Below are 70,486 nucleotides of genomic sequence, written 5' to 3' on the forward strand. Positions count from 1 at the left end.
GAAATTTCGGAATCCATAACAAAGAGCACACATCTCCATTTTCTATTTCTACTTCTGACAACAATCAGCCCACAACAAGATTAAAGAGAACACAAAAGAAAGCTTCATGGAGCAACCAATAAGAAAACCCATAAAACCTCACCCAAAATCCATTGCAAATCATTGGAGCAGAACAATATCAAATTAAATTCACCTTCTAAATCAGTCTAACATTTCAGAAGTAGTAAAAAGTAGCAACAACATCTTCGATCAAGCTCAAAAACACTAGCAATCTGTCCCAACTCTCGAAAGAAACCGAAAGGAACAAACCATCATCAAAACTAGCCGAAACTATCAAGACTTGGTCCTGTATTCACACTAACTAGAAGAAACCAATCACGAATAAATCCAATCGCAAAGACCCAATATCCCTTGTGAGAACTCGAGAGAAATCACAGAGTGAAACCAGAACAACATAGAAAACTCGAATCACATATCCTTCGACCAAGTAATCACATACGCAAGTATATCAATGCCTCCTAAACATCCATCCCTTACCCTATGGATCTCACACTAACATAAAGAAATGAACTTGCCGGATCCATTAGGGCATAGCGTGAAGGGAGAAGGCCGGCGGCTACTGTGGTGGTGCTCGAGCGAGGGAAGGAAGACGCCAGTTGCTGTGATCGCTGGCTGTCTGGATCGCGTGAGGGAGAGCTCGGCGGGGGAAGGAATCGGCACGAGAGGCGGCCGCGGCTGTTGATCGCGCGCGGCGGCGATGGGTGGCACAACAAGGTCACGGGAGGGAGAGGGATGGCGGCAGCGTCGGGCTTAGGGCACGGGAACGCGAACTCGCCGGAGGTTGTGATCGACGGGTTTTGGGGAGAAGAGTTCGTGAGAGGGAGAGGGCTCGGGGAAGAGGATTCGGCGCCAGAAGAATTGGCCGCGCGAGGGGTTTTTTTTTGAGGAGAAGGGTTCGGTCGGGGAAAATTTATAACTTAAGGATATTCCATCAAACCCTAGATCAATTCCTCAATCAATTCCCATCTTCGAATATTCCAAACAGACTTTTCTTAAATCCATTAATGTGCCCTCTCTGATTAAATTCATACGAGCTCCAAATAAATCTCAGAAAATTTCTAAAAATTCCTAGAAATTCTAATAAGATTATTTGTTTATTAAACCTTATTTTTAATTATTATCTGATTCGGTAGTTTACAATGAGTCTGCCAAAGACCTTTGGGAAAAATTCCTGGAGCTCCACGAAGGCGCCTCAGAAGCGAAGTTAGCAAGGCGGGACATCCTCCGGACTCAGTTGACGAATCTCCGGATGAACAACGGCAGAAGGTAGCGCAACTCCAAGCGAGAATCAAATAGCTGATAACTCAGCTAAATAACCTCGAAGAATCGGTAACAAACTGAGATTCGACCCGGTACGCACTCAACGCCTTCCCAAGATCTCCAAAATGGGCGTCCTTAGTAGATGCATACTATATCTCTAAAGACTTTGAGGTAAGTACTTTAGAAAATTTATTTTCTACATTTGAACTTCACGAGTCTCGAATTGCAGAGTCAAGTCAAGCGAAGTTAAATCTCAATGTTGCGCTAGAAGCCGGGATTGGCGATCCAGGCTCGGAAGCGTCAATCAACGAAGTTGAGCTATTGGTAAAAGTTAAATAAGTTTATTAAAACTAATAAATTTAGATCGCGGTCAAACATCAACACAACAAAGGGTGGCCGTGGTACATAACTGCGACGAAGAATGACATGCTCAATGATGTTGCGAAGATGAAGAAAGAACAACGAAGAAAAGAAAGATCGACATCTACTCTAAATGCCTTGAAGTCAAGAGGCTACGTGAGATGAATCATCATCCTCGGAATCAGAAGTCGAAGCCTTCTCGGGATTAGCACAGATGACCAACCATCTTTTCGAAGAAATTAGCTCGGAGATGAACATAGATGAAGGGGGAGGATCATCAGATGAAGAAAGTTACGATGAAGGGAGAGCATCAGAAATAGAGGTAAGTTAGGTACATAATTTAACTCCCAAGTAGTACTTTCGGTTTATCAAAGTGCTTACTAAAGACTTAGTAAATCAAAAAAAGAAATTGCTAATTTAAAAATACTATTAGAGAATTCTAACTTAAAAAATGAGAAATTAAAATTAGAAATTGAAAATTTGAAAACTGAATATGCATGTTTAAAATCAAACCGTTTTTAGGAGTCAAAACTCAAAATTTATGGAAAATTAAATTGGTATATTAGAAAACATTATGGTCAACTTAGAAAATACCTAAAGGATATGTACCCTCTAAGTTTTTAATTAATCCAGTAGGAGGGAACCTATACTGGGTTCCAAAATATTTTCTAGATTAAATATTTTAAGTTAGTGCTTTCAGCAAAAAAAATTGAACAGTGAATTTCTTAATGAGGCTTTGTCTAAGAAAGTGGTTGTTACTCTAATAACCAAGAAGACCTAGTGCCTCTCCACTGCTTGGAAGCCGAATATATAAATAGAATGTTTAATTAACTTACTGATAAAACATTCAAATTAAATAATATTTTAAAAAGTTTTTTTTAACATTCTTTTTGTGGTCTAAAAATTACCTAAGTTAGAATAATTATGAAAAATAACTTAGAATTTGTTAAACATCTTTACTTAGAAGTTATTTTGAAAATGTTTTATCAAAACTATAATTGTTTTGAAAATGTCTTTTTAAAAGAAAAACTTGCCATTTGTACCTATTTTTTTTGATGTGATCAAAAGGGGAGAGATAGATACAAGTTCGAGAAGTTTAGGGAGTCGTATTTTTTGTTTGGGAGAGTAAATTAAATTCTAATTTTTTTTACTTAGTATTCGTTTTTTTATTGATCTCATGTAAAATGCTAGTTTAATAATTTCTTTAATTATTACTTGTTTGTTTTACTAACTTAATTTGGGTTGATACATTAAAAAGGGGGAGATTGTTGGACCCCGTGGTTATTTTGATGTGATCAACCAAGTTATGTTATGTCATGTTTGTTATTTGATCCATGTGTCTAAGTGTGCAGGAGCTTAAGAGCATAAGAAGTCGAGCGGAAGACGCAACTAGCGAGAATGACAGCACGGGAAGGGAGCTGACGGCCTCGGTGCGTCCGAAGGACGAAAGAGCTGCGGAAGAGTACATCGGTGGACGAGAAGAACATGCACGATGTTCGAGGGACGAGAAGCCAGGACAGAAGCCTACTTGAGGAGAAGGCCGGAGTTTGGTTCGGGTGAGCACTATTCCGGATGACCGAGATCACTCAAGCAAGCGGAGCCGGAGCAGAAGACCTGGATCGAGGCGAACTGAACCAAAGAATACCATGAAATAAAAGTGGTTTCCGAGGAATTAATTTTTTTTTCTAAGAATAAGAATTGTCTGTTGCTGCATGTTGAGGGTAATCAAAGTACTTGTAATTTCTTAAGAAGATTTATCAGCAAGAGAAGCGAAAATCACTCAATCAGACTTGATCGCAACCTATCCAGGAGTACATCATCAAGCAAGATAATTGAGTTGGAGTAGATCACAAAACTTAGACAAACATTGAATATACTGAAGTTGGCAGTATCTGAAGAAAGCAATTAGATACATTTTCAAATCAAATGGTTCAAACAATAAACTATATATTGATCATCATGAAAAAATTTTTGTTAAACTACCTAGTGAACCTTGTTTCACTTTCTTGCAAAGTTTATGCCCAGTACTAATTTCAAAATGTTCTGCTGTTGAGTTTACCAGGTCAAATAGGAAGCTATGATTCATTTAATAGTTCCTAATAAATCCAAAAACATCCAGTTTTGTATAGAACCAAAACAAAGCTGAGAATCTTTTAGAACCTCATGGCTCCATACCCTATTTGTAACTCAACAGAAAATATAAAAGCTTCCTGGAAGAGGTTCTTCAATGTATATCTTGTTTAATCGACAATATGAAATGAATGAAACATATATATTAATCAACGATTTACATCAAGATACCATCAGTTTAAATCATTGACTGGACAAATATAGTCTAGGGTCAAACAATGGCAAACCATGGTACAGATCTACAATGCTGATCATTTCACTGCTGGAGAAAATATCTCAACCAACATCACCAAAGCTTAAGCGTCTGTTGCTCCATTGCTGGAGGAAGAAGAAAACCACCTCAACTCAAAAGAAGACTCATGTCATTGTCACAAGAGGAAGAAGCTGCCCGCCTTGATTCTTTGGCACTTCATCATTGGAGGAAGTTCACTTCATCAATGGGAGAAGGCCACTTCAGTGTGTTCTAGACAAGCAGAATCATGCAAAGACTATAAAGCAAAATTCCAATGACTCAATCACTTCTGTGTTCTGGTTGATCAATGGCACAAATGTTCCACCCATATTGACCAACACAGTGGTTTTTTAAACCGTGCTCTTTGCTAAGCAAACAAATCGCTAGCATGATGACCTATTAATAACAAAATGAATCTCATGCACTATAGGTGGCCTTTATGCCAAAGCAACTTAGTTAAATGTTATCCATTTGCAATAGACAAGCCCATTATGCTTAACCAAAGCACCACTTGCTTAAGCAAAAATTGGGTTGTCAAGAGCAAAAAAGACGCACCAAAAGATAAACTATTCATTCAAAGAATTGGTGGACCTTTCCTTTGGATAATTAGAATGGAGGAAACTGCGCTAACAACAAAGGAGTCCAATATTATAAAAACATTAAAGACCTCACCATAACTATTTGACAATCGTTCAACCATTGATTTGCAATTGACTAGCACCACATATACAAGAGTCACTGCTCCTTCTTCAAAAAGAGAAGCTGCTACAACCTTCAGAAAAGAAAATAATCAGATGAAATAAAAAATCATATCCGGAAAAGAGGATATGGTAATGCTGGGGAAAGAACATACTGGATCATCTGATATAAATGCCAGTATTCGAAAAGTTGTTGTCAGTTGAACTATAGAACTATTACACAGGGTAACTCCATCAAAGTACTTATCCGAGACAAGTTTCCCAAGAAGATTATCAACAATCTGAGCATCTGAGTTGTTTGTCAAGTCACCAATAACATTTTCGACATCAATTGTGTCAGATACTAGTATACTAGACGAACTAAGATGAGCATCTCCACCAGAAGCCAAAACAGCAGCATATCGTAGAAGGCCAATAGCCCCATTTTTATGATAAACAACACCAGCATCTATCCACTCTAGCAACCTTGTGGGTGCATCTTTTCTGTTGGTCCCATGAGAAGAAAAGTGTAAAGCCTTATGAAGTTCCACAGCATGTCCAATCCAAGAACTGAGGGATGATGCAGAAGAGTCTGTCACGATGATTTCAAATATTTCTGCAGCTGAATGGAAGATGGCTAGACTCAAAGGGGAAGTTTCTGAATTCAGTAAAATAATAGATTTAGTAAAACCAGCAAGTTTCTAGGCAGGCAATTAGAAGAAATCAACATAAAAGTACTATCAATACCATTTCTTTTAACAGTTGGCTCTAATTCTGTGTATGATCGCAGTGTGTCCAACAAAACTGATACCACCTGCAACATCAAACTGATTACCATCAGAAGGTAAAAGATCATTTTGAGAACAACATGATCATAAAATACCTCAGGAAAGTGACACAGAACTAACAACGCTTGCCGACCAGAGTCAGACCTGTATTTTAACTCTGATTCAAAAAAGATATAAAGTTTATACACAAAGCACTAGTCTATGATGTAGAACCTGGAAATGGCACAAAGCTCCCATAGAATCCACAGAAGTTCATCAGAATGTGGATCTGTTGCAAGCAACAGATCAATAGCAATTCCCTAAAAAAATAAAAATAACAGCCAATGAGAGCAGAGGAAAAACAGTAGGATCCCCAACAGTAATCATCGCTAATCCCCAGTAGAAGATCCATTTTGAGAAAAGTAGAAACAAGGGGGGAAAACAGACTTGGAGCAAAAAAAAATTGGTCAAGTTCCGATTACATAAAATAAAGTTCATTCATGGATAATGTCCAGTAGCTCATATGAAAAAGCATTGTAATCATAAATAACGTTTCAAAGTGTTATTTTAAAAATTATACCTTAGTACAATAAAAAGATGATTCCGTTACCACCTAAGAAATAAAATTTTGAGTTAAAAATAAAGACCAATTTACACAAGAATTAACCATTGTAAACCAACTTTGATGGGAACCCACTATGACATGATTGACCCTTGATATGACTATCAAAGAAGAAAAACATAGGATTACATTAAGGAACCAGGACTCTGTATCCTGATCACTCAGGAAAAATTCATAAAAGTCTGTTTCTCTCAAGCCTATTAGACTGTTGACTTTTCTTGAGATATTGCATCTGAAATATTTTTGATGGGGCATGCATGTACCAAACTAGAGATTGTGTCAATAAAATCAGTTTAGTTAACCATACTAACCACTTTGAGATGAAGCTCAGTGATCATGGCAACTTCCTGTGGATGACAAATGAATCCCTTTGATAGAAAAACTGCTGCCTGTCTAAGAGTCATGCACTCTTTTTTTGTTGTCTCTTCAACATCTTGAAGAGAAAGAACCAAAAGTTCAGTTGCTTCACGATGAGCAAGTAAGAAGCAAAGACCTGAAAACCAATTAAGTTAAATTAACGACATTAGGGTCAATGCCATATTAAAATAAGCCCCATAAACACCTATTGGGGGTCGGCTAATAATGACCATTGCTGTGACAAATGAAACCAAAATGAAAAAGGAATAAGAAGAGAGAACCTGAACGATGAAAGAGAAAATTAAGAAGAGCATATTCAACTGAAGTTGTAATCTCCATAAAAACATCTGCTTGCTTGTCATTTGATGAGCGCAAAACAGGAGATGATAAGAGGGCTGCTGAGAGTGGGAAGAAACCCCTTTCCTATTGCCGTAATGTAAAAGCAATCATAAGCCTCAGTAAATATTTGTTAATAATCTGCTTTTCTAAAACTCAAATGAGCATTCCAAAGATAGCAGATAATAATCAAAAAAGAAACACACAACAAGAAATATCATTAACTTCCATGGCCTTCTGAAGTTTACACAAAAAAAAAAATACCTCAAGAAGTGATAGCAAGCACAAGTCAACATCCCATCTTGCAAAAGTATATTTAGAAGTTGTTATGCCGTCAATAGTAGCTTTGTACGACAAGAAGCCTTCTGGTAGCCCCAAAATAGATAATTTTTGTGCAAAGGTGGCAGGTGATGGATCTTCAATAGGCTCATATAGGTTTATCAATTTCTGAGTGATAATAATTATCAGCAATTAGCTAATGCTTAATTGAAGTAGCTAAATCTACAACATAATAATACTTGTCAGCAAAATCAAATTTGAGACACTGGTCACTGGAACAGTACTTATAGTTTCATGCAAGTATAACAACAAGCAATGTAATGTTTCAAATACAATACAGGTCTAAGGCCATGCCATCACAGTGCTTGTAGGTTGTAGCTTCTGCTATGGCATGGCCCTGGCTTGTACTGCAGCATGCCACCGGTGTCCTAAATATGATCAGCTCGTGTATACTAAAGATCTAATCAGTAGAGAAAAACAAACCGCGATTTGCTTAAGATGAGAACTGGCAGCGACAAGTAATTCAATCCCCTCAGCCACCATCACATGATCACGAGATGGATTATCCAATAGAGACAATACTACAGACTGGAACATCAAGAAAAACAACAATTATAGTTTCTTGGACGGCAGTTAGTGGGAAACTAGCACCAAAAAAGCTATATACTAACCTCATATCTGGCTGCAACTTCATAGACCCGCAAACGGTGCAATATATATGATGCAAGAGAAGCAACATCATGCCGTTGCTTCCCCAACAATAGCCTTAGCAAAATTGAATAACCATTGCTGTTACCATCTGGGTAACTCTCATTTCCACGCGGCCACCAGCCTAAAAATCCTTCGCATCCTATGCCATGCCGAGTAGCACATTCAACAACACCTAGCAACATTAATACGACGGCCGGAGAATTTTGCATCTTGCAGTCTAATAAATGAACAATTGTTTCCATGCCACCGCTATTTACAAAATGAAAGCATCCCTTTCTCCAACAGCAAAAGAGAAGAGCCAATCCCAATAGTAGAATCATTTGTTTGTTCTGAAAATAAAAACACTAATAACAGTGAAAAAGAAACTTTCTTTCCAACAAGAACTTTTAAAATTCAGATATCAATGAAGCAAAAGATTTACCTGAGAGACTAATTGCAACTCAGCATTTAAAGTGCTCTTAAAGGTGTCAAATTTGTTAAACATGCCAATTAGCAAATCAGAGATAAGTGCTTCAGCTGTCTCCGAACCAGCTATATCATCTGGTGACCAATTGTCTGTAAATACACCCTTGAATCTACCAAGCTCAAGAAGTTCTTTACTAGCCTGAGGAACAGCATCATTTAATTTCTCTGAATCTCTCTTGTAGTCAGTGATTCCTAATTCCATATTTTGGTCCCAGTAAAAGGTGCTGGTGCTACTCATGTTCCTAACACAGGACAGGACAGCTGATACAACATTACCTACAATCTCAGAAAGCTGATTTTCCACATCGGGAACTTCACTAAGCTTGACAGCTAACAGCAAAAACTGCTTCAAATGAGGAGAAACTTTGAATTTAGTAAAAGGTAAACTCATGAATTTTAAGGACGCAGTGGGCTCTACAAACAACAACTTGTTTGAATGCAATGCTGGTGGAAGATCTTCAAGTTTTCCTTCTGATGGGGAACAAACAACATTTGCAAGTGAATTGTCCATATCAAATCCAATATTAAATTGTCCAAGATCTTCAGCAGTATTTCCATAAACAATAAGAGTAAGACTTCGGTAACTTCCCCTGACAACCAAATGATTTGTAACTATGGCCTGCATCATCAGGTGTAACAACAATAAGCACAGTGGATAATCACATTAAAAATTGAACTTTTAACAATGACTTCAAGATACACACACACACCATCACAAAGCTAACAAATATATGCAGTATATTTCAAAATTGCAAAATGGACAAACATGAAAATAAACTTCTACCAGCATTGATATGTACTGGCTTGATCCTAAGTAGATAGCTTTCAAAACAATACTAAGACTAGATTAAAAGCAGTGCTTAAATATTTCAATCCCATGACGGTCACGAGGATCCATCAGGCTATTAAAATATCGGTGTTTTATCATCGGAGAGTACGATAACAAATTCAAAACAATTAAAAGAAAAAAAACACAGTTGTAAATTGTAAGTAGTGTTGGCACCATAACATACCAAAGCACCAGTTTTATGTCCACTGTGGACCACAAAAATTGGTTGGTCTGTCTACTGGTCCATGCTCGGACCGGTAATTACTAACATATGCCAGCACAGGCTGAAGTTTTTGTGCCCATGTCAGAGGTTACCAGTATAGATAAAACACAGGTCAAAACAAACAAGAAGATATCTTTCAGAAAATTTGTTAGTCGTAAGCCAATTGGCTTAACTACAGAATAGTTAAAGTACTACCTGAGAGTGTTGTTACCTAGAGTCTAGTATGAGTATATGACATGACATCGACATGGATGTGGATTCAAGTGTCTGACTCAACTATTTATAAAACTTCAACACGTGATCAATAAGGATGTTGACTGCCCAATCAAAGTATCATGTGTCAAGAGTACAGAATGGGTAAATGAAGAGCCCAGGCATAAGTAGAGACGGCAACAAAGATACTTGCCAACCATCCTTGTGAAGGGGAATCAAGCCAGTCTTCTGTGGAAATAGAGAATTTAAACCAAGCCATACATACTCGGACAATTGATATCCTCCGTAAGTTAGCCTGTTCCATGCAAAATCCGCCCACTGTTCACCAACTTCCAGAAAATTAGAACAGAAGTGATAAGTTCACCAACCCTCAACAACCATAATCCAAAGTTCTCCAGCGACTAGCTTCCTTCGCAGCAGCCAAACCATCTGCTCCCAATCTCCTTTTCATGGTATCTCTAATGATCAAAATGATACTTGATCTTCTAGTCATCCCTAACCTCTATTTAAGAAAATCTTCCATCGAGACGATTAAATGCTCCATCAAGTAACACCAGGCATTATTCAGACTTGAACATCATCTCATAAGTCATACCATTGTACTAACAACAGATCACTAGATGATCTTTCTCTATTTCATCTTAGAACTGTCGTCTAAAATGTCATATATCAACAAACCATCTCTTTTCAAGGTATTAAAAAGGGCTATGAATAGGTTGAAAATTTTAAAACAAGAAAAAAGGGGAGGAAGGAGCAAGAAAGGCAATATAACTTCTTCTCTGTTTCTCATAGAACTGTCATCTACAATCTCTTACATCGCATAAACAAGTAACCCCAAATATTTGCAAGGTATTAAAGATGTGTTTAGATAACTAAGAAGCAATACTAACCAGGCTATGAAACAAGATTACTAAGAAGCAGTACAATAATCATGCTTGGCTCAAATTGTTTAAATAACTAATCAAACCTAATTACAGTTAAGCTAACCTCAGCTCATTTACAAACCTAGCCTTATCCATGGATAATTAATGGCATGCCATGTCATTGCAACCTACTTAATTAAGGTTCTGAAAAGAAAGAATAGTTGGAAAAGAGACATAGTCTACTTAACTTCTACCACGCAACAGTCACAGGAGATTTCATTTTCCATTGATGGTAAATTGGTAATGTCTATTTTTCTTGCCAAATAATTTAAATTTCTTTAACTGAAATAGTTTGGAGAAATACCAAGGAGAATGAGAGCACAACTGTAACATAACTGGAGATACTAAAATTATGCATGAGTTCTTTGATTCCAAGTACAATATACTTCAAAGAATAATTCTCATGAAAATGAAAATGAAAAAAAAAAACATTTTTATAATGATCAACTAAGTAGACGCAATCCTTTGCTAAAATTTTTGAAGGAATTATTAGCAATTTCCAAATGGAATATAGACAGCCATCCAAGACTTTAAAATCACATTGAAGCTAGTTGTTACAAAACATGATTATGAACAATCAATATAAATTTAGAAATACAAACTGGTAACCAAAGAAAAGCTCTTTCCATACTAATATGCTTGTCATTGCATTTAAAAGTAGCAATTCATCCTTGTTAAAAAAATATTGCAGACACAAGGATTCAGTGGAACAATAGCACAAACTTGAAATTAGATGAAGAGATAATAAAATACCTCAACTTCCAAAACATTGGATGAAGAGTGTGAATAAAGAAAAGGCTGGCAAAGGCGCCTAAATCTCGATTCACCTTCACAATGAACAAAAATCTCTAGTGCAAAGGAAGGGGGTGAAGTGGCCCTGCATGAGAAATTTCAAAAGATTTCACATGGTAGAGCTTCATACTTGCTTAACTAAATTAAAATACGTGACCCTATGCAAGATTAACAAATTGGTGGCATGAAATTTAAATGAGATTGGTCAGTTTGCAAAGAGATAGACTGATTCACAAGACCCAATATCCAGAGAAAATTTTTGATTTTGTTCAAAGAGTGTATTTTCGTCAGGAAGCTTTTGCCACTGATAGCTTTGGCTAAAAATCCAGTCCAACTTGATTGATCAAAATTGCAAACACACATTTTGGATCAATGGCTAGAATTATACTACAATAAATCTGAAGTGCAAACTGAAGAGGAAAAAACTGGGAGTTGTTAGCAATTTAGCAATTTCTAACTGCAGATAGAATCATGCTGAAATAAAAACAATTCATAAAACTTGAATTATTACAAGTATCTTTATTTTCCCACTTTCTTCTATCTAGAACAAATTCAATTTTAAAAATCTAAGTGAATCTACAAGAATAAGGCACACAGATGAAATCAATTGAACCATAATACTTGTCTTAATGTAATATTCACTGGTATGTATAGAAGAACTAGTTAATTTTACCCAATAAGAGATACATTTGGTGCAGAAGGGGATGCATTCTGCTCAACAAACTCACAAGCAGTAATGACAACAGGTTCTGCAAAAATGACCTGCATGGAAAGAACTTAAAATCAGCAACATGGAGCTTATCCTGCCAGCAAGTGTCATGTAAGAAAATGTTGTTAGTAAAATCAAGATCTTTTAAACTATTTTTAATTATGTTAAATAAGATTGTATTTGGTTATACTCTGCATTTCACGCAATCAACTATGGTTGATTCAACTTGCCTAGCCATAGAAATTTTTCATATTTGAACATGTCATGCCATCTTAACCTATGTTTTCTCTGGTATTACATCTAATGGAGCCACAGCAAGATTGAGAAAAAAAATGAAGGAACTTGAAGGTAGGAGTGAGTGGATCACTAGCCCATAGAGTTGCCTGCACCCTTACTTGTGGAAAAAGAAGTCAACGCGACAAATCTCCATCACTGAAGAAGAAGCTGTCGTAATGAAGCTGAATCCACAAATCCCTCAAGCAAGTAGTCATATCCAAGAGGAAGGAAGGTTGCTAAGGAATGTGGCCAATCTGGTGACTCGATCCATTTCACATGCCCGTTGGCAGACAACACAATCATAAAAACCAGCACAAAAGGAAACTTTAATCCATGCTCCTTTTAGAGTCATAGTATCAGTGAAAGTAACTTGTGTTAGATACAATGTTGTATTGTTTCGTAATTCATATTTTGTATAAAGTGAACATGATATTATTGGATTTATTCTTTGTAAGGTAAACAAGTCGTCCTACATATCAACACAAATCCGTACCATGCCAATATTCATTTTAAGTAGTTTTTGACTTTTTAAAACCATTTTTGGATGGATAGCTAGATCCTTGGAATGAATAATAATACAAAGCACAACCTAGAGAAATCAATTGCTATATCCCATCTCTGGTTCTTTCTCTTATTGTCCAGTGTTCTAAATGGTGACTAAGGCGGCCGCCTAGGCGGGAGGTGGGCACCAACCGCACCGCCTCAGGCAAAGGCAATGCTTTAGATTGTAACTCACCTGCTTCCGCCATTGCTGGCCCGGAACCACCACTGATATTGTCGTTTCGCTATCGCGACGCATTTGGAGTCCGTATGTTTTGCGCAAGCTTAACGAAGGGCACGGAAGCGTCGTGCAAGCCTAAACATGTCGCCTGAGCCCAACAATGGGCCTGGACACGTCGCTGGCAACACACGGTCCGGTGACACGTCAGACTCGTTGCCCGGCCGAAACAGAGTACACTGTTTAATTAAACTTAGGTTAATAATTTTAATCAACTTTTAGCTATGGGATAATTTAAATAAACTTAATTAAAGCCTAATAAAAATATCCCATTAAAGGAGGAGGGCTACGTTAGGTATGGCAAATATTCAATAAATAAATCCATTAAACTATTGTGCTAATGCTAAGTAGTTCCCCGAAAGGAACGCGTTGCAGGGTCCGATTGTAATGTCTCGACAAGGACCGTACATCTCCATGAAAACTTGAATGTAGTGTTAAATAGGTAAGAGTTCTCACACCATAGGTTGAATAAGAACAAATATGATAGGAAAACTAATAATCTAAGATTTGGAACATGGAACATAGGAACCCTCACTGGTAAATCAACGGAGGTACTAGATACGATGATTAAGAGAAGAGTTAGTATTTTGTGTGTACAAGAGGCAAAATGGGTAGGCGAGAAGACAAAAATGATAGAGAACGCGGGTTTTAAGTTATGGTATATTGGAAAGAGTAAAGCAAGAAATGGAGTGGTATTGTTATAGATAGTTCATAAAAGGATGAAGTTGTAGAAATAGTTAGAAAAGGGGATCGAATTATAGCCCTTAAGATAATAATGGCAAAACAAACTATGAACATAATTAGCATATATGCACTGCAAGTAGGATTCTGTGAAGCTATCAAATCAAAATTTTAGGACGACTTATATGAAGTATTACAAAACATTCCATCAAATGAAATGATTTTAATAGGAGGGGATCTAAATGGGCATGTCAAAATGAAAAATGAGGAATATGAGAGGGTGCATGAGAGTTATAGGTTTAAAACGAGAAATGATGAGAAAACTATATTAGATTTTGCGATAGAATATAACCTTATATATTAGCTAATGCATTTTTGAAGAAAAGGGAAGAACACTTAATTACATTCAAAAGTGAGAATAATAAATCACAAATTGACTTTCTTATAGTTAAGAAGAATGATAAAAAAATTTGTAAAGATCAAAGTCATTCCTAGGGAAAGCTTAACTACCAAACATAGGTTAGTAGTATTGGATATACGTCTCAAACATAGTATTAATAGAGAGAAAATATATACAACTCCTGAAATTAAGTGGTGGAAGTTAAAGGATGGGAAGCAAAATATATTTAAGGAGAAGATAGAAGTACAAGCATTAAGTTAAATATACAATGACTCTAATACAGCATGGGATAAGATGGTATCAAAGTTGAAAATAGTAGCTAAAAGTGTACTCGGTAAGTCAAAGGGACATGCGCCACTAAGGAATCTTGGTGGTGGAATGAGTAAGTTCAAGAGAAAATGAAGGAAAAATGAATAGCTTTTAAGAAATTATATATTTGTAAGGACGAGGAAAACTTTAAAAAATATACAATAGCCCAGAAATAAACTAAGAAAGTAGTGAGTGAAGCAAAGAATGAAACTTTTGAACGATTATATTAAAATTGGATACAAAATAAGGGTAAAGAAACATTTATAGAATAGCTAAAGTGAGAGAAAGGAAAATAAGAGATCTTATCCAAATAAAATGTATTAAAGATGAATGTAATAGGGTATTAGTAAACAATGGAGAAATAAAAGAGCGATGGAAGAGGTATTTTAAGTAGGTCAAATAAGCATAGAAATTCCAATTTTAATCGTAGAATTCAAAGTTCAGAAGTAGAACAAACTTTAAATGGGATGCACAATGGAAAAGTCGTTGGACTAGATGATATTCCGATAGAGGTATGGTAGTGCCTAAGAAAACAAGATATTGAATGACTTACAAAATTATTTAACATGATATTGAAAACAAAAAAAAATACCTGATTAATGGAGGATAAATACTCTAGTTCCCTTATAAAAGAACAAGAGAGACATGCAAAATTGTGCAAACTATAGGGGTATTAAACTAATGAGTCATACCATGAAGATTTGGGAAAAAGCAATAGAAAAAAGATTAAGGAGACCAAAAAATCAATTTGAGTTCATGTCTGGAAGGTCGACAATAGAAGCTATACACCACCTAGGCAATACCGTCTAGGCACTGCCTAGGTGATAGGCGAGACCTACCATCGTCTACCGCCATTTACAACACTGATTGTCCTTTTGTTTTTCAATCTTGCCACAGAAGTCAATGAGATAAAAACAGTCAACAAGAAGGAAATGGGCAGCAAAAGAAAAACAAATACGCCCAAGTAGACAATTTGGCAATGTGACTGATGGCCAAGTATCACATGTCAAACAAACGATTAAATGGATGCAATGCATGCAGGGTTTAATGGCTTATTAACAGTAGAAATTAGAGGAAAGAATATAAGAAGGAAATCCAGAAGGGTATGACTTGCAGAAATAGTATCAAATTACACCACAATTCAGAATTATTTTAGAAAAGTAGATCATCATATAAAATGAGCCAGTCTAAAAATTCATTCATTTTTAAATGTATGCATAAACTTAAGTATAACAATGATCAATAAACTTTCAAAAAATATGAAATAATTTTCAACAAAAAACTGTTATAGACTAAACTTAAGTCCAACTTCTCCTTAATAAATAATTCATTGATATAAAATCTGGAACAATCCAACCAAGATTATTATCATGTAAATCATGAAATTCCGGCAGTACAAAAAGAATGCAAATATTAAAGGTTAAAAAAAACATAGGCAGGTAAAAGGAACAGTAGATGATGGTTTAGAAATCAGAAAGGCATAACAAGATGAAAAAAACAAGTGAGATGGTATAACAGATCTAAAACAAGTCACTAACCTCATCAACATATTCATCGAGTTGAGAATGAACGAATGATTGAGCAAACAAGATGCATGGTTCAGAACGACCCATATCTTGTGCCTGGAAAAAGAAAATCATCAACTATTCTGTCAGCTATTGACCCCTGCAATCCATCATAGCAAATTGCAGATCCTAAAAAATGCCACTTAGTTTGAGCAGATCAAGACCTTTTTCATGTGATCGATGTTATTGCCAAAGGTTCCAAGAAAGGAAGCTGATGAAACCCATTCACCGCATCTATATGAACCAGAAACCCAAATTGTCAAGTATGGTTACAGTATTTTCAAAGCATAATTACGGACTTATCTAAGTTCCATTGTCAATCTAATGTCCTTCCACAAATTTAAAAATTCTTTCATTATATGTTAATCTTTCACGATTAAGTAGTATTTGTTTTTTCTGCACCTAATGCTAGAAAACCAAACTTTGTTCACAACGCATGTATGCATAATTGCAAATCAAACTTGTTTATGCCAGCAACATAAGATACAGACAAATCAGTTAATGATACCAGTACCAAACAAAATGTTATTCATTTAAAACCATGTTTTTATAATGCACAAGAATTTACAACTTGTGAATGTATGCCAACTGACAAACTCTTGGAACACCAAAGCGAACATACAAATTGAGAGAACGAGATTTTAAATGTTAGGTATTTCCTTTATTTGGTTATTGAAATGCAGAAAACTAACAAACAGAGGATGTACGTTACCCTAGTAATATACAAGCGCCAATTATCAAAACAAGAAAAAACTTATCTTAGTTGCAAATGAGAAGCCCATGACCCTCATACTTTGTATCGAACTTGCATGAGTATGGATTCACTCAATTTTCCACATAATATGAATTCATCAAGCTTGTAAGATGAGAAGCAATATTGTTAATGAACCCAACGATCAAAACCAACGTCTAACCCTATATAAGTCTATGCGGAGAAAAATAGACGAGAATAAATTCGCGACCCTCGTACTTAGTAGCGAACTTGTCTGAGTATGGCATTCACTCAAATTTTCCATAAAACACGAAGTCACCCAAGATTTCGTGACGATAAGCGAAATGGTTGATGAACCCAACAAGAAAAATTAAAACCTAACCTTACTGGTAATCGTAAAGAAAACTAGATAAGTCTGAATCCAACGTTGACAGTGTGAGAAGGGAGTTGTGAAGGGACGTAATTAAAGATTATAAATGTTGGGGGAAGGGAAAAAAAGCAGGGTGGAGAGACAGGAGAAGCGGAGGAGGGAGAGAAGACGGGAGAATGGGAGACCCATACCTTATTAGTGCTTGGAGGTAGAAATCACTCGAAGACAAGGGCTTCCGAAGGCTACTGGCAGCGTCGGAGGCGGTGGACGTCGACTAGGGCAAGCGGAGGCACAAGGTCGGGAAATCGAAGGACGAAGGGGAGAGGGCGTGGTGCGGTGGTTCAGAAAGAATAAAATTGATTATTTCTTGGTAATTGCCTTTAAAGGCTTTTTCTTTAGAAATTTTAAGAAACGCCCTTTATTTTGATTAGCAAAAAATACTGATCCGGTGACGAGGAGGGGCCCGCTCAGTAGAGGGATCAATGGCATGGTGAAAGTCAAAGTCAAGATGGTCAACACCCCGATAATCATCTTCCGATCGGGCAACCCCCTTTCCCGACCGGGAGGAAGAATCGTCGAACCTACATGAAGCAGATGTTAGCATAGCTCGATCATGTACCGAGCTTCCGACGCTCAAACAGACAAGGTATGTGTCGAGCGGCAAGCCCACTCGGACTCATATCGGCAAAACAATGACGACTGAGCATACTACATTCACACACAGCTTCTCCGTTCTACATAGCAGAGGAGTTCAGATAGTGAGATGTTGGTCGAGCGGTCATTCTGCTCTACCCGAGGACAAGATCGTCCGGGCGATCGATAGCTGGCCGAGTGGCCATTCCGCTAGGCCCGAGGACAAGATCGTCCGGACGACCAATAGCTGGTCGAGCGGCTCTTCCGCTCAACCTGTAACAGACAAAAGGAGGATCAGAGGATATCCTTCTGGGACCTATGCCGCCGACAGACGGCATGCTTGGCGATATGGTCAAGCTGAAGATCTTATGACGGAAGCTTCCATTGTCTTGTCAGAGATATGCTCGGGTCGTTAGGGTATGGTATTAGGGACACTTTTCTGGCACGTCTCTTCAGGATATGCTTTGAGAAGCGTGCACGTCTCGAGAACCGTGTACGCGCTCCCCGAAAGTCCTATATAAAGACCCTCCAAGATTCGACGGGAGGTATGCATAATCTCTACTGTAGCTACAGTTACTCTACCATTTTGCTTCCTCATTTTTTCTATATCGTCGGTGTTTGACTTGAGCGTCGGAGGGTCATCGCCGAAGAATCCCTTCCCGGCTCGGCACTGACGTTGCTGTGGTTGTAGGTTTCACTGACGAGAAGTCCACTAACGGTCAACAAGAGTATCACATCTACAGCATTCATCGCCTTGACTCTAGGATATGATCAAATACCTTTAACCTCTTATCAAGTAGTATTTTGCTATCCTATATTTAAAAAATATCACTTAACCCCCTTACCAAAGTCAAATATGAAAAAATTTGTAAAAGATAATTATGTACCTATCTTTTTTATATTTTTTTGATAATTTTAAAAGGAAAAAAATATATTGCATTGGCGTGGAATATAATTACATATATTTTTTAGAGTTGGTTTTTTAATTATTAATTAATTGAATCAATGGTGTACACAGGGAGAAAAATATACATAAATGGAAAAAAAAAATATAGAAGCATCTAGTGATGGTGGCCTTCATCACTCGCTTGGATTTTTTGGTTGATGTCAATGTTGTTGGTGCGGTTAGCACTAACGGTTAAACTCAGATTTTGATAAATGACAAAGTAGGTTAAGTTAGGTTTGTTGTAATCTAACACTTTGACTAAGTGTGCAGGAGAAGTCCATATAGGTCGACGGGCTGACCGGATATCTGGTACGAGTCCCAGCTAGGTCGACGGGCCGACCGGATAGCTGGCACGAAACCTAGCTAGGTCGATGGGTCGACCGGATAGTGTTGGAACCCCGTGGTTGTTTAGATGTGATCAATCAAGTTAGATTAGGTCCTATTTGTTATTTGTTACAAATTTTTTCATATTTGACTTTGGTAAGGGGGTTAAGTGATATTTTTTAAATATAGGATAGCAAAATACTACTTGATAAGAGGTTAAAGGTATTTGATCATATCCTAGAGTCGAGGCGATGAATGCTGTAGATGTGATACTCTTGTTGACCGTTAGTAGACTTCTCGTCAGTGAAACCTATAACCACAGCAACGTCAGTGCCGAGCCGGGAAGGGATTCTTCGGCGATGACCCTCCGACGCTCAAGTCAAACACCGACGATATAGAAAAAATGAGGAAGCAAAATGGTAGAGTAACTGTAGCTACAGTAGAGATTATGCATACCTCCCGTCGAATCTTGGAGGGTCTTTATATAGGACTTTCGGGGAGCGCGTACACGGTTCTCGAGACGTGCACGCTTCTCAAAGCATATCCTGAAGAGACGTGCCAGAAAAGTGTCCCTAATACCATACCCTAACGACCCGAGCATATCTCTGACAAGACAATGGAAGCTTCCGTCATAAGATCTTCAGCTTGACCATATCGCCAAGCATGCCGTCTGTCGGCAGCATAGGTCCCAGAAGGATATCCTCTGATCCTCCTTTTGTCTGTTACAGGTTGAGCGGAAGAGCCGCTCGACCAGCTATTGGTCGTCCGGACGATCTTGTCCTCGGGCCTAGCGGAATGGCCACTCGGCCAGCTATCGATCGCCCGGACGATCTTGTCCTCGGGCAGAGCAGAATGACCGCTCGACCAACATCTCACTATCTGAACTCCTCTGCTATGTAGAACGGAGAAGCTGTGTGTGAATGTAGTATGCTCAGTCGTCATTGTTTTGCCGATATGAGTCCGAGTGGGCTTGCCGCTCGACACATACCTTGTCTGTTTGAGCGTCGGAAGCTCGGTACATGATCGAGCAATACTAACATCTGCTTCATGTAGGTTCGACGATTCTTCCTCCCGGTCGGGAAAGGGGGTTGCCCGATCGGAAGATGATTATCGGGGTGTTGACCATCTTGACTTTGACTTTCACCGTGCCATTGATCCCTCTACTGAGCGGGCCCCTCCTCGTCACCGGATCAGTATTTTTTGCTAATCAAAATAAAGGGTGTTTCTTAAAATTTCTAAAGAAAAAGCCTTTAAAGGCAATTACCAAGAAATAATCAATTTTATTCTTTCTGAACCACCGCACCACGCCCTCTCCCCTTCGCCCTCCGATTTCCCGACCTTGTGCCTCCGCTTGCCCTAGTCGCCGTCCACCGCCTCCGACGCTGCCAGTAGCCTTCGGAAGCCCTTGTCGTCGAGTGATTTCTACCTCCAAGCACTAATAAGGTATGGGTCTCCCATTCTCCCGTCTTCTCTCCCTCCTCCGCTTCTCCTGTCTCTCCACCCTGCTTTTTTTCCCTTCCCCCAACATTTATAATCTTTAATTACGTCCCTTCACAACTCCCTTCTCACACTGTCAACGTTGGATTCAGACTTATCTAGTTTTCTTTACGATTACCAGTAAGGTTAGGTTTTAATTTTTCTTGTTGGGTTCATCAACCATTTCGCTTATCGTCACGAAATCTTGGGTGACTTCGTGTTTTATGTAAAATTTGAGTGAATGTCATACTCAGACAAGTTCGCTACTAAGTACGAGGGTCGCGAATTTATTCTCGTCTATTTTTCTCCGCATAGACTTATATAGGGTTAGACGTTGGTTTTGATCGTTGGGTTCATTAACAATATTGCTTCTCATCTTACAAGCTTGATGAATTCATATTATGTGGAAAATTGAGTGAATCCATACTCATGCAAGTTCGATACAAAGTATGAGGGTCATGGGCTTCTCATTTGCAACTAAGATAAGTTTTTTCTTGTTTTGATAATTGGCGCTTGTATATTACTAGGGTAACGTACATCCTCTGTTTGTTAGTTTTCTGCATTTCAATAACCAAATAAAGGAAATACCTAACATTTAAAATCTCGTTCTCTCAATTTGTATGTTCGCTTTGGTGTTCCAAGAGTTTGTCAGTTGGCATACATTCACAAGTTGTAAATTCTTGTGCATTATAAAAACATGGTTTTAAATGAATAACATTTTGAAAAACTAACTACATCTGCGATGGGGTCCCTGCTGCTCGTACTCCAGCTACCACTCACACAAGTGGTCGAGTGCGGCACGACAGGACAAGCGACATCAACTCCAGCTACCACTCTCTCGAGTGGGCGAGGATGCGGCATGCATGAAATGACATGATGCAAACAATGCAATAGTCATCATATATATATAAGCAGAAACATGTATGTTATATGAAGCCAGCATGCTCAATATCGTACATAAATAAGCAACAGTTCAAACATACAAACATAGTATCTAGTATCTGCTACGGATCATGGACAACAAGAAGAGACTGTTTGGATATAGAAACGAATTTCTCAAAGATTTCGTGGAAGTATCAAGCATAGAAAAGTAAGAGTGGAGTCAAGGTAAACAATCCTTATCCAAAATAATTCATGCACTAAGGTCAAAGTACTAAAAGAAAACAAAGCAAGAAGTACCCGCCTTTATATGTAGATCGTGTCAACCGTCTTCAATCAACATCCTGCAAATCGCGTAATGTACAATTTAGCTAATTTCATAAACGACACTAGCTAAACCGAAACCCAACTTAAACCACCATAAATTCCAACTTTCTAAAACCTATTTTCGAAATCCCAGCAACACAAAAGAGACTTTCTATCTTAAGAATCAACTCAGCATTTCTAGAACAGGCCCAAAATTTCCAGCAATGCAAGGAAAACAAATCCATCACCCAATCAAATTCAAATCAGCATACCCAAATCTATTACGAAATTTCAGCAACACGAGGAAAATGTCACAACTTATCCAATCAAAAGTTATCTAGAAATTTCGGAATCCATAACAAAGAGCACACATCTCCATTTTCTATTTCTACTTCTGACAACAATCAGCCCACAACAAGATTAAAGAGAACACAAAAGAAAGCTTCATGGAGCAACCAATAAGAAAACCCATAAAACCTCACCCAAAATCCATTGCAAATCATTGGAGCAGAACAATATCAAATTAAATTCACCTTCTAAATCAGTCTAACATTTCAGAAGTAGTAAAAAGTAGCAACAACATCTTCGATCAAGCTCAAAAACACTAGCAATCTGTCCCAACTCTCGAAAGAAACCGAAAGGAACAAACCATCATCAAAACTAGCCGAAACTATCAAGACTTGGTCCTGTATTCACACTAACTAGAAGAAACCAATCACGAATAAATCCAATCGCAAAGACCCGATATCCCTTGTGAGAACTCGAGAGAAATCACAGAGTGAAACCAGAACAACATAGAAAACTCGAATCACATATCCTTCGACCAAGTAATCACATACGCAAGTATATCAATGCCTCCTAAACATCCATCCCTTACCCTATGGATCTCACACTAACATAAAGAAATGAACTTGCCGGATCCATTAGGGCATAGCGTGAAGGGAGAAGGCCGGCGGCTACTGTGGTGGTGCTCGAGCGAGGGAAGGAAGACGCCAGTTGCTGTGATCGCTGGCTGTCTGGATCGCGTGAGGGAGAGCTCGGCGGGGGAAGGAATCGGCACGAGAGGCGGCCGCGGCTGTTGATCGCGCGCGGCGGCGATGGGTGGCACAACAAGGTCACGGGAGGGAGAGGGATGGCGGCAGCGTCGGGCTTAGGGCACGGGAACGCGAACTCGCCGGAGGTTGTGATCGACGGGTTTTGGGGAGAAGAGTTCGTGAGAGGGAGAGGGCTCGGGGAAGAGGATTCGGCGCGAGAAGAATTGGCCGCGTGAGGGGTTTTTTTTGAGGAGGAAGGGTTCGGTCGGGCAAAATTTATAACTTAAGGATATTACATCAAACCCTAGACCAATTCCTCAATCAATTCCCATCTTCAGATATTCTAAACAGGTTTTTCTTAAACCTATTAATGCGCCCTCTCTGATTAAATTCATACGAGCTCCAAATAAATCCCAGAAAATTTCTAAAAATTCCTAAAAATTCTAATAAGATTATTTGTCTATTAAACCTTATTTTTAATTATTATCTGATTCGGTAGTTTACAATGAGTCCGCCAAAGACCTCTGGGAAAAATTCCTGGAGCTCCACGAAGGCGCCTCAGAAGCGAAGTTAGCAAGGCGGGACATCCTCCGGACTCAGTTGACGAATCTCCGGATGAACAACGGCAGAAGGTAGCGCAACTCCAAGCGAGAATCAAATAGCTGATAACTCAGCTAAATAACCTCGAAGAATCGGTAACAAACTGAGATTCGACCCGGTACGCACTCAACGCCTTCCCAAGATCTCCAAAATGGGCGTCCTTAGTAGATGCATACTATATCTCTAAAGACTTTGAGGTAAGTACTTTAGAAAATTTATTTTCTACATTTGAACTTCACGAGTCTCGAATTGCAGAGTCAAGTCAAGCGAAGTTAAATCTCAATGTTGCGCTAGAAGCCGAGATTGACGATCCCGACTCTGAAGCGTCAATCAACGAATCTGAAGCGACTCTATTGGTAAGAAAGTTAAATAAGTTTATTAAAACTAATAAATTTAGATCGCAGTCAAAAAGACATCAACACAACAAAAGGGTGGCCCGTTGCTATAATTGCAATGAAGAATGACATATCAATGATGACTGCCCGAAGATGAAGAAAAAGAACAACGAAAAAGAAAGATCGACATCCTCTAAACGCAAGAGTCTGAAGGCTACATGGGATGAATCATCATCCTCGGAATCAGAAGTCGAAGCCTTCTCGGGATTAGCACAGATGACCAACCATCTTTTCGAAGAAATTAGCTCGGAGATGAACATAGATGAAGGGGGAGGATCATCAGATGAAGAAAGTTACGATGAAGGGAGAGCATCAGAAATAGAGGTAAGTTAGGTACATAATTTAACTCCCAAGTAGTACTTTCGGTTTATCAAAGTGCTTACTAAAGACTTAGTAAATCAAAAAAAGAAATTGCTAATTTAAAAATACTATTAGAGAATTCTAACTTAAAAAATGAGAAATTAAAATTAGAAATTGAAAATTTGAAAACTGAATATGCATGTTTAAAATCAAACCGTTTTTAGGAGTCAAAACTCAAAATTTATGGAAAATTAAATTGGTATATTAGAAAACATTATGGTCAACTTAGAAAATACCTAAAGGATATGTACCCTCTAAGTTTTTAATTAATCCAGTAGGAGGGAACCTATACTGGGTTCCAAAATATTTTCTAGATTAAATATTTTAAGTTAGTGCTTTCAGCAAAAAAAATTGAACAGTGAATTTCTTAATGAGGCTTTGTCTAAGAAAGTGGTTGTTACTCTAATAACCAAGAAGACCTAGTGCCTCTCCACTGCTTGGAAGCCGAATATATAAATAGAATGTTTAATTAACTTACTGATAAAACATTCAAATTAAATAATATTTTAAAAAGTTTTTTTTAACATTCTTTTTGTGGTCTAAAAATTACCTAAGTTAGAATAATTATGAAAAATAACTTAGAATTTGTTAAACATCTTTACTTAGAAGTTATTTTGAAAATGTTTTATCAAAACTATAATTGTTTTGAAAATGTCTTTTTAAAAGAAAAACTTGCCATTTGTACCTATTTTTTTTGATGTGATCAAAAGGGGAGAGATAGATACAAGTTCAGAGAAGTTTAGGGGGAGTCATATTTTGTTTAGGAGAGTAAATTAAATTCTAAATTTTTTTACTTAGTATTACAATTTTTTTATTGCAATCTTCATGCTTAAAATGCTAGTTTAATAATTTCTTTAAATTATTACTTGTTTGTTATACCCTAACTTGAATTTGGGTTGATGCACATTAAAAAGGGGGAGATTGTTGGACCCCGTGGTTATTTTGATGTGATCAACCAAGTTATGTTATGTCATGTTTGTTATTTGATCCATGTGTCTAAGTGTGCAGGAGCTTAAGAGCATAAGAAGTCGAGCGGAAGACGCAACTAGCGAGAATGACAGCACGGGAAGGGAGCTGACGGCCTCGGTGCGTCCGAAGGACGAAAGAGCTGCGGAAGAGTACATCGGTGGACGAGAAGAACATGCACGATGTTCGAGGGACGAGAAGCCAGGACAGAAGCCTACTTGAGGAGAAGGCCGGAGTTTGGTTCGGGTGAGCACTATTCCGGATGACCGAGATCACTCAAGCAAGCGGAGCCGGAGCAGAAGACCTGGATCGAGGCGAACTGAACCAGAGCAGAGGGCCCGGACCGAAAAAGTCAACGAAGTTGACTTTAAGGTCCGGGCGTCCGGAATGCTATTTTATCCAGATCACGGTCAAACCGCAATCCGTGCGAAGGGGATAAAGTTTTATCTCCCAAGGGCGCCCAAAACCCTTCTAGGTGCCCCGACCAAGGCTATAAATACAGTCTTAGTCTAGAACCTTAGATCATCTCTTGAATCAACTCTGTATTTAACTTCTAAGCAACTGTCTGAGCTACAAGTGTGTAAAAAACTTCTTTGCCTTAAGAGAAGGAGACTTTCTTAGTGTGTTTTCCAACCGCCTTGGATTAACAACCTTCTTGGTTGTAACCAAGTCAACTCGCTGAGTCTTCCTGCTTTTCTTTATTTTATTTTTATTATTATTGTTGCTATTATTTTAAAGTTGAAAAGTTTGAGAAAGGTATCTTTGATTTGTAGGCAATTCACCCTTCCCCTATTACCGGCCCCGCTGCGCCAATAGATAGCTGGCACGAAGTATAGACAGGCTGATGGGCTAACCGGATGTCTGGCAGGTAAGTTAAAGTAAGTCACTGGAGGGGAGTGATTTGGTGAGGATGCATTCCCAGTCAGGGGACTTAGAGGTCGATTTAACTTAGAACTATTTCGGAAATCTAAGTTGGGATCGTGACTAGATTTTGCTCTTTTGGAGACAAAATCTAATTACTATTCTGTTTAAATATAATTGTGCTAATACTTTATTTTGTAGAGTAGTATAACTTTTATTTTATCCCGGACTATGGGTGTAAATGAACCAGACCGCTCGTGAGCTATTCGAAGCTCGATTTGATAAAAGCTCGTTTGAGTTCGTTTAATGATGCTCGTTAAGATAAACAAACCAAGCTCAAGTTTCGCAATACTCGGCTCGTTAGCTTGTGAGCACGTTCGTTAAGCTCATGAATAAATTTTTAAATTTAAAAAAATAGTTTTGATATTAAATTTATAGATTTTACACTCTACTTATGAAAAATATAGACAAATATATTAAATTTATTTATTAGAATAAAATTATAAATTTTAATAAGAATATTATAATTTTCTCTAAATATATAATTTAATTTTTAATGAATATTTAAATTTATAATTTATACTTATTAAGCTCGTTTAGGCTCAATAAAAGCTCGAATAAGCTCATGAGCCATGAATATATTCGTTAAATAAAGCTCGAGCTCGGCTCGATTATAAATGAGGCAAGTTCAAACATTCAAGAGTTCGGCTCGGCTCGGCTAGATTACACCCGGACTAACATTTTCTTGCAGGAAAATGAGTTTTTGGAAATGGTGGTCTGGGCGCCTGGAGATGGTCCGGGCACCCGAAAGGGATCCGAGCGCCCAAAAGGGATTCGGGCGTCTGGAATGCAAAATTCTATCTTAACGCAAACGTAGAGTGCACTGGTTGGCTGGGCCTACATTAAAGTCCATGCGCCCGGAAGGGACCCGAGCGCCCGAAGCTTCTTATATAAGGAGGTCACCTCTTGGAGCAAACAACAATAACTTTTTCTACGACTGTTCTGTTGCGCTATGCTCCTGCGATGCTGTGAAGCTTTTCCGACAACTTGTGACTCATTTCCTTTTTCTTGTTGTCGGTATTAGTTTAATAATTCCTGTACTTATTTTGTAATCATTTTTGTGAATTATTAGTGATTGCCCAACGAAAGCACTCAACGAGTGCGGGCCTTGGAGTAGGAGTCGACGAAGGTTCCGAACCAAGTAAACTTGGTTGTGTTAGCGTTGCCCTTACTTTCCTTATTTCTGCTACATACTTGAATTAATTTTCGAATTCTTAAAGATCGCTATTCACCCCCCCCCCCCTCTCTAGCGAACTCTACGATCCAACAAATGCATCCGTTCTTGATGTCTTACAAAGCAAAACTTGTCAGTTGAGAGTTAGCATTGTCAGTATTAACCTCTCTAATAATCAAGTCAGTGATGAACTGAGATGTGAAGCTCACATGCATGCATCAGAAAGTAAAAGAGCTCAAAGAAGATAAAGAAAATTTATCTTAATGTAAGAAAAGAAAATTATGCCTTCGCCTTTTTTTGCAGAACTTTATGTAATCATGGATAAGGGCGGATCTAAAATTCTAAATTTAGAGGGAAGTGAAGAAAATAATTATTATATATTGTATTCGAAGGCTACGTAGCCGGGGCAACGAAAATATACATTTTAACTACTTAATTTTATTTTATTAGCATAATTAAATATTAATTTTATATATTGTTGGAGGTTCCATACAATTTATTGATTTTAATTAGTATTTCAGCATTCATCCACATGTTAAAAATATCAATTAGGGCCTTAACTTATCTTGAATTAAATAATCGATCAGTTTCTGTCGATTTCTAGGGTTGTAAAAAATTCAAATATGCTATTTATTGATATTTTATCCAAATGTATTAAAATATTATCAAAAAATAAACTAAACTCTAATCGTCGTGGGTGACAATTTTTGACCCGACACGAAAACACGACCCGAATCGAACATGAAAAAATCAGGTTAGGGTTGGGTAGTTTCGGGTTCGGGTCGAAATCGGGTCGACACAATTGACCCAATTAATAAACAGGTCGGGTTCGGGTCCACCTAAAATGACCCAATTACAACCCGCGAACCCGTTTATAAATAATTATAAATTTAAACTTAAATTATAAATTTAAAAAAATTAAAAACCCTAAGCATAGAGATATGCTATTGATTGCAATGTTGCTATGACTTATCATTTATGATATGGATTTTCATTTTGGGTAGATAAATGTTATTTTTAATTTATAATTTATAATTTAATATACAAAATTTCCTTAATGAATTCATGTCATGTTCGGGTCAAACGGGTCGGGTTCGGGCCAAGTGCAAATCAATAGATCAGGTTTAGGTTGAATAGTTTGACCCGAATTAATAATCAGGTCGGGTTCAGGTTGTCATTTGCTAACCCGCCAACCTGCCAACCCGAACCCGTCAACTCGAACCTGAATCGAATTGTCACCCCTAGTCGTGGGCTTGATATAATTTGTATATCAAGTCTATATTATGCATGCACACATCAAATAAAAAATAGAGGAGAGAGGAAAGAGAAGAGAGAAGAGAAAAAATAAAATTGATTGCATGTATACGAGAGAGGACATAGAAGAGACAGTGAGTAATGAAAGAGAAAATGAAAAAGTCAAATTTATCAAAAGGATAAAATAAGAAATACATTTAAAAATGTGCATTTTTTTTTTGGTAAATATCAAAGTAGTATGCGTTTTTGATAAATTTAAAATCTATATGCGCTTTTTGATAAATTGTCATTTAATTTTGTATCCTTTTTCAATAATATCCTTATTGATGAATGATATGAAAACAAATAGTGATAATTTAAAGAAAAGGTTTAAACAATAAAAAGTGATTTAGAATTCTAGCAATAAGCTACTATTATCAAGTTCATTTTATAAAAAATTAATTTAATATTATACTTGATTGTAATAAAAAAGTAAAAAAAAAAAAATGTTTTCTAACTTCATCGGCTTAATGTATTTATAGATCCAAAGTATTTATAGAAGTTTTTCTGCTCGTAATATTGTCAATCATAAAATATGAGATTAAAGATAATAAGAAAAAATTAATGAGGTAAGAGTGATTAATGAGAAAATTTTTTAATAATATGTCACAAATAAGTCTCAAACTCTAGATTTCTTATTGATTGATAAGAAAAATTCTCAATAATATATTGTACATTTTTAACTATTATAGATTCCTATTGATATATCTATGAAAATTGCTAATAAATTTTAAATTATTTTCATTATGAATAAAAAAGATATTAATTTAATTTAATTTTAGACTTTATCAAATTAATTGAAGAGTTAGTTAGTAAAATGTCTAGATTTTTAATAAAATAGTAAAATTAAAGAGTATTTAAATAAAAAATTGAAGTTACATATTATTAATAAAATGTTAGGGGCGTTTTAAGATTATTGTCAAATACTGGAGTGCATTCTAAAAATTTCCCTCGAATCCGCGATTGGACCCGAGTGATCGAATCGAGGTCTTCGAGCTGCGGCAATGGCGAGACTGCTCGCCTTCAGAGGACTCGTCTCCTCTTCATCCTCTTCGACGCCTCATCTGCGTCATCACCATGACTCGCTGGTCCGCATCGTTGCCTTGGGCGTCGGCAGCCTCGACGACATGGTGGCGGCCCTCGACCGCTCCGGCGTCCCAGTTAACCAAGACTCACTCAACGCGGTCATCGACACTTGCAAAAGCGAAGCCGGCGACGGCGGGAGCGGCAGCGGAAGAAGACTTCTGCGATTCTTTTCTTGGTGCCTGCCTCGGGTTCCCCAAGAACACCTCGGAGACGATGTCTTCAACCGCGCCATCCGGGCCTTCGCGGCGATGAAGGACCTCACGGCCATGGGGATCGCCATTTCCCGTCTCCACGAGGAACGCCGGATGATGGCTTTGGAGACGTTCACCCTAGTCTCCGACACCCTCGTGAAGTCGGGCGAGGAGGAGGACGCCGTTCGCCTCTTCCGCGGTCTGGTTCGAGCGCGGCTGCTGCAGATCCCGGACGGCGGAGGCGAAGGGGCGAGCAGGGGGCTGCTCGTCATGGTACACGCCCTCTGCGCCAGAGGGCACGCGGGGATGGCAAGGGGCGTCGTGTGGCGCCACCGGCGCAATCTGCTCTCGGGAGGGGGCGAAGCCACCCGGATCATACAGCAGAGTCTCCTCCACGGATGGTGCGTCCGGGGGGACGTCAAGGAAGCGCGCCACGTGATGGATGAGATGAAATCGCTAGGTTTTCCTCCCACCATAGCATCGTACAACGATCTCCTCCTCTGCCTGTGCAAGAAGAACGTCAAATCCAATCCGTCCGCCCTTGTTCCGGAAGCCACGAATTTGATGACGGAGATGAGGACATCAGGCGTCCCCGCCGCCACCGCTAGCTTCAACATCCTACTATCTTCCCTTTCCAGGGTTCGGAGGGCCAAGGAAGCTTGCCGAATCCTATACCTGATGCAACAGGGGGAGGCAGAATGCTCTCCCGACTGGGCAAGCTACCACATCGTCATCAGACTCATGTATCTGACTGGAAGATTTGTCAGAGGCGATAGGCTTCTCAAGGAGATGCTCGAGGCTGGCTTGCTTCCTGGGGCAAGTTTCTACCATAGTCTAGTAGGGCTCTTGTGCGGTCTGGAGAAGGTGGATCATGCACTCCAGTTGTTCGACCAAATGAAGAGATGTGGGCAGTACAATGCGCCAACATACGAGTTGCTAATAGAGAAGCTCAGTAGGAGTGGAAGGTTTGAACAGGCAACCAATCTGTGGGAGGAGGCAACAGAGAGGAATGTCATTCTTCAATGCTCGAGAGACTTGTTGGATCCTTCCAAGGCAGAGGTATTCAAACCAGTGGCAGCTGAGAAAAAGTTAAGATCACAGAGCTATAGCAAGGTCTCATAGTCTTCCTTCCCAGTACAAGAAAAATGGCTCTCCCAATTCCTAATGCAAGCTTGAAAAGGAGAATGGCTTGCACATTCTGAGGGTAGATTTCTTTGCTTTAACATTGGTTAGGTTTCTTTGCATTTCAAGCTTCTTATATTTATCACCACACGAATTTGTAGTTGCTATGCAACCACAAAAATCGATGTGCAAAATTGCTGATTGAACATAAATGCAATTCATGTTTCCACTTATCACTTTATTGAATGATTAGGGTTGTGTTAGATTGACTACAAACTAATTGATTATCTTCTTTATTAGCTCTCATTTTAGGACACTGCTAAATGCCATGTTTTGTCGAGCAACCCATTTGAACATCTGATTAGGAGGCATATGATTGTGTGATGAGGAGGCTTGCTACATTAGAGTATATCTCATTTTATAGGACATTGCCTAGATGTTATGTTTTGTTGGACAACTCATTTGAGAGCCTAAGCAGGAACTTGCAAACATTCTTCGACTCGTATATACACAAATGTTAGCACGACTATGAGACAACTTCCGTATCAACTATTATTGCAGAAACAAGTGAGGTTTTATACTCATTTAAAAAAAAATCAAGTAAACCTAATTCAACTGCTTTTAATATCAGAACAAGAAACCTATCCATATATTTATCCCTGGAGATATAATTATGCATTGTGTCACTCAAAAGAGTCCTTGGAAGCTGCAGGGATTCCATTTGATCTTTTTGTCTCATTGTGGTCTTTATCTTGGTTCTTGCTTGCCAGGAGCGCCACTGTCTCTTTCTGTGCCATCTGCAATAGCAACAACCATGTTATCGTCAAAATGCCAAGTGAAACACATACTTTGAGGACACATATTTGCAAGAAGAATTAGTATATTAAATCGATCACAAAGAATGCCTGAGGAACACCTGCGAAATGGGCAAAGAATCGTTTGCTGATTTCTTCTTGCTCTCTTGCACAGAGAAATATGAATACAGACCCATTCCAAAGACGGCGGTCAGGATTCCCATAATGTTTCTAGCTGTGAAGGGGTCGTGAAGTATAATGTAGCCGAAGGAAAGAATGAGGCAGGTCTTGACGTGGCCAAGAACTTGATATGTCACTGGTGATGTCGTTCCAATTACTAGGAAGGTGCTGAAGTTGACAGAAACCGCGATCAAGCAAGACAAGACAATGAACACCTTCAAGAAGAATTTCACACAGTGAGTTAACATTTTCTTGCTAGTTGAACAAGGTAAAGAAAGGAAACCTAGATAGTCTGTCAATGTTGGAATACAGGATATGTTAATTAACCAGCATACCAGAACCATAAAGGAATAGTTGTAGGCAAACACGCTTCGCTTGGTGAGCAGTCTGTCCACAGATGGGCCAGTGGCAAATAGAATAGCTGCTTGGAATGGTGATGATTGATACAGAAGCTGTGTGGATGAAACCTTCAACCTCTTTTGAATTGTGTTCGTCATCTACCATTCAATTTTATGGTCAAGAAAAACCGAATTGAACTTCGACCTGTTTATTGTTTTTTCCTTCTTTCTGGAAAATTTGTGTAACAAATAAGAATGTGCAGGAAGGATACAATTTGTCCAACACATGTAGTAGCAATAGCCAGAAACGAGAGGATTGAGCCGACAAGGTTGAGGTTCAGATCTGTGACCGATGCAATGCCAACTCCAAAGAGCAGGACAAGAAGAGAGAACTTTATGCTCTTGCTGGAAACAAATTCTAGTAAGTTTCCAGCACCCAGATATCCAGTAAGAAAAGGAGTTTGATATCGAAATTCTCCATCAAACCTGAATTTTTTCTTCAGGAATATAGTCTCCAGCAGGACTGTGAAAGGGATGATGGCTAGTTTAGTCATCTGCAATTCGGTAAGATAAACTGCTGTTATAAGTTTATGTTCTTAGCAATGGTTAGGTTTGTGTAGGAAACTACTGGCCTGGTAGAATCCAACCGAGTTGAAGCCAAGGCAGAGGTTAAGGAATCCAATGGAGGTGCCGTTAAGAATCCCGAAGAGAACCACTGTCTTTGCATCAATCAATTTGGGCTCGAAGAGGTGGAAGCGCTGTGCAACATGGAGGGTGCAGAAGGTCACCATTAGATGCCAGCTTGTCAGGGTTGTAGCTGCCAATGGATAACTCAATAACACAACAATCAAATATGGCTCCAACAATGCTTGAGATCTTGTTTTAATTCTTGTATTAGGAGCTACTGACCGTAAGGGAAGCCAAGGCTGCTCATGAGAGCTTTGTTGCATATGACAATGGAAACCGAGGAGGCAACTGAGAGAGCTAGAGACCCAACCATCCCAATCTGAAACCCTGAACCCTCCACGGAGGCCATATTTTCCTGCTTAATACCTGAAACACCGATGCATATGCTATCAGATTCTTTCGTGCCAATTTGATATGCTTTTTCAGAAATAACTATGACATATCATGATAATAAATGCCTTGTTTCATGAAGAGAAAAAGAGCAAAATGGGAAGAAAACTTTGCCTCAGTGCAAATCCCAAGTTGGCAAACCCTGTGTGGCGGTGATCACCACTGGCGACGACTGCCGGAGAAGATCTCTCTTTATCTTGTTATCTTCTATTGATTTTTGAGATGAGAAGTTGTAATCTATGAGCATGGCAAGAAATGAGAAGGGGGTTATATATGTTTGGTATGTTCAAAGAGAAATTTCATGTACATCCTTGAAAGTTTATCTATTTTTTAGAATGGCCTCAAGATTATAAATTATTATGTGTTTTTAGTATGGAAAGGACCTTGGAATATAATTTACTTATCATTGTATCAAATAATTGTTGTTGATAAAATCATAATAAAGTTTAGAATGAATTTAATCATTCATGCCTTTAAACTTTAAGTTTGCATTGCAATAGAATCAAAAAAATTGAAAAATAAAAAATAACATTGTTGAATTAATTAAGGTTGTTAAGAGTCGATTATTTGGTGAGATTGCAAGCAAAAGCAATGACACCAACTAATTGGTAAGTGGTTGATGGAAGCTTTGGTGGTTGGTGGATCTTAGAGTTCACTCCAAAGTCATCCAACAATTAGAGGGATCATCCTTTATCACTCATTAACATCTTCCTTTGATTAGTCTTCTCACATGGAAAAAAGGGGTTTGATCATTGTGTTTGGTTGGATTCTTTTAAAAAAAACTTTGATTTATATATATAAAATATATATATAAATCAAAGTTTTTTTTAAAAGAATCATCATTGTGTTTGGTTGGATTCTTTTAAAAAAAAACTTTGATATATATAATATTATATATATAAATCAAAGTTTTTTTTTAAAAGAATCCAACCAATAATGAATTTTTGTCACATTTAAATATATTAATGGTTTGCACACAATTATCTATTGTCAAAACAAAAAATAGTGATACATAAGATCTAAAATAACTGTTGCACAATGAGATAAAAGAGTTACATATGAACTTTATGTCTTGAACTTGTGTAGCAATGAACAAAGTAGATGTTCATAAAGGGAGCTAAACTGAAGTTTGCAACAAGTTCTTTAATAGATTGGTCTAGATCAGCTAATGCAATTAGTTAAAGAATAGTCCAAAAAGCTAACCTCGTCCAACCAGGTCTCGATAAAGAGTTGTCTAACATGCTAGTCAGTGCCCTCGATCAATGCCAATAAGCGGCATTATAACAGTGAACAATGTATTTGCTGGAGGAAACAGATAGAGCCAAGTTAATTGACCGAAGTGTGCAGAATCAGTTCATACATCACAAGATTCGGGCAGGGTATAAACATTAGTGTTCATAAAGGGAGCCAAACTGAAGTTTTTAACAAGTTCTGTAAAAGATTGGTCAAGATAAGCTAATGCAATTAGTTAAAGAATAGTCCAAAAATCTGACCTCGTCTGACAAGGTCTCAACGAAGAGTTGTCTGACGTGACTAGTCAGTGCCCTCAACCAATGCCAATAAGCAGCGTTATAACATTGAAGGAAACAGATAGAGCAAAGTCACTTGACAGAAGTGTGCAGAATCAGTTCATACGTCACAAGATTCAGGCAGGGGATAAGCATAAACTGCATGACCTTCCAATAGAGCTGGGACATTAGACGAAATCTGACTGACTCCATGTCGCTAGAGCAGGGACATGGTCAACCACATCAACTAGGAGGAAATCAATTTTGGGATATCAGATGATGGAGTTGCAACTAAGATTTGCAAGTCACCCCAAAAATCTTTACTTGAATGTTCTTTGTGTCCTTGATCATCGGGCTGTTTATGTTAACACTGCTCAAGTATCAGAACTTTGGGTAAGAAGCAGCTAAGTAAATTCTTCAAATAGGCAAAATGTAATAAACTCAACATCGTTTAAGAGGGAGGTCATCAACCACAGCATGATCAACTAGGAGGAGATCCGTCTCGGCATACTAGACCCAGAAGAGGGTAAGCTTCCTGGTAACTTTGTTGCTTCTACCAGACTAAGAAATAATGGCAAAGTTAATTTTATGTTGATTTTGTATGAAGCAACACCAATTGTAATAATAATCACAGATAACATATATCTTAAATAATACCTCATGCTGTCTGACAAAGGAGGATTCAAGGGATTGCAAAGCTTGAACAGTGTGCTCCTGTGATCGTAGCTACAATCCTGTTTTAACCAAAAAGGCAAGGAGAGTACACAATGACTTGTAATCATTGGTTTTAAGGAAGGCATTATACATCACAAGGGACAGTTCCTGATCTGGATATATGCCGATACCTAACATCTTATTAAAGAATATTTTTGCATCGTGTACAAAGTCCCGTTTACATAGTCGGTTGATTATTGCACTAAAATCTTTGATTGTAACCTCATATCCAGATTTCAGCATTTCATCTAAGAGCACAAAGGCTTTATCCGGCATTGCCATCCCACAATATGCTTGAATGACTGTCATATAGCAAAATTTTCTCAATCTGATACCCTGATGCAAAAGAAAATACAAAACCTCCTCTGCTCTGTCAACTTGACAATTTAAACAAAGACAATCAATGAGATAGGTATAAGTAACAGGAGTAGGCACCAGTCCACCATTTATCATTATATCATATATGTGGAAAACCATTTTTGAATTTCTCTGTTCACAAAAACCTTTCATAACTGTAGTATAGGTGATCGAGTCGGCACCTATACCCAATGTAACCATATTGTTCAGTTTATCAAAAGCCTCTCTTACTTGACCACTTTTACAAAGCGCCTTAATAACTACACTATAAGTAATTTTATTGGGTATGATTGCTCTCCCATCCATTTCCTCAAGCATCATCCTCATGGAATTGATATCCCCAATTTCACAAAATCCATCAATAAGTGTACTGTAGGTTGTGGCTGTAGGAGCCAATCCATGCATATCCATTTGCTTCAAAAATTCCTTTGCATCGGTTGGATTTCCAATCTTACAAAAGCCATAAATCAAGGAATTATAAGTCACAACTGTAGGAGTTACGGCCGACCTAATTAGTTGCTCATATATTCCAAGAGCTTCTTTGACATCACCAACTTTTGCAAAACCATCGATAACAATGTTATATAATGTAATGTCCAATGCCTGACCATTAGCAACTAGGTACTCCAAATACCACTTCGCTTCTGACATCAAACCTTTCTTGCACATGCCGGAAAGAATTGTTCTGTGAAATAATGAAATAGGCATCACATTGTTTGAGCGCATAATCTGGCATAACTGAAGTGCCTTGTTTATTTCTCCTAATTTGCAATACCCACTTATGAGGATGGAATATGCTACCAGATCCATATCGAGGTTATTATCTTTTATCTCATTGAGCAACTCTTCAACTTTCGCAATCGATGCTCTTTTGAAAAGGGCAATGAAGAGAACACTGTAAGTCACAATATTCAGCTTGCATCCCCTATCAAGCATATCCATCCTCTTCAATCCTTCATTGACATTGCCTTCATCACAAAGACCACTTATCACAATAGTATTAGTAAAGAGATCAGGCTGCAGTCCCTGTTTTATCATCATTCTAATGAGCATCCAGATCTCACGCATCGATCCAATTAAGCGACACCCATTTATAAGAGTATTATACATAACCACATCAGCCTCTATGCCATCATTTTGCATGCGCTCAAAGAGTTCCAAAGCTTCTTCCACCTTTCCTGCTAGACACAATCCATGCATAAGCGCATTGTAACTATATTTATCTGGAACAAATCCATACTTAAAGGAAAGAGAGAGGAGAGACCATGCGATCAAGATAAAGCCAGAATTACATGCTCCGGATATGAGAGAATTGAAGGTAATCAAACAAGGGTAAAATGATTTCTCTTTGCTTATCTCTTGGAAGAATGATATTGCATCTTGCACTCTTCCTTGTTTGCAGAGACCATCAATAAGGAGATCAATTGTGTGCCCTCCACAATAAACCCCACTAGCTTGGATTTCTCGATAAAGATCAAGAACAATATCTGTATATTTTGCACTGTATAAGACACTGTGATAAGTAGATACAGAAGCTTGCATGTCCAAGATAGCCATCTCACGTAATACGAAACGAGCATCATCAATCATTTTTGATCTAGCATATATATTTGCCAGCATATCCCACACAATGCTGCTGGAATCCCAATGTCTGAAATGAGTCAACAAGTGCTCGCAGAATAATGGTGCCGATCCAGCTCCTTTTCACATTTAAAAATAAAAAGAAGGTAATTTGACAATAAGCAACAAAGAAGCCATGAGCATTCAAGCAAACATATATAATCAAATAAAAGGACAAAGAATTATAGCAACCAGCAATTGGTACAATTTATAGGTCCATAAGTAGTGTAAATGATAGAAAATTAGAAATAACTAGAAGCATTAAGAGGTTCATCATATGTTTTCCATCTTGTTGTAACTCAGCTAGTTGCAAGGTTTCAAAATGTGTATGCAGGAGCCAAGAGCCAAGAGCCATATGCAGTGAGTAAAATAACATTTATATCGATACCTAAAGTGTTCATCACTTGCAAAAGTTAACACTTACAAGTTACAATCTCCTAAACAAGGTAATACAGGGTTTCGTAAGTTTAGTCCAGTTTACATTGGTTTAAAACCAGATATGATTCTTTAACTGCATTGTAAATCTTACTAATGTTATCAATAGTCATTGCAATGAAAAACTAAGAAGATGAGACTGATAACATTACATCATACAATGTTCACAAGGATTTCCTTGGTCAATCAAATATGTGCGAGAATAGAATACTGATTATGAAAAATGAGAGACATAAACCAACCATTTTTAGAACTATATCAACTCTTGCCAGAAAATATGATTTTTTTTATAAGGTAAAGGATTGGTAGAAGAAACAAGAAAAACCTTGGTCATACACCATCTGTCGCAAAACCCTTATAATGTCGTCCAATCTCCCGTCTCTGGCCAAGGCGTGGCAAGCCTCCAACCTCGATATCCAGTATCTCACATGAAATTTAGGGCACGGTACCATTTCCTTCTTCAGAGCCCCATGTTGACTGATGCCCTCGTGGACGAATCCACACGGAACAATCCTTTCGGCCTCTGGTTTGAGTAAAGGGACAATTTTTCCCAAGAAATTCCTGGTCTCTGAGGTAGAAGAAGAACCGGGCACAAGCTCCTGCTCCTCCTCGGAGGCAACCTCCGCCGCCAGACACGAGAGCAGGTGACAGCTTGTCGAGCAGCGGCGAGGAATTCGCGGTAGAGATGAGAGATTCGGCCGGAACAGCATTGAAGCATCGAAGGCCTAGGGTTTCATAGTAGATATAGAAGCGCTCCGCCGCCCGCCAACGTCTTCGTCGGGAGGAGTTCCCGACCACCGATTCCGTCGCATGCTTGGAGGAGAATCGAATTAGACCGGTCCGGTCCGGTTCCTCTAGAGGTAAAATAATAAAATAAAATAGCGCCCATAATTATCATTTTCATAAAAGACATTTTTTTAAAAAAAAATCAAATTAAGATTTTTATTCTAAAAATACTAAACTCCCTAAACTCGAAGATATTAAAATAAATTATTTTCTAATATAATTTAATAAAAAATATTATATATACTTTAAAGTTATTACATAGTTGTTACAATAATTTTAAAATAATTCTAATCGTATTGAAGCAATTTTAATAATGCTGAACAATTTTAATCAAGTTTATAAATGTTTTAAAATGTATAATTACGCTATATATAATATTTTTGATTAAATTAAATCAATTTATTTTAGTACGTGAAAACAATTACTTTATAACCGCTACTACTAAGAATAATTTTAAGATGAGAAATATAGCACAAGTAAATAAACTCTAAATAAGATATTGTTCTTGTTTATGATCAATAGATCCTCTCAACATCTCTGTCCCATGTAGTCCAACAAATAACAAAAATAATCTATTTTTCGATTCAAATGTTTTACATAAATATAACTCTTTCATAAACAAAAATTACAAAGAAGCTTACACTGAATACAAATAATCAAATATTACAACTGGAAGAAGATAGACTTAAGAGCAAGTGTTCAACACAAGGGGGAAAGAATAACTAAGGGAGCATTTACTACAAGAGCTCAGCAAAGGAAACATCAAGGATGACAGGATATTAAATGGCAATGATCCACCAACTGACAAACAAGACTGGAACTCCAATCCATTTCCTATGAATCATGTTTCCACCAGCACCTGCAGCCACAGCAATCCACAAGTTAGTAATCTATTCAGACTTCTGTTTTCATTTTCATTTTCATTGTAGCCCTAATCAATTATATAATTTCCACACACAAAAAAAAAAATGGAAATGTGAACATGCCAATCTAATTTCTCATTTTTGGGGTGATTATGTCAAGGAGTGTTTCTGAATTTGCCCATAAATGTTAAATGAATTCATGCACACTAACATCTCTGTTAGTGTCCAACTATATGAGACAATAATAACTCTCTCTAACTTTATCAGCGTATGAGGTGTTGCCACAATGAGGTCTGGGGTTCGAATCTTGACAAAGCCGAGGTAAATACCTACCTTATGTGCTAGTCTCTATTTCAAAGGCTAGTAGCCGCCCGTGATTTACCTTCTCCGTGTTGACGGACGGATTGATGGGGGCGCTGAGGGCGAGCGTATTCGCCTTTTGCCACAATTGTATTTACTTGGCCGGCGATGAGAGGCGCTTGGGGTGAGAGAAATTATCTTTTGCTTCATTGTATTTACTTAGGTTAGGTTTGCCCCTAGGGGTGTGATGGTAAATAGACGGATGAATTTTCAAGCAACGAGGATTCAATTATCACATAACGTAAATAAATATCTACAATGCTCGAACCAATGGTGGCGTTGACCTTCCCCCGTGCCCCATCTGTGTTTATTGGATTTATCCGATAGTCGGCGAGAAACTTCTGTGGGGCAGGGCGGCCACTTCTAGATGAATGAAGGGTAGAAATACCTAGACATTTGGCTTTTATTGTATTTACTTAGGTAGATAGAATTAAATTCTACACAAAGATCACGAAGCTGGCATACTCCCTTCCATTATTTTCCTTGTGCGACCATGGCCCCTTCCCTTGACCTAGCCCTCTCCGCCACGTGTTTTCCACTACAGTCATTAGAATACCCAATGGAGCAGGCTAAAGACCTCAGCAAATGTTCTTGTGAGTCTAGGGAAGAATACAACAAGTAAAACATAGACAAGCAGAACAATAGGAACCACCTGAAGATCTTATTTAGTTCATTTTTTTTTAAACTTTTGCTTCTCAAACTTAAATTTTAAGATTATTTTTTGTATAAATAAAAAAATTTGGTCATGCTATTCTCTGCATGCGTATTATTTTCTTGTGTATATTGGTATCCCAATCTCCACATATTACACATCTTTATCAACCATGTCATGCTATTGACTTGACTTGCAGATACTTTGATCAAGTCATATATGTGTTCGACCATAATTCCAATTCAACGAGCTTGACTAAGTTCTAAGGTAGAATTCCAACTTTGTGTTTGACAAATTGTTGCTATCTGCTTGTTGTTCTTAATCAGGAGCCTACTTATTCTGACCAACTACAGTACTTTAATTTGAAACAAGAAGAAACGAAAAAGTCATCTGCTTGAGAGAATAAGAACAATTTCTATTCGACTTGAAAAAAAAGTAGAAATTTTGGATAAATCTAAGTACTGGAGAAGAAGAAGAAGCAGAAATCATCTGCTTGTAATAATAAGAACAATTTTGATTCAAATTGAAAAGCAAAAGTTGAAATTTTGGTAAAATTCAAGTACCTGATGGAGGGGGAGGAGGAGGTGTGCGGGATGACGATGGACCTGCTTGTTCAACCATCAAAGAAGTAATTTCAATCAGTAAAAACCCTAATCGATTCCCCAATCCCATAAACAACAAAGCCCTAATTAACTAGGCGAAGAATCGAGATCTGGTCGCGGTTGCCCTAATTGATAAGAGTGATTACTGACCGGAGGAGCAGCCGTTGAGGTTGGCGATGCCGCAGGCCCTGGCGATATGGGTGGTCCTCTCAATGGTGAGGTTAAAGGCACTGGAGACGTTGGGGTCGGTGAGGATGGCGCAGAGGCAGTCGAGCTCGTTCTCGACGGCGTTACGCATCGGGATGCAGCAGGAATCCGACGGCGTTCCCGTCGTCAAGTTGAGGTACTCCCTGCAGGGAACCAGTTCCGCCGCACAAGTCTGCGAAGTTTGCGCTTCCACTTCTCCCGGCGGCAAAAGGACCAGCGCCAGCACCAGCAGAAGCGTCGCCATGAGTTTCTCCATGGCTCTACTGCTCTGTGACAGGACAGAGTAATTAAGGGAGCATTGTGCTATTGTTGTCGTCGCATGCATTTAAGTAAGCAACCCATCGTCCAGGATCTCTTGATCTAATGAGGGGTTAGCATTTAATAAAATAAATAATTCGAATTTAAATAAAAATAGATATTTAATGTATGTAAGTTATATTCTAAATTTTTTCGGCAGATAAATTAAGGAGAAGCGTCTTTAATCTATCGCGAGCTACTTATCGGTGGAGCTTCGGGCCTTTAAACAAAAATAAAAAAAATGATAAATAAATATCACAGAAGTGAACATCTGAATAAACATCTTCTTACTCACAAAATATGATCAAAAGATTTCATCTAAAATTTTTTATAGTTAAAAGAGCAAATTGTAAATATTTAAATATATGAATATTTTACCGTGACACCATATCTCTAATAATCATATAAAAATTGAATGTAATAAAATATTAATATTTAATATAAATAACCCTCCTGATTATCTAAGTTAATTACAATTATTTAAATTTAATCAAAATTATTTAAATTTTATGGATATCGTCTCTATTGTGAAATGATTTTCAATCCATAATCAAAGTTAAATATTTTTAATTAAGGTAATAAAAAAAAAGATAATTTTAATATAATAATATTTTATGTGTAATAATTTTAATTAATTTAATCTAATTTATGTTCACATTATAAAATGATGTAGAGTGTCCTTTTATGTTACTAGTTACTAGTAACTACTAAGTTATTACAATAAAGTTGAAAGAGTGTTTTCAAAATTTTTAAAAAATACTAGTGTTGTTTTAATAATTTTTTTTAAAATAGTCTTTTTACATAAAAAAAAACATACTCTTAATTTTTACTCCGTATTTCTATTGGATGTTCTATTTTAATATTTAAAAAATAACCGGCTCAACGGATTAATTACACATTGACCCGATTCAACAGGTCATTTACACATTGACCGGGTTTAATGTGCTGGCCCCGATTAATCGACAAATTAATAATTAATCGTTGATTCATTAATTTTTTTTATTTTTTATTTTAATTTTCTAATTATAATTTTTATTTAATATATTTACAAGATTTTAGTAATATTGATTTTGTGGTTCAATATTATTTAACTTATTGTATCTTTTTATTTAAATTAATTTTTAAAGATATTTGTTTTGAATTATGTGATGTGAGATAAAGTAAAAATTTAATTAAATCGAATAAATCGACCATCAATTTATTTAGAAATTTATTTTTTTAAAGTAAATTATTTAATTAAATTCAGTTTAGATTTTAAAATTTCTTATCCAATTAAATCAAATAAATCAAATTACTGAATTTCTAGACAAATTAAATTTTTAAATTTTATTTTTAAACCAAAATCAAATTTTATTTAAAAAATTAAATTTTCAAACAAATTCAATTAATTATATTAATTCAGTCAAAAATTAAATTAATCGATACTTTATCAATTTAATTTGTTCGATTATTTTTTAAAATATGATAAATTCAATTTGTTTGAAACAAAATTAATTTAATTCAATTTAATCAATTTGATTTGATTTGATTTGATTAGGTTTTAATCGAATCTACATCCTACGTGCTAGTATTCAACCTTTTTATTTAAATAATTTTTTTAACCTATTATCTTAAATTTTTTTATATAAAACTATTCTACCATTAAAGCTAATTTTATATTATATTTATTTTTAATTATTTGATATGGTATTATTCTATTTTAAATTTATTAATCTTATTTAACTGTCTTAATATTTTAATTTTTCAATGGTCGTATTTTATACATTTAATTTTGAATTTATAAAAAAACTATATAGCCGGCTGAGATGACGTCGATATTGATGGAGAAACGACTTAGGCACACCTAGCATACCTACACTGGAAAAGCGGACCCCCCCCCCCCCCAATGTGAAGCTCCAGAACAGTGGTGACGAGACCGATTGTACTTAGGCTCTACGCACATTCAGACAAGCACACGGAATGTTAGAGACCAGAACCAAGGAAAAAATCCTCAGCGCAGGCTCTCCGACGCTCAAGTCAGGTATTTTTTTTCCCAGAAGAACATTGTATGAAGGAAAAAAAGAACTGTAGAAGACGAGTAGGAATGTGCACGTACCTGACTAAGAGAGAGAACCTCCCTTTTTATATGACGTTGCGTACCTTCAGAGCCTGCATGTTGTCAGAGAATGTCGGGTGTTAGGGGTTGTCGGATGAGAGAAGGTGTACGGTGGCCTCCTATTGGTGGAAGGAAGACTCCATTCGTTGATGATAGCGGACCATTGAAATATTCCCTGACGTATGACAGTTATTCCCTGACAGGAGGTTACGATTCTCTAACATTATTGTCGCCTAGTGCTTTCTGTCCCGTCTAGCTTTAGTTACAGACAGCTCGGGCTGCCCGTTCGGGGATGCCAGTTAACTCGAGTCTTGATGAGGGAGATGAGCTATGGCAAGGGTCCCATCTTTCACGCTTGGATCACTGAAGGGGCAATCGGGAGTTGTCTTACTAAAAGTACCAGGTCTGGCTATGTGGACAGAACTACGGAAACCCAACCAGTCAGGGCGGATCAGGCATTACTCCAGGCTGCATCTTATGTTTCAAATCAGGGACCCTAATCTGTCTGTACCCAATCGGGAATTATGCGATCGATGACGTCAGGCGGTTTAACTCATTCTTTCCTCTCCTAACTGTTGACTGTCACGTCCCTTTGACTTCTAACCGCCACGCCCCCTTAACTTCTGACTATTGTATCCCCTTGACTTTTGATTGTCACGTCTCCTTGACTTCTAACTACCTGGCCTTCTCGCCCCCTCCCGCCTTTATGCACTGTATCACAAGCCTCCCCTCCAAGTCTAGTCGAAGGAGACCCAAGTCCGACTGACTAGACCCTAGTCTCCTTGTTGCTTCCTTCGGCATGCAGGGGACTGGGGTGTGGTCGACTATCTCAATAAAGGTTCAGTCCTTTCGTGAGTACGAAGATGGTAGCTCCTTCTGCACGGCGTCTCTCGTGTAGTTGTTGATCCGGTGCCATTGGCGCTTGCATTGAGGCGATAATTCGGAAGGTCGATCAGGAGTCGTTAGTTGTAAAAGCATGCTCACTTATAACTCGCACTGGGGCGAGAGTTTGGAATCTCGACCGAGAGGTCGTTGGTCGTGAGAGCATGCTCACTTATAACTCATGTTGGGGCGAGAGTATGGAGTCTCGGCAAGGAGGTCATTAGTCGTAAGAACAGGCTCACTTATAACTCGCGCTGGAGTGAGAGTCTGGAATATAATCCCGACCGAGAGGTCGTTGGGCATGAGAGCATGCTCACTTATAACTCGCGCTGGACGAGAGTTTGGAGTCCCGATCGAGAGGTCATTGGTCATGAGAGAATGCTCACTTATAACTCGTGTTAGAGCGAGAGTCTGGAATCCCGACTGAGAGGTCGTTGGTCATGAGAGCATGCTCACTTATAACTCGCGCTAGAGCGAGAGTGGATCGCCGACCGAGAAGTCGTTAGTCGTGAGAGCATGCTCACTTATAATTCGCGCTGGGGCAAGAGTCTAGGACGCCGACCGAGAGATCGTTGGTTGTGAGAGCATGCTCACTTATAACTCGCGCTGGGTGAGAGTCTAGAATCCCAACCGAGAGGTCATTGGTCGTGAGAGCATGCTCACTTATAACTCGCACAGGGGTGAGAGTCTGGAATCCCGACCGAAAGGTTGTTGAAGATTGAAGGAAATGTGCCCGTGGACTTAGCCCAATCCACCTATGATCATGAAGCGTATTACACAAGGCATTAGTTAAATTTGAATCTTACTCTGATTCCAAGGTTGGAGTGAGGCGCCAAATTTTTTTCAATGCTTCCCGCCGCCTCCTACTCCATTTCACGAGATAGCCGCATGAAATTTTCGATCCTCGAGGTATGGCCTCCAGTGAGGCATGGTGCCACTGTTCGCATATCAACTCCATGATTTCCCTGTCCTTTCCATCATAAATGTCACTTCATAGGAAGCTGACACGTGTCCCACGAACTCCGCTTGATATGATGACTGACGCACGCTTTCTACACATGACCCGATGGTGCTTCTCTCCCTTGATCTGACGGCTATAGTGCATCCCGCTGTTTTGATTGTCCGGCTTGAATCCCCATGCTCCTTAAGGGTTTTGGTTTAAAAACCCTAAAGGCCTCCGACAATTGTTCATCAACGCTTCGTCTTCCTTCGACCTTTCTTTCTCTGCTCGCTCGCTCTCTCCTTCGTGCATCTCCTTTGTAAGTGCTTCTCCTCCCTCATCTTCTGCTCCTTCATTCATCGATCCGAAAATGGCCGGAGAAATGGTAGTACTGTGGTACACGTATTTTCGTTTTAATTTTGATAGGAGTGATCTTACAGCGGTGCAATCTAGTTTGCATCTTTCTTAAGCATACCAGTTTCGCGTTCGGGGAGTCAATGCCCATCCTTATCCTCCTCCCATCGGCTTCGTGACCTTCTTTAAAGACTAGCTTCTCGGCGATCTCGGCTTTCCCATCCCTTCTTTCTTTTCCTCCTTGAGTCGGTATTTTGACATCCCCTTATCACAGTTTGCCCCCAATACCTTTCGCGTCATGTGTGGAATGGTAATTCTATGTCGCCTGTATGAGATTCCTTTGACTCCTCAACTTTTCCACCATTTCTATTCTCTTAAGCGATCGGAGCCAGGTGTCATCATGGTGCAATCCCGGACCGAGTATAAATTCTTTGAGGACATGCCTTCTTTTAATAAATGTTGGAAGTCCCGCTTTTTCTATGTCCAGTTGTCTGATTCCGTGACTTGGCCTATTGAATGACGTCCCAATCTTTCCTCTCCTCTTGAGTTGAGTGATTATCAGCACCGGCCTGCCTGTTTCCTTGCTTCTGAGAAATTGGATGGAGTGCAACTTCGACTCTCTTCTTTGCTACGAGAGAGTGTGTGGTACACTTTCGGACTGAGCCCTATCCATTTGAGCGCACCATTTGGTAAGATCACCTGACTCTCCTTTCATATCTTCACTAATTGAGATATTTTCTTTTGCTTGCAGAAGTCATCATGTTCCGAGCCTTCGCCCTCGACTCCTCGGCGATGCCCAGCGCAATCCTACGAAAGCGAGACCGAGAGATTATGTTTGGCTAGGAGGTTCCCTAGACCAGCGCCTCAATAAGGGCCTTTTCTCAACAGTCGGAGGACCCTGAGGCTCCCGAAGAGGAATCTCTTCCTATCAAGGTAATTGCCGGTGAGCAGGCTTTCTCTCCGACTCCCGAGCAACATTTGCGCCTTCAATGCAAGCGACGGCGTGTTACCCCATCAGTCCAATCCTCCCCTCAGAGGCCTCCTATGTCGTGGGCATTCTTTAAGGCCAAAACTCCAGCTTTGTCAGAGGCTGCATCCTCCTCTCCTATCCCTATCCCGGTCCAGGAGCAAACAACCTCCCGAGCAGAAGGCCAGCTCGAAACTTCCACGCCTTCTGCTCCTCCATCCTCGAGCCAGCAACTGCCTGCGGCTCTTGCTTCCTCTTCTCGCCCCAAGGAGCGTCTCAAAGGTTGGTATGCCTTAACTTCTTCGTTTCAACTGTCATCCCTCCAGGTGCTGGGTTCCATCCCTTCCTCCAGCACCTCTCCCAACTGCGGTCAAGTGCAACTTCATGGTGCCCTGGCCGATTAATGGAAAAGCACGATCGACCAAATTTTGGAATGCCCACAACTGGACTTGGCCCACCAGTTCTCCCAACAACTAGTGTCGATAAGTTTTATCTGCTGCCTCTCCATGTCCTTAGAATATTGCTAATCCTACCTGTGTTCTTTACATACCTGTGTCATGGGGTTGAGCCTTTCCCAGTACGTAACCGGTCTGCATTGGGAGAATGAATCCTTAAGGGCTCGAATTCAAGAACTAGCATCTCCTGCAGCCCTGGGTCGCGCCTTTGATCTAACGCCCCCTGAGAGCCTGATTCAATCTCACCTACAGGCGGCGGAGGAGCAAACTCAGACTACCCGAGACCTGGCCCATGCATAGTCAGAGAAGGTGCATGAAGACCTCCTTGAAGACTAGTGAGTTTAGGCTTAAGTCTGAGGGCTTGAGGCGTGTCCAGATCTTGGCTGACTTGGAGATGAGAAACACAAAGGTTACCAACCTCTCCTCATAGCTGCGGGAGCTCCAAGAGGCACATGTCTCCATGCGGACAAACCTAATGGTTAAAACGACAGATCTATCTGCCAACACCGATCGGGAGGCCACCCTTCAAAAGTAGTTGGATGCGGCTCAGGCTACTCTCAAGCCTGTACAGGCGGAGCTCTCAACGGCCAAGGCAGAGACAACGACTGCTAGCCAAGAGTTGGCTAAGGCACGAGACGACACAGACAAAGCCAAGGGAGAGTTGAAGGATTACTAGGCGGGCGAGGACTCTCGTCTAGCAGCTCACAAGACCTCCTTCTTATCTTCCCAAGATTTTGGAGCTAAGATAGGCAATCTCATCGACCAAATACTTTGTTATGGTGGCGCAGGGGCCTTGTTGCAACTGCAAGAGAAAGGCTTACTCCGATCGACTCCTCTTGCTCTGCCCTAGTAGGGATCACTGTAGCATCGCATGCCCCCGATATCATAAAGGCCTCCAACTCCTTACCATGTGTCCTTTGACCTAGCTTTTTCTGACAAGACTCTTCTGCATGGTATTCTAAGGCGATCCAACGACCCACATCACTTACGTGCCTACACCTGACATCATATACATTATTTACGGATCGCATGATTAACACTGATATCGAGGTATTTTTTTGCGTCCCTCCTGATAGCTATAAATAGTTTACCCTACATCTTCTTCGACATCCTTACTGCTTGCTCGAACCCTCCTCCCTTCTCTTCTTCCTCCTGCGTTCTAGGCTTCTTTCCTTCCTTTTTCTCTTCATGGATCCTTCATCACCTAGGCCCACTCCTGGTGTGTCAACATTCACTGACATATATCTGGACGATCTTCGCTTCAACTACGAAGTGTCCACCGCCATGCACATCATCATACCCTCCGAGGTTCATCAACTCTCTCGGCCTCCTTAGGTTTATGTGACTTTTTTCAAAGAACAGATTGTATCTGGCCTCTATTTTCCTATTCACCCTTTCCTCTTTGAAGTGAGCCACTATTTCCACATTCCCCTTTGTCAACTTACACCTAATTCCATCCGAATTCTGTGTGGCTTCATTCTTGTTTGTGAGTTATGTGACCTTTGTTGGACCCCTTGCCTGTTTCATTACTTCTTTTCCCCTCGACGTCCTACCGAGGGCTTTTTTTCTCCTCCAGGCTCGCCTCAGGACCACTCTTTTCGCTCCCTTACCCTCTCTAGGGTCTGAGTGGAAAGCAAAGTACTTCTTCCTTCGTTTTCCCTTTGTTGTAGACAGCCTACTGAGCGAAGGTTCGCGCTTCCTTCAGCGCCTTTCCCGGGCAATTATCGCACAGACCCTATGTTTATGGAAGCAAAGGCGTAATTGGCGAGCTGACGCTTCGACCTACACATGCTACGGACGGAGAATGTGTTGTACATATTTTGGCTGAGCATCGTTCCTTCGGAGCTTCCGTATTCCCTTGGTAAGTGTTGCCCCTGTCTTAATTTGCTCTTGCCTTCTTATCCTGACCCTTACTTTGTTGCAGCGAGCACTCTTGCCAGGGCGTGTCTGATTAGGCCTCTTCCACTAAGCGCTCTGGAAATAAATCATCGAGGGCGAACAATCCTGAGCAGGCTGTTGGTGCAATATTCCCTAGGTCAAGGTTGACCTGGTTAACCAAGCCTGAGTTTTGGTTTGAGTTTCGATATTTGACAATATATTGGGTATAGATGATATGGACAATGCAGGTGCAGTTGTTCATTTGGGGAGATTGTTGATACAATTCCCGTTTGGTCAAAGTTGACCAGTTAAGATTGTGAAGGAAAGTCAAGTAGGTCAAGGTTGACTGGATACTTGATTGAAAGTCCTGGTGAGTGAAGCCAGGCAGAAGGAAGTCCTGGTGAGTGAAGTCAGGCAGAAGAAAGTCCTAGAGAGTGAAGCTAGGCAGAAAGGAAAATCCTGGTGAGTGAAGCCAGGTGAAAGACCTAGTGAGTGAAGCTAGGCAATTGGGAAGTCCTAGTGAGTGAAGCTAGGCAGGAGGAAAATCTTGGTGAGTGAAGCCAGGTGAAAGACCTAGTGAGTGAAGCTAGGCAATTGAGAAGTCCTAGTGAGTGAAGCTAGGCAGAAAGGAAAATTCTGGTGAGTGAAGCCAGGTGAAAGACCTAGTGAGTGAAGCTAGGCAATTGGGAAGTCCTAGTGAGTGAAGCTAGGCAGGAGGAAAATCCTGGTGAGTGAAACCAGGTGAAAGACCTAGTGAGTGAAGCTAGGCAATTGGGAAAGTCCTGGTGAGTGAAGTCAGGCAGGAGAAATCCGGAGGGTCGAGGTTGACGGACATACAGTGAGAGTCCAGTAGGTCGAAAGGTTGGCGGATACTTGCACGAGGAAGAAAAGTCCAAGTAGGTCAAGGATTGACCGAGACTTGGCAAGAAAAGAAAAGTCCAAGTGGGTCAAGGATTGACCGGATACTTGGTGAGAGAGTCCTAGCCGGTCGAGGGTGACCGGATGCTAGGTCTTATGTACCAACAAGTCATGGTTGACTAGATGTTGGTTTAGGGGCTTTGGACTTGGTTTTGGGCAAAACCCAAGATCTGGATTGATCGATCCAGAAGATTTGGATTGATCGACCGATTGATCCAGAGGATCTGAATCGATCGGTGGATCGATCCGGAAAATCTGGATCGATCGGTGGATCGATCGGAAGATCTGGATCGATCGGCCGATCGATCCGGTGAGTCCCTGACAGAACCCCTCCGGATCGATCGGTGGATCGATCCGAAGGTCCCAATCGATCGATGGATTGATTGGGGGTTTATCGCGATAAGCCCTGGATCGATCCACCGATCGATCCAGGCTATTCCAGAGAGCACAAAGGCGCTCTGGATCGATCCGTGGATCGATCCAAAACCTCCCCGATCGATTGGGAGTAATCCAATCGATCGGGATCCAACCGTTGGCGTCGATTTAAGCCGCAGGCGTTCATTTCCTTCGGCAGAACTTCACCGATTCACTGCAGATACTCTCCAGCACCTCCATAGCTCTCTCCAAGCTCCAGATCGCCAGTTCTTGAAGATTCTTGGTGGTTTTTCCAAGTCAAGAGGCGGATCAAAAACAAGAAGAAGAAGTTAGGGTTAGGGTTTTTATTGTACATCTTGTAAGCTTTTGCTTATCTTGTATTTCCCTTTCTTCTTCTTGTATTGAGAGTGTTGTAGGGCTTCTCCGCCTTTGGTAGTTACCATAAAGGAGTGTTATTCATAGTGGAGGGTGCGTGAGTAGGTGTGGATCATTGGACTAGTCACCTCTTGTGAGGTGGATACCAAGTAAACCATCGTTGTTAGCGTTGTATGCTTTTGTTTCTTATATTTCCGCTGCATACCATCAAAGAAACGAGCAACGCCAACGACGAGCACGCGAAGAGCTATTCACCCCCCCTCTAGCTACTTTTCGGTCCCAACACAGGCGACACCCCTCGTCTTCCAATATGACTGCTCCCGGGATGGTCATGGATAGTACTTCATCTCGTCCTGCCGCCCCTCCCATGACACATCCTGGTAGCTCTATCCCTGAACCTGCTCAGCAAACTGCTCGTGTTCTTCCCGCTTGGCGCCCTCTTCCTTCAGAACAAGGGTCAGACTTAGATGATCAGCCGCTTTCGCGTCGCCTGAGGCGCATGCCTACCGAGGTCGACCTTGGGGCCAGTGCCTCCATTATGACCCAGTTGCCCCGGTCAGCGGCAACCTCTGTTCCAGAACCACAATCCTAGGGTGGCCCTTGCATTCCTTCATAGGCTTGACTGGGGTGTGATCGGGGAAAAACTTCGTTCGTTAAAGAAGAAATCGATTCGGAGGGGGGATCCATACCAACTGCATTATTCGGACCTTCTTCTCCTTGACCATCCACTTCCACTCGTCCTACCCCTAGCGGGATCGCTCTTGGACCTTCCAGGTCCCGGGTGTTCCGCTTTCACGCCAATGTACCTTTCGAGCGAGGGATAAGCCATGACCCTTCTTCTTATGCTGGTACTGTCCTGCTTTTGGGGAAACTGGCAACGACCAGGCAAGATGCTATGGATCAGACAGACTCTGTCCCAATTCATGGCATGGTGGACTTGTTTGTAGAAGATGCTACTGCGGTCAGTCCTTGACTTCTTTTATTGTTCTTCCCTTCCAATTTTGACTGTCCTTTTCTATGGCCAACTCTATGCCGCGATAGAAAAGGCCTAGTAAGTTCCACTTCTACTGCTTGACCAGCCGAGAATCACGCATGAGGTGTAGCTTATGCTCAGCTACCTCGGGCTTGACCCCCAATAGCTCCTTGAGGGACTAAGCGAAGAGATCCCTATTGCGTGTCAGACATTCGACCAGATCTGCCTTGATTTTGATTGGCATATCGCTGGATATCCGGGTGATGCTCTTCGGACGTTCGGGGTAGAGCTGGACCTCCTCCCAAGGGGTGAGTTCTTTGGCTATAGGAAGAGACTCCTCTTAGATGACGTGGATCCCGCCATCCCGGGTTCTTTGAGGCTTGCGGACCTCGACCTTCACCATGTCGATATAACACATGCGAGAGACCAATTACTCGCCTCTGACTTCCCCGACCTGGTCTCTCACAGGAAATTTAATCTTCTGATGGAAGATGTAGACTGTCGCTCGGAACTCGTGCAGTGCGGGCCTTCCTAGGATGACGTTGTAGGAGGATAGAGAATCCACTACGATGAAAGTGCTCCTCCGAGTTCTTACCAATGATTCGCTACCCAAAGATATAACTAGCTTAATTTGACCCATTGGTCTTACATCATTGCCAGTGAACTCATACAAGGAAGTGGCTATGGGTTGGAGCTCACTAACGTAAATCTGCATGCCTTCGAACACATTCTTGAACAACACGTTGACAGAGCTTCCGATGTCAACGAAAACCCTAGCCATGCAGCTGTTGGCGGTGATGACTTTGATTATGAGGGCATCATCGTGAGGGAGCACCACTCCCTCTAGGTCTTGCAGCCCGAAGTTGATTATGGGCCCGAGAGCTTGTTCCCGGCTGCATCCCACCGCATGTATCTCCAAGCGGCGCTCATGAGACTTTTGGGCTCGGGTGGAGTCTCCATCAGTGTGCCTTCCGGAGATCATGCTGATCTCCCAGATGGCGGCATTTTCCATGTTCTCCTCCTTAAGAGATTCCATTTGCTCCATGTCCCGGCCTGACCGCTGAGCTCCTTGACCTCTGCTTTCGGACAGGGGTTTACTGGATTGTCCGGCTACAGTAGGCTGATTGGCCACCAGCCTCTGAAGCTTAGGTGCGATCTCTGGCGGAGGCAAGCCCAGTTCAGCTACACGTCGAGAGTCATAGGCGAACTGACACAATCTTCCGTTGAATGTGTGTGAGACTTATGGTAGGTGCAATAATGGCGCCCCCACTGACCAGGTCTGGGGGCTTGGACGACTTCTACCTGTTGCGCCACCCTGGAGCCTTGAACGGGCGGAAATCCTGGTCAGACATCCTTAGAGTGAGGAAAGGGTCGAGCTAGAGGTTGGGGCGACCTTTTCTCCGATTTGCTGGCAAGAACAGGCACCTTCTCTGCTTTCCGCCGAGCTGTCTAGGCTTCTTCTATATTGATGTAGTTAGCTGTCTTCCCCAGCATCTCATCAAAATTCTTTACTGGCTCTCGGATGAGGGTCCAGAAGAACTCCCCCTCCACCAGACCGTGGGAGAAGGTGCTCATCAAGATTTCTGAGGTAGCGGATTGGACGTCCTGAGCTACCTGGTTGAAACGTTTGATATAGCTTCTTAAGGGTTTCGCAGACCCTTTCTTGAGGGCGAAGAGACGGTATGTCTTCTGATACTTTCTGCTGCTGGTGAAATGGCACAAGAAAGTACTCTTGAAGTCCTAAAAGCAGGTAATGAATCCGTTCAACAATCCATCAAACAATTTTTGTGCCGAGCCTGATAGGGTGTTTAAGAATACCTGACATTTAATAGCATCGCTGTATTGGTACAATAGCGTAGGGTTCCGAAATTTTCAGAGATGATCCTCTGGGTCCTTGCTACCATCATATTCTTCAATGGTTGGGGGCTTGTACCCCTTCGGTAGCTTCTCCTTGAGCACCCTTAGAGAGAAGAGCACTTGCTCCTCAGGCATCTCCCTCGGCTCCTCCCAGAGGACTATAACTTTCCCCTTCTTCGGATCTCTAGGCGAGGAACTCTCGGCCGTGGAGACCTAGTGCTACTCCTTCTTAATATAATAGTTCGAGCAAGACTCCTGATAGAAGGTTTGAGGAAAATCCTCAGGCTGTTTTCTTTTAGACCCCCTGTTAGAAATGTGGGTTTGGTCCTTTGAAACTGCAAGCATCTTGTGGGGATGTGAAGCAATGATGTGTTTTTGGGAAGCTGCTTGCCTCTTGGCTTCCCTAAACAGTTCATACTCCCCTGCTGTCATGGTGACGTTGATCTTCCCAGTGTCCTCCATTATCACGTTCCAGAACAGGTGAAGGAGATTCCCACAAACAACGCCAAATTGATCCTGTCCAGAATCTGAATCTGACGAAGATCGACTGAGATGACGTCAGTGTTAACGGAGAGGCGACTTAGAGACACCTAGCGTACTTACACTGGAAAGGCAGACCCCCACGTGGAGCTCAAGGACAGCAGTGACGAGATCGGCGGAACTAAGGCTATGCGCATACTCAGACAAGCACATGGAACGTTAGAGACCAGAAATAGAGAAAAAGCCCCCGACACATGCCCTCCGACACTCAAGTCAGGTATTTTTTCCCCCAAAAAATAATGTACGAAGGAAAAAAGAACTGTAAAAGATGAGTGCGAATGTGCGCGTACTTAGCTAAAGGAGAGAATCTCCCTTTTTATATGACGCTGCGTACCTTCAGAGCTTGCATGTTGTCAGAGAATGTCGGTGTTGGATCGTGACGCACGTGAGATGGGGGTGAATCATGTGGTTTTAAAAACACTTCTTTTTCGATTTTAAAAAACTTGAGTACGTAGCGGAAAACGAAAATAAGAAAGTACGAGAAGAACATAAGTGATTTTTTACTTGGTTCGGAGCCTTCGACGACTCCTACTCTAAGGCTCAGGTCTCGCGGACCTATCGATAGGTAATCCAGTAAAAACCTCTTCCGGTACCCTCGGAAGAGAGAATCGAATACAAAAAGTTAGGTCAAGTGTAACATCCTGCACTTGTCCTTTAATAATAACTACAATAATAAGTTTTTACCAACACTTCTTAGGAATCGAAACGGGGTGCTTTGTGTTTATGTTTGTCTGTCGGGCACGATCGGAACTCCTCGAAGCAGTCGTCAGGCTCAACAGCTTCGCAGCAGAGTCGCAGTAGGAACCGAGAGGAGACGAAGGCTCAAATATCCGCGTAGTAGCTTGTATGTCGTTGTTGTCCCAAAGCCTCCTCGAGATTGCCTTATAAAGGGCTTGGAAGACACCTTCCAAAGGCCTTGAAGGCGCCTCCAATGAGATACATTCTATCCCAAAGTGATCGGTGCTTATCCAAGACTTCGGCCAAATTTCATCCAGCGGAAGACGTCTTCCATAGCCATAGAAGACGCCTTCGATGAACAATACCGATGCGCCTGCCATAGCCATGGAAGGCGCCTTCGGGTACTGTTCACCCGAAAGCAACTTTATTTCTTTGCTTGCTTTCTTACCCTACAACAAATGTGTTGGTCCAAAATACCCTGCAAGACAAGTGTTAGCACAATATAAAAATAGAGTAATTAGTTTATGTTCTCTCAGTACTAGGAACTAGTCAAAGTCTCAGTTTAGGGATCCCAAATGGACCTAAACTGGACCGACACCTACTGTCTTTCAACTGGGACGCACCCTCATAATCACTCTCTTCTAGTGACTTACCTTTTGCCAGACATCCGATCAGTCCATCTACCAGTCTGGACTTCGTGCCAACTATCTGGTCAGCTCGTTGATCTAGCTGAACTTCGTGTCAGATATCCGATCAGCCTGTCGACCTAGCTGGGCTTCGTGCTAGATATCCAATCAACCCGTCGACCTATCTGGACTTCTTGCCAGCTATCCGATTGACCCGTCAACCTAGTTGGGCTTCTTGCCAGCTATCCGATCGACCCGTCGACCTAGTTGGATTTTTCCTGCACACTCAGTCAAAGTGTTATATCACAACAAAACTAACTTAATTTATTTTGTCATTTATCAAAACCTGAGTTAGATTGTTAGTGCTAACCGTACCAACAATCTCTCCCTTTTTTGATGCAATGCCAATCTATGTTAAGTTAGTGAAAAATATGTAATAAATAAACACATGACATGGTTTAAGTTAGTCTGATTTTGAAGTATCATTTAGTTTTTACTAATTTAATTCACCTAATCCTCCCCTTTAGCATTCATCAAAAATAACAAGCATAGACAAGTGTAGAAAATTGACTAAGTAAAGGAAATACAATTTTGACAACAGAAAATTTTCAGGTATACTGGGGGGTTTAAAATAAGTTAATAACTTATTAAAAATAAAGATTTTCAATTAAGAAGTTAGAAATAATTTTCAAAGTCTGCTAATATCGCATAACTTTTAAAATTTTGAAAATGTTATAACAAACAACATTTTAAAAATAAAAAGTTTAGAAAATATTTTGAAAATTGAATATAACTTTCAAAATATTTTGAAAAAGTATTGAAAAAGATATAGGGGACGTTAAAAATATTTTTTTTAAAAATATTTAAATTTTCAAAAATAAGATGATAATATTTTGAAATATAACTTTTCAAAGAATTTTGAAAAACTTTTTGAAGATGAAATTTTATAAAGGAAAGTTTTCAAAAATCAAACGGTAAAACTTTAAGTAAGTTTTTGAAATCTTAAAAACTAATTTTTTTTAAGCTATTTTTAAAATTTATTGTTTTAATTTAAAAAAACTTTTGAAAAGGTTAAAATTTTAAACCTAATTTTACAAAATATGTTGAATATTAATTCTCCCCGTGAAACTGACATTATTTTAAAATAAAATAATTAAAAAGCATACTTAACTGTCTAACCATTAGTTACTTACTAACTACCAGAAGATAGCAGCTTTCACTTGGTTAGTCAGGTTAAATTTAGTTTATTCAATCAGTGTTTGACTAATCTGAACAACTTAACCTGATTACTGTAAATTTGGTTTTTAACGCCCATACTTGTATTGATGGACTGATATAAGCATCTTTAAGTCTAGACAATCTGCCTATGCATCTCACCTCTTTCTAAGTTTAGCAAAACACAGATAAGGTAGTCCTAGTGTATTGATGAGATGCTCAAGTTCTAGACCTGTAGGAGCATGTATTCTAAGGATTTGATCTATACTAAGGCTAAAACTAATTTTGAAAATTCTAAAAATAAGGAATTTTGAGAAATATGAATAAAAAAGTTTTATCCTAGAATTTTAAAAAAAAATTTTGAAAACAATTTTGAAAGTAAAGGTCCTAGTCTATTAAGCACATTCCTAATTTATTAAACAGACCAAAACAAACTGTCTATAAATAGCAAGTCAAATATATACAATGTATAGTAATGTATGTAGTCTGATCAAGTCTGAACATCGTCAGTTGGAGGTAGAGGTAGGGGTCGCTCGGGTGTGCACAGAATCTGAAGGATCACAGCTAATCTGGTGGTCATGTCATTTCAGAGAGAAGTGAATCTGGAGGTCATCTCCCCCCGGAGTGCGGTGAAACCATCCGAGACTGACTGCCGAATTTGCACGGAAGACTCCTCGAGACGAGTGAGTCGATCCTCGACGAATAGTGCAGTCGAGGGGTGTGCCGGAGAAGAAGGATGCTCAAAGATCTCCTCAGCCGTGAACTCTAGCCACTCTTCACCCTCGGCTGGGACATAAAACTCATCTCCCTCAGCTGGAGCAGCTGGTTGTGGCCCCACCTCTCCAGGCTAGGACCCCTTGAGCAATGATGTCTATATGCACTAGAGCTAGCTGACGTTGACCAAACTCGTTATATACACTAAGGGAGCTAGAGATACCTTGGGTTATATCTAATCCTATAGTGAAAAATAGATATGTTAGGATGTGACAATAAAACATATGAACCTGTCGCCTGGTGACTAGACTAGATGCATGTATGACATTATGAAACATACGTAATGAAATGTCGATGTCTAGACGCTGACAAAGAGCATACAAAAAGAAAGAGTAGGAGGATCGCATCATCACAACGTCGCGAGATGTGATCGACAAAATGTAGGCAGTCGAGACTCGATATAGAATATTGTCCTGTACTCTAAGAGAGAGTGACCTGAAGTTAGTCACTACAGGTGATCTCTCCTCCCCAAAGAAATATATATAGATATCATCTAATGTAATATAAGAGTAGAGCTTGCCAAATGGTAAATCCCTACTAGGGTAATACAAAAATGGGCATCTGACCTCCTAAATCCTAAACTAAGAATGTGAAAAGTGAAAATCCTTTCCACCAACTCTGGTGGAGTAGGTCAGATCATCTATCTTTCGTAAGTTATTATAGAACAGAGCACATAATTCAAGATTTATTGCATGACTACAGTAAACCAGTTTTTTCTAACTAGTAGTGCTCAATGACATGTATGATAGGGTTGCAATACCGGGTGAAAACGGTCCTACTCAAGTATCTAGATTTCAATGGAACATATGTATGTTGTAAAAATGCCAATCTAAGTTGTTCAGAAGGGAACCAACATCAGTAGATGGGGCATTGCTAGGTCTAGGGGCAACATGTTGTCTCTTCCTAACGTTTATACAAACGTATAGGCATAAATACACAAAAAATGCATATAAATTAAGTATTGAAGCAATATACTAAGGTAGATTATACCTAGGAGACATTTTCAAAGGTTGTGGAGGGGATGATGATGAAAAATGAGGCTGGAAGGCGCGTTGGTGTGGCTGAAATCGCGAAAAACAACAAACAGAGATGACCTCTGTTCGTTGGAAAATTCCAGTTTGAAGGTGCCTTATATCCGTATGGAGGGCGCCCTCCATAACCCATGGAAAGCGCCTTCTATCGGTGGAAGGCGCCTTCCATCGCTTTAGTGAAATTTTTCCTGCCGCTCCCGAAGGCGCCTTCATTCAATGCTGGAGGCGCCCTTTAGGGGTGCCTTCATTTTTTTATTTTTTTTTGTTTTTTAAAATTAATTTTTTAAGTTAAAATATTTTTTTTTAAAAAACTAATTTTTAAACTAAAATAATTTTTAAGTTATTTATTTTAAAATTAATTTTTAAGTTAAAATAATTTTGAAAATAATTTTTAAGTTAGAATAAATTTAAAAGATAATTTTTAAGTTAAAATAATAATTAAAATAATTTTTAAGTTAAAATAATTTTAAGATAATTTTTAAGTTAAAATAATAATTTTAAAAATAGTTTTTAAAGTAAAAATAATAATTAAGATAATTTTTTTAAAGTTAAAATAAATTTAAACGATAATTTTTTAAGTTGGAATAATAATTTTTAAAATATTTTTTTAAGTTAAAATAATAATTAAGATAATTTTGTTAAAAGTTTAAAATCAATTTAAAAGATACTTTTTAAGTTAAAATAATAATTTTTTAAATAATTTGAAATTGAATTTTCAATTTAATTTTATATTAAAATAAATTTAATTTAGTTTAATTTAATTTAATTTAATTTAATTTTAATTTTAATCTTTAGTTATCTCACCTGATCTTTGTTTTGAATCAAGGAATCCTATAATTTTGTAAGATGAGTTAAGTTAAATTTCAGGGTTTGGTTTAACCTTGCGTTAGATTTAAGTTTAGCTTTGGGTTCAACAAACAGGGATTCTTTGGATAAACTTTTGAGTTATGGTGAATCACATGGACATCATTAGAGTAACCATGTATTCGAGATTTTCCAAATAGTCCTATCCACTGAACTTAATACAAAATCATGATCTAACTAGTTAGGATCCGTAAGGGGTAGCTTCAGTTAGTTCCACTCAGTCAAATGTACCAGGTCGAAGTCATATCTTCCTAAACATGCATAGACAGAGCTTCCCTAATCTACTATCATCCAAAACTTTACAAGTACCGTAGGTCAAATTAAACTTTGTCCCTTTTTAAGCTAATCCTAATTACCCTGCTGAGTAGGTTAATTTTGGAAGTGCCAATTAGTTTGGAGTCTCCCCCTGAATTATTGATCTGGATTAAATTTTAATTCTAAGTTTATGTCGATTACTTTTATAATTGTAATGAACTTGATGATAGTTTAGATTTGATTTAGTTCTGTAGTTATTTCTATAATTTAATTTAGATTTAGTTGATTTAATTTTACAGTTAGGTTTCTAAATTGGGTTATTTGTTTTTACATAATATATTTTATTTTTAGGTATATAGTATTGATTAATTCCTACTTGCGTGGTTAGACACGCTTTCGGAATCCAAACTTTAGTTTGTGTTTTATGTTGAGTTATTAGTGACATAAATGATTTATTTGTTGAATTTGACTTATAACCAAGCTCGGATTTATTGTATACTACTTTTTGATTATTTAATATTAGGTCCAAATTTTTAGATCTAGTTGTAAAATTTTCTAACAAATTTTTAAGTTTGTTAATTTCAATTTTTAGTGTTGAATTTTCCTCCTCAAGTTTTACGACTTGATTTGGATTTGTTTTTTCAATTTGTTCCTTGAGTTGTTGATTTTCCTCAAGGAGCATTTTATTTTGATTTTCTTGTTCAGTTAATTTTCTATTTAAATAAGAAATAACTTTAAAAAACTTTTTACTTAAATTAAAGTTTACCTCATCGGAATCTTCGGAAACGAGTACGGACTCGTGGCTCGATTCGGGTTCGGACCCGTCTTCTAATTCGTCCTCCGATTCTGATTCGCGGGCCATCAGCGCGAGTTAGCTTCGGTGCATCTGCTCTCTGGCTTCCGATTCCTCTGAAGACGATTCATCTCACGTTGCTTTGAGTGCCTTCTTTTTTGTTGTCTTGGTTTTGTCGTTCTTCAGCTTTGAACACTCATTCTTATAATGACCCTTCTTGTTGTATCCAAAGCAGGTCACATTCTTTGGTTCGGTAGTAGAGTTGATATTCTGTAGGTCTTTTCTGCTGAAGTTCTTCTTTTTCCTGGTGAATATTTTTCTTACCAAGTTCACTAGGTGTTCTTCGTCTTCTGAGTCTTGGTCAGACTCACCTTCAGATTCAGGCTTAGTTCTTGACTTTTCCTTGGAGGAACCTGCAAAAAGGGCAACACCTTTTTCGATTCTGACGTTAGTTTGATCGTATAGCTCAAGTTCACAAAATAATTCGTCTAACTTTAATTTTGAAAGATTCTTCGAAATTTTGTAGACATCTACGATGGATGCCCACAGTGTATTTCGAGGAAATGTGTTTAGGGCGTACCTTATTTAGTCGTGGTTCTCCATTTGATGGCCGCTGGTGTGAAGCTCGTTCAGAATATCCTTTATCCTCGCGTGGAGTTGACTCGCTGATTCTCCTTTCTATATTTTTATATTAAATAATTTATTTAAATAAAGATCTTGTTTAGTTACCTTAGCATCGCTGGTTCCTTCGTGAAGTTCGATGAACTTATCCCACAACTTCTTCGCATTTTCGTGTAGGCCCACTCGGTTAAGCTCTTCCTTCGTTAGACCGTATTGTAGTGTGTTGAGGGCTTTGAAATCTGTCTGGGCTTTCTTCTTCATCTCTGGGTTCCAATGTTCTGGATCTATTGGATTTTCGAAATTGTCGACTGAAACCTTGTAGCCTTTGGTGACGTTGAATCGCTGATCAAAGTCTGTCTTCAGGTAGACTTACATTCGCTTCTTCTAGTATGGGTAGTCATTGTCATTGAATAGGGGAGGTCGGACGGTGCTGTAACCCTCGGTCTAGGCGATGAATTCTGCACACAAAGAGTGAAGAGAGAGAGGGTCCCAAGACTTGGTCTTGGATTAATAGTGTGGGAGAAAGAAAAAAAAAATATATTACGACAAAATTGATGTTGCACCAATTCAGATTAATTTGCTACGAAAAAGAATTTTCCAAAGAGGTAATTATACCAATTTGGATTATGTCAAAAAACCCAAAAAAAATAAAAAAAAAACACACCCCCTTTGCCTGATTGGTGGTTGCACCAAATCAGAGTGGTACCTGCTCTAATACCACTTGTTAGATCGTGACGCACGTGAGAGAGGGGGAGGTGAATCACGTGGTTTTAAAACACTTCTTTTTAGGTTTTAAAAATCTCAAGTACGCAGCGGAAAACAAAAATAAGAAAGTATGAGAAGAATGCAAGTGATTTTTTGCTTGTATCGGAGCCTTCGGCGACTCCTACTCCAAGGCCCAGATCCCACGGACCTATCGATGGGCAATCCACTAAAAACCTCTTCCAGTACCCTCAAAAGAGAGAATCGAGTACAAAAAGTTAGGCCAAGTGCAGCAACCTACACTTGTCCTTTAATAGTAAGTAAGTACAATAATAAGTTTTTACCAACACTTCTTAAGAATCGAAACAAGTCACTTTGTGTTGATGTTTGTTTGCTGGGCGCGATCGGAACTCCTCGGAACAGTCATCAGGCTCAACAGCTTCGTAGCAGAGTCGCAGTAGGAACCGAGAGGAGTCGGAGGCTCAAATATTCGTGCAGTAGCTTGTATGTCGTTATTGTCCCAAAGCCTCCTCGAGACTGCCTTATAAAGGGCTTGGAAGGCGCCTTCCAAAGGCCTTGAAGGCGCCTCCAATGAGATAGATTCTATCTCAAAGTGATCGGTGCTTATCCAAGACTTCGGCCAAATTTCATCCAGCGGAAGGTGCCTTCCATACCTATGGAAGGCGCCTTCGATGAACAATACCAAAGCACTTTCCATAGTCATGGAAGGCGCCTTCGAGTACTATTCACCCAAAAGTAGTTTTCTTCTTTGATTGATTTCTTGCCCTGCAACAAATGTGTTAATCCAAAATACCCTACAAGACAAGTGTTAGCACAATATAAAAAATATAGTAATTAGTTTATGTCCTCCCAATACCAGGAACTAGTCAAGATCTCAGTTTAGGGATCCCAAATGGACCTAAACTGGACTGACGTCTACTGTCCCTCAACTGGGACGCGTCCTCACAGTCACTCTCCTCTAACGACTTACCTTTACTCACCTTTTGCTAGACATCCGGTCAGTCTGTCGACCAGTCTGGACTTTGTGCTAGCTATCTGATCAGCCCGTCAACCTAGCTGGACTTCGTGCCAACTATCCGATCGGCCCGTCGACCTAGCTGGGCTTCGTGCTAGATATCCGATCAGCCCATCGACTTATCTGGACTTCTTGCCAGCTATCCGATCGATTCGTTGACCTAGCTGAGCTTCTTACCAACTATCCGGTCGGCCCGCCGACCTAGTTGGATTTTTCCTGCACACTCAGTCAAAGTGTTAGATCACAACAAAACTAACTTAACTTACTTTGTTATTCATCAAAACCTGAGTTAGATTGTTAGTGCTAACCGCATCAACACTCAGGTGTTACACTCAGGTGTTAGGGCTTGTTGGATGAGAGAAGGCGCATGGTGGTCTTCTATTGGTGGAAGGAAGATTTCATTCGCAAATGATTGCAGACCATTGGAATATTCCTTGACAAGAGGTTACAATTTCCTGACATTGTTGTCGCCTAGTGCTTTCTGTCCCGCTCGAGTTTAGTTACAGACAACTCGAGCTGACCGTTCGACGATGCCAACTGACTCGAGTCTTGATGAGGGAGATGAGTTGTGGCAAGGGTCCCATCTTTCACGCTTGGATCACTGAAAGGTCAACCGGGAGTTGTCTTACTGAAAATACCAGGCCTGGCTATGCGGACTGAACTGCGGAAAACCCGACCAGTAAGGGCAGACTAGGCATTACTCTAGACTACATCTTATGTCTCAGATCTGGGACCCTGATCAATATATATACACACACATTATAATTCAACCTAAAGATAAAATCTTATTGATATAACCGAAAGCTTTAAAAAATAATAAAAAACAATTGATCCAGACGCCTCAATTAATTGATACCTTGCACACCCATCGTGGGTGCCTATAGTGGGCAACCCTCACAGGTTGAAGCGTCTCGGATGGTTTGAGACACTCGATCAAATATTTTTTGTTTATTTTTTTAGGCTTCCTATTGTATCAATAAGATTTTGTCTTTAGGATGTATAAGTTGGGATATAATATTAAGCATAAAAAAAAATTTTAATTGACTTTTTTTTTTATGCACGGGATATGTAAGATAAAGTGTGTGAGATAACAAAAATATATATAGAAAGCGAGATCGAAGGTGCCTCCCCAAGTGAGAGGTGCCCACGCACGTCACCCGTATATATATATATATATATATATATATAATCTTTAATTGTCTTGAACCATTGCAAACTGTAAACCGATGATTCCAAACTGTGAACTGTAACTGTCTTAGACGGTTAAAGTTAAAGGTCAACAATGGTTCTATTGGGATATTGATCACTGGATAGAGAGGGGTAAATAAACGATCCACCTAAATCGTTCATTTGCTTCCTACACTCGTTAGCGCATAGCAGAAATATAAATACAAAATCTAAACTAAAACAAGAAAGCAAACCTAACACGATTTAACATGGTTCAAAGATTGTGGCTCCTACTCCACAACGTGTCCATTAGATAAACGATCCCAATGATCCTTCGGTGGATCAATTCCCGACAAACTCTGGTTAGCGAATGACTCTTTCTCGGTGCAGAAACTTCGCCACAAACTCGATCATATGCACTTGGATCACAAGTGCTTGGAGACTCTAATTAGAAGTTATCCATCTCTAATTTCGTCACCTAGGCCAACCATTCCAAGCTCTATCATATAGAGCTTGGGGGAAAACATCCAAGTTGTTTTCCCACGACCAGTCAACTACCAATTTCACTAGTCGACTGACCTATGTGGAGATTCGACCATTACAACCCACCAACTCGATACCAATCGACTAATCACTTGAACAATCGACTGCTCCACATCGATTGAGCGAACAGAGCCCTCTGTTCGTTCCCACAAGTTGACTGGTAAAGTCATCAGTCGACTGGTAAACCCTAAACCTAGAATTTTACTTCGAGTATAATCTTTCATACACTCGTCCTTGCCCGCACAACCTCAACCTTACCTTCTAGCCTCATCCATCAGTCTTGCGCCACTCGGATGTTTACCCATCCTTCACACTTTGTCTTCAAGAGCTTCCTTCATGGCACCCTCATACATACTTTGTACGACCTTATGATACTCCGACAATGAACGTATCAAAGTCCAGACCCTATAACTGTCCAGGACCAAAAACTTTTCTCACTCGAGTTTCTAGAACAATCGATCAAGTCGTTCAATGTGTTCATTTACTACATAAACTAGGCTATATTCAATCTCTTGAATTTCCTCCCTCAGCTAGTTTCGTCGCACTTCGCGAAGTTAAGGTGGAACAATCTTTTGAAATCGTCTATGCCATCTATAAATTGAAATTAAATAAGTCAGTACAAAACTAAGTAACCAATATAAAATTGATTTAATTCAATTTATACAGATTTTCTAAATTTTCAAGAAAATCAATTGACTAACACAATTTTCAAGAAAATCAATTGACTGACACAATTTATTCAATCCGGTCTGATTAAGAAATTGAACCCTGAATTTTATCCATTGTCCTCATTAAAACTAATTTAATTGAACAGGAATCTTTTGTACCTATATTATGTTATTATTTAATCTAAGCTCATTTAAGTTAATCTCAGACTTATTAATCAAACTTAGATCCATTTAATCAAATTAATATCCATTAGATTAAATTCGACTCATTAGAATAAATCTAATCTATCTGATCAAATCTACAGACGCGGTTGCCGGCCATGACGACCAATTGTTGGCCCCAGAGCCTCTACCATGTCAACAGCTACAGACGTGGTTACCGGCCATGACGACCAATTGTTGGCTCACTGGGGCCGTCGTCGGTCCTTCCCTGTGTCAGACGCCGGTCGTCCTTAGCCTAACGACGTCATTGACGTCATTGCTGGCCGTTTATGCAAAAACTGCGAGAGGCGATTTTCAGTGCTTTTCTGTGCCCTGGCCACTGACACATCGCCGGCCAGCTAAGATGCCTTCACCGGCTCCGGAATGCCGTCGCTGACATACCTCCACGACGCAAGCCTGCTCCGGTGGAAATCATGATGCTGTCACAATTTCCCTGCCCTGCCCAACTCAGCACGCTGCTCTGCGACAACGGTATAATTCTAATGCTCTAATACCAATAAAAACAGAACCATTGGAATTCAAAGAAAATGTATCTGAACTCTCGACCACTCATCCTCACCCTCGACGCAGAATTTTTCTAGGAGCAAAAGGGACATTTTATCCCAATAAAAATGTGGACCTGTCCGCTTCCCATTTCCTACCCAACCTACGAAAATTATTCACCATTCCAATCTTATTTGAACGAAGCTACGCAATTTCTTCCTCCTACAACCATATCAATAGTAATTGCGGCCATATTTTTGTAGACCAGCAGATGGATCACATGGAATTGCTATCGAATTGTGATATAATTCCTCTCTGAGTTTACCGTCCCTCCCAGGTCATAACTTGGGTAGGAGTGAGCCGGCCGAAGGCCGCCGATGGTGGACAAGTGACCAGGTTATTGGTCGCCGAGCGGAGGCGGCCTTCAGGCGGCCTCCGACTATCTGTCCTGACCCAAACTATAATCTGAGGGTGACCCAAACTATAATATGAGGGGACGCTGAACTTAAGGAGGGATCAATCAATTGTGGCCGGATCATCATCCGGCTGTAATGTGATCCATCCCCTGATCAAAAAAAAATCAAGTTTTCATAATAGTTCTAAGGCACATAACCAATAAGTTTATGTTCAATATCGTCACCGTGAAACCCTACAATGAACGAAACAACCTTACACTTTGATTTCACTCATAAGAAATCAGGAATGCAATAAACACAGATAAATGACAATGTAGATACATAATCAAACTTGAATTTCAGAACAAAGTTTTCAGTTTTGATCACCATAAAATGGATTCAGTGTCAAAAGACTAATCTCCACCCAATAAAACATGCTAAATTTGATTCTAGTCACAAAGAAATCATGAATGCTGGATAATTGACAGTAAATTCAAACAAAATTTTCAACTTGATCACTTAATTCTGCTTGGTTTCTATTGAAATGGGTTCACAATGTAGCATGCAAAACCAGAGTTCAAACACCATCTCAACCATCGCAAATTCGTACAAACTTTAGAAAAGAGCGTTCGATTCGAGAAGCCCCAAATTCGACAAACTAATTCGATAAAGCTTACGACTTTGTGAAGAATTACTTATCTTTGGAGGTGGAGATGCCGTACTTCTCCTGCAGACGCGTGATCTCCTCCTCCTTCTTCTTGGTGTCGGACTTCTTGGCCATCTTGGCTTGCTGGTAGTACAGGACGATGAGGTAGCGGTTGGCGACGTTGAAGCCGGAGAGATGGTCGACGGCGGTCTTGGCGTCGTAGATGTCCTCGTAGACGACGAAGGCCGTCCCGCGGGTATCCTTGTTCGTTCCGATGCGGATCTGGCGGATGGCGCCGTACTTGCCGAAGATGTCGTACATCTCCTCGCTGGAGATGTTGAATGGGAGGTTGCGTACGTACAGGACCCGATTCACTTCCGGGGGGAGGCGGGTGTTGGCCTTCCGAAGGCTGATCGTCGCCATGATCGATCGCGGTACCAAGTTAGGGTTTCAGAAACGAGACGAAACGAAGCGAACGAACCTTTCGCGAGGGCAGGGACCGGTCCAGACCGAGTAAATTAAATACGAGTTATTTTCGTCGCCCTGGTTCGAATTTCAAACCGGAAAACTTGTCCCCTCGCGGCCCGGCGTACATCGCCCACAGATCGCCGGAAGCAGCTCTTCGGTCCGGCTGACGCAGGCCGGCAGCAGGAAGCGTAGAAGCACGACTGATCCGCTCCGCTCGATGCTGGCCCTGTACAGTGTCCCGTAGCCCGATTTCGCCACTACCTCCCCTGGCTCTTCCAACACCGTCATGCTCTCCCTTCCGTCGAACTTCACGAGATCCTCCGCCTCCTCTAGCCCAGCAACAGGATACCTTGTATCTTAAGCTGATAGATTCTGCAATCTTATTTTAAATTATAGTCATCGTCATAGGTTTAACCTAAGACAGTTGAAGATCCTGCTCAACAATTGGATACCTAGTAAGTATAGATTTTGCAATCTTTTTCTTAGTTATAGCCGCCGCAGTAAGTTTAACCCAGGGCAATTGAAAATCCTGACTATGTTATTGGTTGCAACAGTTGTAAAACTATAAGTCTATAACTGCTATAATATGTATAGCAATTACCAACTGGTTAAAAATTAAATAGAAAATTTAGATGGACAATAATAATATTAAAAGGTAATTGAATAATTATACACGGATGAAATTGCCCTTTATTTATGATAAAAAAAATTGAAATAGAATGCGCATGATTTAGAAAACTAGGATTTTCACCCTTGAAATTTTTAAAATTTAAAATTTAAAAATATTCAAGCTTATTAATTTTATATATTCTTTCACTCAAATTTTATTCAGATTTTTCTAATTTACAGGAACAACCCATAAGAACCCAATAGATTGATCCATTACCGACTCACTAACTCTTTATCTCAAGCGATAAACCATCAGATGCAGCGGCGACGAAGATATCCAAAGCCAAGGGAGAAAGAGGAAGCCATTTCACAACATGACATTAGCCAAAGAGCTGACCCTGATCAAGCCTGGCCAGGCCGCCGGCGACAAGTACCCCGACCGTGCCACGCTCAGCCGCAGCCGTTGCAGCTCCGCGACTAGCCGCACCAGCCTCCTGCACGGCACGAGCACCAGCGTCAGGGGGATGATCCAGACGCCCAACTCCAGCACAAGCACCATCTTTGTGCCTGCCCCTCTCCCCTCAATTCATGCTGCTGCATTTATCGATCTTGATCGTTCTTTCGTGTGCCAGCCGTTTACTATTTGTTTACTGAGGATTGCTTTCGTGGAGACTTGCCTATCTGTCCATCGATGAGATCACAGGCGATGCCTGATACATTAGGATAATGGTTAGTGGGAGTTTCGTGGCATATTTGCCTTTTTGTTTACTTTGAAGGATAAGTGTTTGAAATGCCGACCCTAACACGGGTGGATAATGGAAAAAGAGTGTCAGACTTTTGATAATACAGATTTATTTATTTATTTAATATACTGATAAGAATTTTATTTTGAACATGATTTATAAATTTTGTTTATGAATATTATTCGTCAATATTATTCATGTATTTAAATTTATTTATTTAGTTTAATAAATTATTCAAATTTTTCATGAAATTTATTTTATGTGTATTGAATAAGTATAAATAAAATTTTAATGTTATTTATAAATATTTAATTCATTTGCGGATTAGTTATTTATAAATGAATTAAGCTGTTAAAATAATTATTCAAGTTTAACTTGATTTCTTACGCTAAACTTAAGCTTGATTTATTTAGATGTTATCTATTTCTAAATTTAAATTTAATTATTTGATTATTTGAAACTTTACCAGTTAAGTTTATTTGGTTGGTGATTATTGAATTTTGATAATACAAATTTATTTAATATGTTGATAAAAAATTTATTTTGAACATGATTCATAAACTTTATTTGTTAATATTATTTATAAATATTATTTATGAGTATTATTTATAAATATTAACAAGTTGAACATATACATTCAAATTTATTTACTTAGTTTAATCAATTGTTCAAGTTTACTCATAAAATTCATTTTATGTGTACTTAATGAACATAAATAATTTTTTATTAAATTGAACATAAAATTTATTTATAAATACTTAATGCATTTGCCCTAGTTATCATAAGGATTTAATATGGTTCCGAGACATCCCAGGCTCAATGGTCTGAGTTGTTTAAGGCATATCTACCCCTCGATGAGTCTAATCTTTTAAAATGGGTAGAAAATTAAAAAAAAAAACACTTTTAATTATTCATATCATTAAAAAAACATTTCTTTTTTTTTTTTAAAAAAAAAATTATCAAAACAGCATCAACCAATAATTTGACCAAAGTTTCATTATCTTAGAGAGTTTGACCATCATGGCGGTCGCGTTGACCGGTTAATATTAAAATGTTAATCAATCGATAATAAATGAATATTTTAGGTATAAAATGACACGAATAATTAGGATGCTCTTTTGATTTATTTATTTTTTTTCTTTTATAAAATGCCCCTAAATCTTTATTAATATCAAAACACCTCTATACACAACGTTAATTCATTCTTAAATGATTTGGTAGTAATTTAGAAGGAGGAAGTTTTATTTGCATTTATTAGATTATGAAGGTAAAATATAATATTTTAAAATATAAAGGTGAAAATAAAATGTGATAAATAAGAATAAATTAATAAAATTAATTAGATCAATTTTTCAGTGCACACTTTTTATTTTGGTACTTTTTGCATGGGCCCTTCTTCTTCCTCCTGCTCATGAATTTAAACCCCCCACGGACTGCTACGCTTGATGCTCTGCATGAAACTGCATCTCCTCTGTTCCCCATGGAGCACAACCCACTGCACTACCCTCATTCGAACTCTTCCTCCTCTTCTTCTTCTGCTTCTTCTCCTTCCTCCATTGCCGCTTCTCCACCGAGCTGCAGCGGAGGCGCAGTTGCAGCAGCAGCAGCCGTTGCAGCCAACAAGAGGAGGAGGGAATCTGCATCATCTGAAGAGGATATTAATGGCGGCGCCGGCAAGGGGGCGTGCTCCTACCGCGGGGTGCGGATGCGGAGCTGGGGCAGGTGGGTCTCGGAGATCCGCGAGCCGCGGAAGAAGACCCGCATCTGGCTCGGCACCTTCGCCACCGCCGAGATGGCCGCGCGCGC

The 70,486-nt window shown here is 39.5% G+C and overlaps 6 protein-coding genes across 21 annotated transcripts in view; 2 read left to right on the forward strand and 4 right to left on the reverse strand.

Moving 5' to 3' along the window:
• Window positions 1-3,650: 3,650 nt before the first annotated feature.
• Window positions 3,651-22,902, reverse strand: LOC122041371 (protein virilizer homolog). Its single transcript, XM_042601015.1, has 17 exons — window positions 22,516-22,902; window positions 21,599-21,638; window positions 16,119-16,188; window positions 15,928-16,011; window positions 11,910-11,998; window positions 11,198-11,321; window positions 8,213-8,875; window positions 7,752-8,120; window positions 7,564-7,668; window positions 7,066-7,248; window positions 6,747-6,888; window positions 6,420-6,601; window positions 5,721-5,806; window positions 5,603-5,651; window positions 5,467-5,533; window positions 4,896-5,377; window positions 3,651-4,814 (listed from the first exon to the last, which is right to left on the reverse strand). Exons 3-17 carry the CDS (start codon window positions 16,125-16,127, stop codon window positions 4,617-4,619), a joined length of 2,832 nt encoding a protein of 943 aa, XP_042456949.1. The 5' UTR covers window positions 16,128-16,188; window positions 21,599-21,638; window positions 22,516-22,902; the 3' UTR covers window positions 3,651-4,616.
• A 6,400-nt stretch (window positions 22,903-29,302) lies between these two features.
• Window positions 29,303-33,547, forward strand: LOC122041374 (pentatricopeptide repeat-containing protein At5g61370, mitochondrial-like). Of its 5 annotated transcripts, none has more exons than XM_042601022.1 (5): window positions 29,303-30,824; window positions 31,513-31,952; window positions 32,029-32,475; window positions 32,558-32,864; window positions 32,953-33,547. In XM_042601022.1, the coding sequence occupies exon 1, from the start codon at window positions 29,348-29,350 to the stop codon at window positions 30,740-30,742; it is 1,395 nt and encodes a 464-aa protein (XP_042456956.1). In that variant the 5' UTR covers window positions 29,303-29,347; the 3' UTR covers window positions 30,743-30,824; window positions 31,513-31,952; window positions 32,029-32,475; window positions 32,558-32,864; window positions 32,953-33,547. The 5 variants fall into 5 exon arrangements, with proteins under 5 accessions (XP_042456956.1, XP_042456957.1, XP_042456959.1 ...); XM_042601023.1 differs by having other exon boundaries at window positions 32,029-32,231; window positions 32,318-32,475; window positions 32,558-33,547; XM_042601025.1 differs by having other exon boundaries at window positions 32,029-32,204; window positions 32,318-32,475; window positions 32,558-33,547.
• Window positions 31,272-38,608, reverse strand: LOC122041372 (UDP-xylose transporter 1-like). 11 transcript variants are annotated; one of them, XR_006128974.1, is made up of 13 exons: window positions 38,091-38,608; window positions 37,273-37,410; window positions 35,297-37,197; window positions 34,625-35,200; window positions 34,335-34,433; window positions 33,246-33,368; window positions 32,964-33,107; window positions 32,687-32,871; window positions 32,541-32,608; window positions 32,327-32,459; window positions 32,052-32,213; window positions 31,659-31,931; window positions 31,272-31,539 (listed from the first exon to the last, which is right to left on the reverse strand). XR_006128974.1 is itself a non-coding variant. In XM_042601019.1 (7 exons), the coding sequence occupies exons 1-7, from the start codon at window positions 33,088-33,090 to the stop codon at window positions 31,426-31,428; spliced, it is 1,062 nt and encodes a 353-aa protein (XP_042456953.1). In that variant the 5' UTR covers window positions 33,091-33,099; the 3' UTR covers window positions 31,272-31,425. The 11 variants fall into 11 exon arrangements, 5 of the variants coding, with proteins under 5 accessions (XP_042456953.1, XP_042456951.1, XP_042456952.1 ...); XR_006128970.1 differs by having other exon boundaries at window positions 35,297-37,410; XR_006128975.1 differs by lacking the exons at window positions 37,273-37,410; window positions 38,091-38,608 and having other exon boundaries at window positions 35,297-36,888; window positions 36,975-37,117.
• A 502-nt stretch (window positions 38,609-39,110) lies between these two features.
• Window positions 39,111-41,740, reverse strand: LOC122041375 (non-specific lipid transfer protein GPI-anchored 7-like). 2 transcript variants are annotated; one of them, XM_042601027.1, is made up of 3 exons: window positions 41,179-41,702; window positions 40,990-41,031; window positions 39,111-39,410 (listed from the first exon to the last, which is right to left on the reverse strand). In XM_042601027.1, the coding sequence occupies exons 1-3, from the start codon at window positions 41,558-41,560 to the stop codon at window positions 39,331-39,333; spliced, it is 504 nt and encodes a 167-aa protein (XP_042456961.1). In that variant the 5' UTR covers window positions 41,561-41,702; the 3' UTR covers window positions 39,111-39,330. The 2 variants fall into 2 exon arrangements, with proteins under 2 accessions (XP_042456961.1, XP_042456962.1); XM_042601028.1 differs by lacking the exon at window positions 40,990-41,031 and having other exon boundaries at window positions 41,179-41,740.
• A 24,985-nt stretch (window positions 41,741-66,725) lies between these two features.
• Window positions 66,726-67,617, reverse strand: LOC122041376 (splicing factor 3B subunit 6-like protein). The gene has a single exon (XM_042601029.1). It carries the CDS (start codon window positions 67,281-67,283, stop codon window positions 66,906-66,908), a length of 378 nt encoding a protein of 125 aa, XP_042456963.1. The 5' UTR covers window positions 67,284-67,617; the 3' UTR covers window positions 66,726-66,905.
• A 2,528-nt stretch (window positions 67,618-70,145) lies between these two features.
• LOC122043748 (ethylene-responsive transcription factor ERF035-like) overlaps window positions 70,146-70,486 on the forward strand; it is a 6,843-nt gene continuing 6,502 nt past the window's right edge. Inside the window, exon 1 of the mRNA XM_042604337.1 lies at window positions 70,146-70,486. This exon is cut by the window's right edge and continues 354 nt beyond it. Within this exon, the coding sequence (XP_042460271.1) occupies window positions 70,161-70,486 (326 nt within the window). The 5' untranslated portion in view covers window positions 70,146-70,160.

Source organism: Zingiber officinale, chromosome 2A (genome assembly GCF_018446385.1).
Source record: "Zingiber officinale cultivar Zhangliang chromosome 2A, Zo_v1.1, whole genome shotgun sequence".
Lineage (NCBI taxonomy): Eukaryota > Viridiplantae > Streptophyta > Magnoliopsida > Zingiberales > Zingiberaceae > Zingiber > Zingiber officinale.

Bases quoted from the DNA above. Each gene is read 5' to 3' on its own strand.
- LOC122041371 (XM_042601015.1), bottom strand. The intron at 5,534-5,602 runs GTATTTTATGAT...TTGATGTTGCAG, and splicing joins TTCTGTGTCACTTTCCTGAG to GTGGTATCAGTTTTGTTGGA. The intron at 4,815-4,895 runs GTATGTTCTTTC...TCTTTTCTGAAG, and splicing joins CATTTATATCAGATGATCCA to GTTGTAGCAGCTTCTCTTTT.
- LOC122041374 (XM_042601021.1), top strand. From the start codon at position 29,348: ATGGCGAGACTGCTCGCCTTCAGAGGACTCGTCTCCTCTTCATCCTCT.
- LOC122041372 (XM_042601016.1), bottom strand. From the start codon at position 33,004: ATGCAACAAAGCTCTCATGAGCAGCCTTGGCTTCCCTTACGGTCAGTA. The intron at 32,609-32,686 runs GCCAGTAGTTTC...ACCGAATTGCAG, and splicing joins ACTCGGTTGGATTCTACCAG to ATGACTAAACTAGCCATCAT. The intron at 32,214-32,326 runs GTATCCTTCCTG...ATTGAATGGTAG, and splicing joins CTACATGTGTTGGACAAATT to ATGACGAACACAATTCAAAA.
- LOC122041375 (XM_042601027.1), bottom strand. From the start codon at position 41,560: ATGCATGCGACGACAACAATAGCACAATGCTCCCTTAATTACTCTGTC. The intron at 41,032-41,178 runs GTCAGTAATCAC...TTGAACAAGCAG, and splicing joins CCTCAACGGCTGCTCCTCCG to GTCCATCGTCATCCCGCACA. The intron at 39,411-40,989 runs GTACTTGAATTT...CTGTGGCTGCAG, and splicing joins TCCTCCTCCCCCTCCATCAG to GTGCTGGTGGAAACATGATT.
- LOC122041376 (XM_042601029.1), bottom strand. From the start codon at position 67,283: ATGGCGACGATCAGCCTTCGGAAGGCCAACACCCGCCTCCCCCCGGAA.